Source organism: Solanum lycopersicum, chromosome 3, assembly GCF_036512215.1.
Source record: "Solanum lycopersicum chromosome 3, SLM_r2.1".
Taxonomy (NCBI): Eukaryota; Viridiplantae; Streptophyta; class Magnoliopsida; order Solanales; family Solanaceae; genus Solanum; species Solanum lycopersicum.
The window spans coordinates 59,032,994-59,103,313 of record NC_090802.1 but is presented as its reverse complement, the minus strand read 5'-3'; the positions used below and the strand labels follow the sequence as shown (position 1 = coordinate 59,103,313).

Here is a 70,320-nt window from a genome sequence, read left to right as displayed (position 1 = left end):
TATTAATCTTTGGTTTTCTAACCCCACAATTTTCAAATCATGATTTTAGTAGTAATTGTTGTAAGCTTAAACAATACTTATATACTTAAAAAGCTTATATTACTTTGGCTTTAAGCTATTTGGTGGTTATAACTGTCTGATCATTATTCATCTAATCTTGATTCTTTTGCTTTACTTTATTCATCATTGCTTCTTGCTGTCCCCCATTTTTCTTCTTTTGTTGAAATAACGTGCTGCTTTACTCTATTGTCCATTGATTCTTGCTGTCACCCATTTTCTCCTTTTTTTGGGTGAAGTAAAGTGCAAAAGAAAACCTAATAATACACTGTGTACTCTTGAGTCTTGAGTAGTTCAACTGCTTTGAATTAGAATCCAACTTATTAATTTGCATTGACATTAGTTTCTTAACAACTTAATAAGTGTAATCGTACGAGTGAGGTCTGACTTTTGAGTAGGTAGGATGTACGCTGAACTTATCCTTACCTTTGATCGTCGTTGGTTTGTTGTCTAATAAGAATGTTTACTTGTGGTTAATTCTTATAGGTAGTAGAGGATCAGGGCGTACGCCACTTGACTGGGATAGTCGAATGAGGATAGTGTTAGGTGCAGCAAGAGGCATTGCATACCTCCATATTTCAGGAAAAGTTGTACATGGAAACATCAAGGCTTCGAATGTTCTCCTTAAACAAGATAACCAAGATGCATGTGTATCCGACTACGGATTGAACCCTCTATTCTCCACCTCTGCACCAGTTAACCACCGTGTTGCAGGATATCGTGCACCTGAGGTTCTTGAAACTAGAAAAGTCACCTATAAATCGGATGTGTATAGCTTTGGAGTGTTAATGTTGGAGCTCTTAACGGGTAAAGCTCCAAACCAAGCTTCACTAGGTGAAGAAGGCATTGATTTGCCTAGATGGGTCCAAAGTGTTGTAAGAGAAGAATGGACCGCGGAGGTGTTTGATGTTGAACTAATGCGATACCATAATGTGGAAGAAGAGATGGTACAACTACTTCAGATAGGTATGGCATGTGTTGCTACCATGCCAGACCAAAGACCTGCCATGACCGAGGTGGTTAGGATGATCGAAGAAATGAATCGTGGTGATACAGATGATGGTCTTAGACAATCCTCCGACGATCCCTCTAAAGGTTCTGAAGGCCAAACACCTCAGGAGTCTAGAGGTTCACCTCATGGTGTTACACCATAAAAAGAAAATTAATCATAAAAATGGATGGCTTGATTTGTCAAAAATTCTCAGAAAAGCCTAAAGTAAATTGTATTAGATTCTTAGGTGGGGAGCCTTTTTATGTGTTTTTATTTTATTTCATTTTTTTTCTTCTTCTTGAAATTATTATTTTGAGAAAATTTGTGGAATGATTTTTACAGATGGTTAGTTGAGAAATTTGAATATTTCAGTTGGAAGTGATTGGGAAATTGACCTTGTGAGTTTAAAAAAAATCATGTGATTCTTTTGGTATAAAAAGCTGTTGATTTACACATCCCATTATTAGTTTAATATTTGTCAACTAGCAATTCAAAAGGTTACATCTTGGAATTCTAAGAATTTGTGAGAGGTGGTAGTACTAATAATATTTTAATATAAGATTAGGTGGATTTGGTCTGACTGCAAGGTGTTAAATCACATGCACTTCATGGACTCTATGATTTTTTTTTAATTTTCTTAATTTTCGTTCGATATTTGATATCTATTTAAAATTCTAATTAATTTAAATTTATATTGTATATGATTCGTTGGAAGAAATACTCCTAACTAAAGGTTTATATTAAAAATGAAATAGATGATTGTTGATGGTTGTGTGTGGGTCGGTAATTTTATATTTGTTAAGGCATCTTCAATCTTACTCTATTTTATTGTCCAAATATAGAGTTATTTATTTTTTCAGATAATTAATTTTAATTCAATACTTTATTTTACTCTGTGGATTTTTTTTCTCTCTCCTCAATTTATATTATTATTTTTATTTCATCTTATTTCATAATATAAATTCCTTATTTCTTCTTCAATAATTACGTTATAATTTTCATCTGATATAATATTTTATTTTTTTAAATTTTTTATTCAAATCAGAGATTTTCATTTAATCACCATTTTCGTCGTTGGAGTTGGAACCTCTACGACATCGTGAATTGGTGCATTAAGATCATGTTCACCCTTAATTATCACGTTGTGCAGTATAATGGATGTAGTTATTATTCATGTAACACTTCATTTCCTCAAAAAACGTGACAGTCCTATAATAATTGTAAAACATAATTGTAAAACTCCGAATGCATGCTCAACATCTTTTCGGCATGATTCTTGTTTCATTTCAAATTAATTATTATGTTATGTATTGTATTTCATCTTGTATTTAAATTAGTGTTATGTATTATATTATTATGTTGTATTTAAATTATCATATTGCGTATTTTATTTTTAAATTAAAATTTTCATCTCATCGTATTTATTATGTTCATTCTTTATAATGAAAATTAATAATAAATTCAAATCATATCATTAATGAAAATTAGAAAAAAATAAAATACTATTAATTCTGGATGAAAGTACTATATATTAAATGATATATTTTTTAAAAATATTATATTACAATTAAAAATAAGTATGAATATTATATATTTAATTAATATCATTATATGTAAAATAATATGCTAATTAAAAAGTAATAGAAATAATAATAAAATAGTGAAAAAGTAAAATAGAGTGTGAAAAGTTTGGAGAACTAACATTCACATATCTATATTTAAAGAATTATTAGTGATATAGAGATGGATTGGAGTGTCCATTCTCTATTTTACTCTATATATAAAGACGGATTGAAGATGGTCTTAATGCACACATTTTTATAGAGAAAATTGTAGAAATAACAAAAACTAATAAACGTACTTTATAGTTATAGTTCCATTTGCTATTGAAATGACGATTTGTATATCCTTGTCATATTTCGCTTGCAAAAAGACAAATAAAGTAAATACATACAAATTTTGTATTTATATATTTAGAGATTTTACAGAACTCCATTTATATTTCGTTTGCTAATATACAAAAATATTAATTTATTAGAAATATTTCATAAATCATATATAAATAATTAGGATAAGCATACTGAATTTATACAATAAAAAATGAAACTATACAAATTTAAAATCTATAGCTACGAATTAAAAAAAATTATACTGTATAGTACCTACCTAATATATGGGCTAAATATTTGTTATTCCCCGTAATTTTTTCTTTTTGCTAAAATTTGGTTAATTTTGATACAAAATTTTAAAAAAATAAAATAAAAATTAATAAAGTTAAAAAAAAAAAAAAAGGTACCAAAATATATAAGAAAACTGATCTTTTTTAATCTCTTGAAAAAAAAAGAAGCTGACTGACTGGCAGATATAAGGATGACATAAGCATTAGCAATTAATGTCATCATTAAGTATAGAATTTTAGACAAAATCAAAGACAATTTTTTAAATATCTATTCCTTTGATTCAATGTGATAAGTATTATAAAATGAAATATAAAAAGGAGAAAAATGCATATTTTTTCAAAAAAAATTGCAAATAAAAAGAAATACTCCTTAGATTTTATTTTTAATTTTTAACACATCAAGAAAAACTATATTTTTTTCTCTATTCTTAATATTAGTTCGTTCTTCTTAAATAATTTCTTAAGATCTAAAAATTATACATTATTTTTTAAAAAACTTAAAATTACTAAAAACTGTAAAATATAAAGTGCACAAAATAAAAGTGAACTGAGGCATGAGGGATTATATGGTAATTTTCACTTAGATATGTGAACAAAAGTGTTTTGTTATCGACACGAGACAACTCACGTATTTTCATCTGGATATGTGTGTATAATAGATATTCTATTTCTCTGTATTAATTTATTTGTATAGTTTTAATTTCATATGAAATTTACGAAAATAACTATGACTTTTGAATTATATAATCATACGCCAAAAATTACTGCAGAATCCTATCTCTAAAAGCATTGTCAAAAGAGATAAAAGTAGTACTTCATTTGAAGTTGAGACAAACAAAATCTACTTCTTAAAGAGTTTGAATACTAAAGAAGCAAACATAAAATAAAACATTTCACTTTGTTTTGCTTTTTTATGTCTTACACTTTCTCCTATTATAGCATCTACAAGTAGAAATTGCACTCAAAACTAAAAAGATAAATTCAATTTTCCCACTTAACACTTTCTTTCACTTGAATTCAAAGAAACAACACCTATTAGTCAGTACTCGTGTTGGGTCCCCACTAAAATTCTAGAGCTCTCAAAATGGGTTTTGCCGCTAGGCCAGGCAATTCAATTTTTGAATTAATTGAGGTTGGACATAATACTTTCAGCCCATTTAGAGATGAGTTTTTTTTTAGTGCAGCCTCATTTGGCCCATCCCGCAAGCCTCAGAGGTTAGGTCGCAGGCTGTGGATTTTAAAAATATTTATTATATATATTTTAAGTAGTGTATTACTTGTTAAGATTTCATCAATAAGTATTTTTGATATATCAATGTAAAATCAAGACTATATTTTTTACATACCTTTTACATTTTAGAGTCATTAGCCCACTAAATTTTCTTATTAACCCAAATCTATTACTCCATTATAAACTTTGACCTCTTTTACTTCCGTTGTTATGCCCAATTTTTCACTTCTCCTTTACAGTCATGTTTATGAAAATAGTGATCACCTAATGTTTTTTGCTCGGATGAAACTTATGAATGTTGTATCCTGACCATTTTGTATTTGTTTTGTAAATATATACTAAAGTATGTGTAATTCATCAACGTTCGTATTCTCTCAAAGAGGAAAATGTTATCCGTTTTTTGGTTGAAGAGTTAACCCGTCCCAATTTGTGGCCCGCTTACGGCTGAGTTGAGCTGCTATTTTATACGCCCTTTACTCAAAAGAATAAGCCCAACACAATCCATTATACTCTAATCCCTTAGGATTGAGTTGAGCTGGGTCAACCCATTTTGACAGCTCTACCAGTATCAATTATCAATTATGGAGAGGAACGATGTCTTTCACGACTAACATAGTCGTATGAGACTTCTTTATATGACAAAAAGCAAACTCATATCTTACCTTTTTGGTTCGCATTTAAAAAGCTTCACATCTTTATCTAAATTGACTGTTTGTCCGAACAATATAGTCCCGTCAATTCATTCTGAAGTGGTGCTTTGAAATTGCATGCAGCACTCTCATTCAAACTTGAACGGTGCACCAATTTCGACATTAGCTCACAGTCCTGCATTTAGTGAACCTAGTCAAATGTTTACTTGGATCCCACCACAAATCCACAACAGGACAAAATTTGTGCTTTAAATTATATCAACGAAGGTTTTCAAATGGCTAAGCGATCTGTCGAAGCTGTGGGATGTCAAAATACATTGGTGCGGAGTATTTTAATTCCTTGTCCACTCTTTCTAGTGCTTTCTGAAAAACATAAAGCTCAAAATTCGAACCTCTCATTTAAGGACAACAAAATAAAGACAGGTTGATAAATTAAGTCCAGCCAATCCCCAACACACTTGAACAGAGAGATTGGCTCTGTTTGTTGTCTATCTGAACTTGGACTTTTTGTATGTTAAGATTAACTAGACCATATTAGGCCGTTGAGGGAGCAGAAGGTTATAAAACTTATCATGCAAGAAGAAGTGTTTTCCCTTGCTATCAACAGCTTTCTTCCACCCACACCATCCACCATTCACTATTTTCTTGATATCATCACTGCCGGTATAATGAGGATCCAGTATAAGGAAAGCACAATCTCCACTTGCATCGTTATAATCCACACCCAGGAGAGTGTAGGCAAGAACACCACCACCTGAAGGCATGCTAAAATGCTAAGTTTTCTGATTTAAGACTGAAGTAGGTCTGACAATAACCACTTCATGTACAAGTCAAAAGCATAATATAGTAACTGTATGACCTACCAATCATGATAGGAGTTCCTTGATTCTCAAAATGCAATGCCAACTCTCGGCACTTTTCAGGAAGCTCAGCTCCAGATCTGACATTTATGATTTTGCAACTAGCCTATCCACAACAGTAATTTAAAGGGTTAATACATAGTTAACTCCCTGACCTTGTAGCTAAATCACTTTAATACACCCCAGTATCATGGGGGACCCTTTTACACACCAAACATTTCACCAAGTGTGTGTATAGACCCGTGAAATTGAGGTGTATAAAAGGTTGAACCAGTTTTGTAAAGCAATGAAATTGAGAAGTTTAAAGGGGAGTACAATTAACAGCTAAAGAACGAAAAAAGATAGTCAAAAGCATAAAATTTATCTAAAGCAAAACTCAATAGGTATTTTATTAACACTTCAAGATAGGCTCAAACTTACTCCAATTAGTTTATCCAACACAAAACTCAGTTCAATGGCTCCAATCCATTCACGTGACCCTATAAATGAAGGATCTTTGTCACCAATCTCTACAAGTGCCTGTTGTATTTCCCTGAAAGAATGTGCAATTCACTTTCAGAACAATAAATTTTTACTGAAGATATGATGTTCATTTAAGATTACATAAGCACATACTGCAGTGTGATTACTATAGATTAGTTGACGCTTTTAGTAGAAATTTGGAGCTCTATTTATTTCACTGCAAAGTAATCAGTATGTCTTTGCTAAGTTGTGAAGGTGGACCAGTGATGTCAAAGGGGCACTTAAGCCCTGAATTGAGGATCAAAACGTGTTGAGCGCTTCGCCTCGCCTCACTTCGCTTTATGTACGCTCAAGTGTCGTCATCAAAGTTCTTAGGCATACTTTTCCTTGCCAATGAGCCTCTTCTAAAGAGGTTACACTAAACAATTGGTTTATCACTTTATCATAAAAATATTCAATTTCTTGGTCAATATATTTGCAATTCATGTTTATAATTATTACTCTTGGGCTAAACATATGTATTTCTCCCTTGGCGCCTTTTTGCATTAAAAGCCCACGCTTTATTTGCAGTTTGAACTTAAAGCCCCAGCATATTTTAGAGCTTTTTTACGCTAATCGCCTTTGAGAACACTGAGGTGGACCTGCATGCTTAATATGTATACTCTCCTTTTCATTATCTATCTTGGTTTGACTAGGCATGGAGTTTAAGAAAGAAGAGAAGATTTTTAAATTTTGTTCTCAAACTAAGGATATATATAATGTACAGAAGTGCTCTTTGAACTTGTGGTTTTAAACAGTCATGTGGGATGAAATTAAAGACTTATCTTTTTTATTTGTCCCAAAAAGAATGACATCTTTCTATATTTAGCAACAATTTAACTTTAAGCTACTCATTTACCCTTAATAAGATGATTTATAGCCATAATTTTTTTGTGGATTGATTTAGACCACAATTTCCAAAAGTCTTTTTTTTCTCTTAAAACTCAATGCTTAGCCAAACACCTTCATATGAATTGGGACAGATGGGGCAGTAATAGAAGGTGACATTCTTTATAAACAGACTAAGAAAGGATAAAACAAACACAGAGATTGAAACAGAGTCACTATTATTTATGAAGATAGAAATCGGCTTCCTTTGTCGGAACAGCGATGCTATCTGCAAGATAGTAAGTCACATTGTACTCGCTTTTACAGTGGAAACTGGAAAGAGGCTATAACCTATAAAATGGATTTGTTGTAATCCTCCTTTAACTCTCTTTTAAATCACCCTAATAACAATTTTCATCAAACCAACTAGCCCGTATTCCAGTGCTCTATTTTGAAGCGAATGCAAATGGAGTGTTTTAACATCTATATCTAGCAGTTTCTTGTTATGAAAACAGAGCTGTGAGCTAAGGAAAAAAACACTGAGCAAGCATGTATAATTAGTACTGACCTAAGGCATCAAACGAAAATACGTTCAGGCAAACTAATCACCTACAAAAAGACACTTTAATCACTGTAGCTAAAGGATCTACATGATACCTGTGTGACGGGACATCAATTGAAGTGTAATTTTGCAACTTGAACCATGAAATGATTGTTTGCAGAGAGCGGTAAGCACAGCCCCAACCCTGTGAGGTATATAATGGTGACTATTAAATAAGCTACCTAGCTAAGTATTACTGTAATCTAACAGTAGCAATGTAGCATTTCTCAATCCATCAACCAATAACATACTATTAGATTTTTTTTTAAAAAAAAAGAAAGTGGAAGTGGAAGTGAAAGTGAAAGAAAAGCTTCAGAACCAAGGAAAACAAAATACAAATTAAAACTAAGTACATACATATGAAAGTTTGCATACAATGAACAGAAAGGAGATTTCTTGAACCAAAAAGTACAGCAAGCAAATTGTATAACAATGTTCAACATATGACGGTGCCCAGTAAAATTTCACCTATGGAGTCTTCAAAAAAGAAATTATTACCGAGTCATCAAGTCCCTCATGGAGGTAATGGTAGTACTGATAAGAACCTTGAACCAGAGAAGCCACACCTCCAGAAACTGCAGAGGGTATGACAGTGTTAGCACAAATAAAAATTACGATTCCGTAGTGGGTAGGCAAAAGAGGAAACAAAAAACTACTCACCACCACTACTTGGTATCGTCAAATGTACATCCTTGAGAAAAGAAGAACCTGATAAGGCCATAACATGATGGAGAGCGTTCTAAGCATGAGTAAACAGACATGTTAAACATATGTATATATAATTCTGACACCTCACCTTTCTGGACTAAGCTGCTACTATGTTTCTTTCCTACTACATCAATGGCATTTGAAATTCTTAGAAGAGGGCGATCAAAAGGTAAACCAAGTCTCAAATGAAGGGATCTTCTTGTTTCAACTGCCATAAAACAAGCCTTGTCAGACCACATTTTTAGCTAAATGATAATTAAACATTCACAGTTATTCCAAGCTTCAAGAGGTTTCACCTTGCTTCAGTTCTGTTTCACCATAACTAAGTTCATATAAGACTGTAATCGGATGTAAAATTCCTGGAGGAAGGAAGTGATATGGATGCAACTGCAAGAAAATTAAGAGCAGCACCAGTTAACTTCTGGGAAATTCAAGAGTGTTGCTAGTTTAACAACGTACAGGAAAAGTTGTTTGAAGGTAAGTAAATTCATAAGTTCAAATGAATAACAAACTATTTTTCAATAAGAAGAGTTATTACTTGAAGTCACAAGAAACATTAAGTGAAGGACTCCGAAGACCCAAGAAAGATGCATAATATTGTACCAAGAATAAAACTAGATGAAGTAAAATGAAAAGTAAGTGCTGCTGTCCATTTCCCCTATTTGTTATTTATGTTCTCTCTTAGACCAGTTTATGTTGAAATTAATGGAATTAGCGCCCAGTAAACTGTATATGTTCCTCTATACTGGACACTATCCTCATATTTTTCTAACCTACTCTATTGAACTACTCTTTTCCTATTTCAGAAATTTCAAATTACATATACACAACTAACTTTCCAGAGTGCCACCAGAAAAACTTTATCTAAAATCCAACTCAACATGAAATTTCTAAAATACTGTAACTTCTTACTGAACAAATGTTTGAACGATGGAAGAATGATTAGACAACAGAAATTTCTCTGAAGAAAACCAGACAGTATAGCTTTTCATTTATTTACCAACTCTAAAGAAAGTCCAACTTTACAAGATATCTCCGTTGGTTGCATACTTTGTAGCTACACACAACCTGCCCTAGTTAAATACTAGTATGTTACTACTAACACTGAACATAATATGTGATGAATCAAGCCTGCCCACATCCCAAGCAACCTCAACACCAAATTAATAAAAAGAAGATACTTCAAAACTGAAGCACCCAACAAAGTGGAGAAATGACATAATGTGCTCACCTCTGGATGCCCTTTTAAAAGGTCGGGAATATTAACTTTCCTCATGGAGTGTAACTGGTCAACTAGTGCAGGGATGACCAACTTTGAAATGCCATAAGACAGTGACAGATCTTTCGACGCATAACAAAGCACTTCTAGTTTATGACCTATGACCAGAAGTTGAGTTTCTTGGGTGGCTGAAAGAAAACAATTCACCAACTGATTAGGGGACCACAAACTAGACCAAGTTATTCTCATCTATATATCCCCACAAAAGCAGGATAAATAAAAGAAAGGCCAAATTATCTGTTAAAATATCATTACCTGGATAATATTCAGCAATAGGTGCAGAAGGTTTCACAGAATTCATTGATTTGTTAAGCAGAAAGCTAACTTGGATTTTATCTGCACTCTAAACAGCAAATATTTTAAAACAGTTGTATACATGCCCACAACGAATTGAAGGAAATTAAATACAACTTCCAGTTTTAAAAAACTCAATTTCGGTAGGTTGTTGCTTGGATTGAAGAAATCACATTTGCACTTTGACTATAATAGTATTTGAATCTTGAGGTGAAATATACCTCCTCTATTGAAGAAAATGAGGTAATAACTTTGCTCCTTGAAGAGAAGTGTGAACATAACAAAGCTTTTGTATCAGAATCTTTAAGTTCAGAGAAAGAACTTGAACTATCTGTGCTCAGTTCTGAACCACGAAGAACAATAGCACCAGAAGTTTCATTTAAAGCTTCTATTAGGCAAGTAACTTGTGGATCTCTGAATTTACTAGCAACAGCATCAGCTGCACGCATATATATCTCATGTATATCTGTTAAATAAAACAAGCTAAAGTCAGCAACTAGGAATTGCAAGGCTGTGGAAGCACATCTTACACACTACTACCTCTGATATGTAGGAAAGCAAAGCCTAAAAAGATCACTTTGTTTTGATGCATAAAAATCTATTTTAGGTACCTAGAAGAGTTGTAATCACTAATTCAATACAAAGAAACACATAAAGATAATAGAGATCTCTTCATTTAGATAATGCTTATTCATAAATTCTTCGGTTGTGAAATTGAAGCAATGGAACTAAAAAGTTGCAAAAATGATGATAGAGAAATGGCATGTCTTGGTTGCCGAATCTTTCTAGATATTTCTCAGCTAGAAACAAAAAATCTTTTTTTCCTCCCTAGGAGTTATCCACCTTGCTCAATTTGTGACTTGAATCAACACTCACAAATGGCATTCTAGTACTTGATCAAAAGGAAAGAAAAACTCAAGGATGGTATTCCTGGACAAATTCTTTCTTGATTTGATAACTACAATTGGTCTCAACAGGCTTATCGTTCACCCTCATTAAAGGTACCACTGAAGGATCAAACTTGAATTGTTAACAGATTAAGACTTAAAAGAGAATCTTGCAATTTTCCGTTTTTCTAAAATCTACTAGCTAGTATCCATCTCTATATATACATCTACTGTTAATTTAACAGAATCAACTTTCATGACCATAAACAGCCAATTCAGGAGACATTCAACACTGGTATACTACCAATACTCACTCCGGACATCTGAATTTGAGAAAAGGAAAAGCACATAGAAAACATACTATAATTATCCAGGAAGAGGCTAGAATAAAAAGTTGAACTTAATGGTGTCTCGTAAAACATGGATGAGTTAACAAATAGAGATATGAACGGACTATGAATTTATGCAGGGGGAATTAAGGAAGCACTCACCGTTAGGTTTGCTTGGCTGATAATATAAAGGCAATTTTACTTGCAAAGCACAATGGAGCAAACAACCTCTTTCCCAAACAAACTTTTCAGGATTGTCTTCATACACAATTGAACTAACACTCTCAAGACTATCCATTTTTCCATTCCTGGACACGAAAAAACGAACATCCTTAGCGTTATTCAAATCCACCACAGCCCCGATCAGCTCCAGATTCCCCAAATTTGCATCACTGGACAAACTTTTCCACAAATTACAAGCTGCATTAATCGCCTCCTTCGCGATTTTGTCAAAATTACAGTCTTTTTCGACAATTAAAGCTCCAATAACTTCAAAACCCTTGGGGAGCAATGTTCTTATATCATCTTTCAATAAAAAACAAAATAATACATAGTTAAAATCATACAGAGATAAAAGCCGAAGGAAAGCAACTAGCTAAAATTAGACTGTGTTTACCTGATTCTTTAGCGAAATCCGGCGATAGAGAATTGGAGGAGGTAGTGTGGATACATCGGAAAGTAGAGATAACGGTGTAGCGAGGGAAGAATGGAGAGCCGATGAGCCATTGAATACCCGATTCGTTCCTGATAATCTGGAACCTCCGGCAGAGGATCCGAATAGCCGGGTCCTGGTTTTCGCTAGCCATTGACTGAAATTCGGAGTTTGTTTACCGGCGTTCAACTGAGCAGCAAGCCGAAACTTGCGAGTTCCAGGTGACTTAATAATTTTCTATTTATTAATGATGGTTTTTGAAAAGGAAAAATTATATTTGTAATTAGCAAAAATCCTAAAATAATATATTATTCTGAGAGAAAATAAAACCTTGTTAAATTGGGTCAACCTAGTAGTTTTGAGCATTTATGATCTTTACCTAACAAATTGTATGTTCAAATTATGTAATATTTTTTCTTAAAAGAATATTGTATCCTCAAATTTATCAGTTAAAAATTAACACCCTCTGAGATCAATTGCGATTGTTCAGTTGTTTATCAACATTCTTTCTCTTAGTTGCTTGCTTTACAGTGACATATGTGGTACTCCAATATATTTCTTTCATTAACTTTTACTTGTTCAATTTGAATTTTACACATTTCAATTTTATTGTTGATTGTGAGAAATAATTTGAGAAATAAATAATTAATATTCAGACTAACCAACTGATGGTGTAGGCTCACTTGTGTAGAAAAGCAAATAGTAATGACTCTTATTATATTAAGGGAGTTTTGATCATCACTGATACTGTTTTAATGTAATGATTCTTCTTGTCATTTTTGTGTTTTATTTTCTGTGCATTGTTTAGGGCGTTTCTATAGCGATCCCAAGTCATTTATGATTTGCTGGGACTGACAGTTCGGTCATCTGGTCGTTCATTTGGTTATTTTGTGAGCTTTAGTGTTTTTGGAGCTTATGAACCTTAAACGATCATTTTCGATCAAAAGTTTAAGAAAATGATATCGGAATCCAATTTTGACGATTCCATCAGTTTCGAAACGGTCATTTTAGGCTAGTAGCATGGTCGACATGACTCCCGAAGTTTTCAATGTGAGTTGGTGTGTTTAGGCGTTTTAACTTTAAGTTTAAGGCTAAGTTTGACTTTAGTCAACATTCTGAGTAAACGCGCTCAGATGAGAAATCCGTGAGCGTGGCTAGCTACGAAATGTCGAGTTTGGTCTAGTTTGACCTTTCTTTTGTGTCCTGAGGTTTTCGATATTTTTCCGAGCTCTTTTGTAGTTTTTGATTTAAAATGGCCGATGGAAGTGGGACACACATTTTATCAAGATGGCCTCTAATGGAAATTTCGACTGCGCCATTGAGTCCGGAATGTCGACTTTGGTAGGGTAGCATATCTGTTTTATTTTTATCAGGTTCCGAACGGATTCCTGAGACTTTGAAGAAATTAGACAAAGCTGAAATCTGGTGCACCTTCGTCCTTTATAAAAGCCCCGAACTAGATTTTTGGGTTTATTAGCGACCACCTTCGTCCTTTATAAAAGCCCAAATTTCAGTTTTTATGTCTTACTTTAAACTTGCGATATATTGAGCTTTAGAACTTCAAATTGGGCGATTCAAAAGACTAAGTTGTGAGATTTTTCGAGGGTCATGCATTGTGAGCTTGGAATCTGATTTGGGGTCCCGATTTAAGTTAAATTTTGTGTTTTAACTGCTGTCATAGCTCATTTTCGAGCTCAACTTTTGAGAAAATTTTAGAAGGCGATTTCTTGGCCATTTTAGGTTCGAATCTGGTAATTCAAGAGCCTATATTGTGAATTTTTTGGGAGGATCGTCGTGGTATGATTGGTTTTAGTAGTTGAACCTTTATTTTTGGTAAATTCTTGTAAATAGTTGTTGTTATTGTTGTTGAATTTTAGCGTAGAATTTGGATTTTTGGTTACATGTTCGTGTTCGGACTGTTTCGAGTCCCGAATTGAAGTTCCGAGAGCTGTTTAGGACCTTTATTTAGGGTAATTTCTGAATTTCTCAATGCGGATCCCACTTATTTTGTTTTGACCGTGAAATTGATTAGTCTCCATTTCTTGCAATTTTAGTGTTTAAATGACCGTAATAACGTTGTGACTCTATTTTTGATAGTGTATCAACGTTTCGAGGTCATTTAAAAAGGAAAAGCTCCGGAGAAGTGATTTTTGGAGCGCGCGTGATCCACGTAAGGTAGGCTAAGTTTTCCTTTCTTAGATTTAACTCGAACATGTGAATGCATGTTGGTTAGTTGGGATTTGGGTTGGGTAGTTATTGGATCATGCATAGGTGTTAAAAATCATATTTTTGGCCTTTTTTTCGAGAATTATCGGGTAACTGTGAGCATGTTTTATATTATTAATTGACCTTCATTACTATTTGGAGTACTTGTATGTTTGAATACTGGTTATCGGAAGTATGTTGGGCCCTAGTTTAGGTTTGACTAGGGCTTGTTTTAGAAATGCATGATTCGAAGTTGGTAGGACTTAGTTTAGCCCCGACGTCGCTTGGCCGGCTTAAATCCTTGTAGACTGGTGTAGCAGACTTGAGTCTGATAGTTTGGTCCTTAGCTAGATGATGAGCTCGTTCAGGCGATATTTATCCTTATTTCTTCGATGTTACGGCTTCACGAGTTACGTCGGTGGACAATGACTTTCGCTCCGCAATTCAAAGTTTATTTTCATTTCGGCTTCAAGGACTTACATTGATTAGCTAAGTGTGGATGGTGTTCCACGGGTATTTATGATTATAGATAAATAGAGACTCTTTCAGCAGCTAAATTGACATCTTTGTTGGGTATCCGAATTTAAGGTCTGGCCTCGACCATCCACATACTTACGTAGATCATCCGGTTAGAGGTCCGACCTCAAGTATGTAAAGTATCCGGTTAGAGGTCCGGCCTCAATTACTTATAATTGTGATTGGCTACTTGTGTAATTCAGGAGAGCGTCCGGTTCGAGGCCCGACCTCCGTACTGTCAAATTCTATTATTTGGTTTGGAGCATCTGGTTCGATGTTCTTTGGCCTTGAGTTCTATCCTCCTTAGTTATAGTTATTCTTTGTACTCGTTGGACTTATAGGGGTCTGTTCGAATTTTTATTTAAACTTGCACGCGAGTGTACCTCTGGACTTATGCAGGTCCAGTTAGGTATAGTTAGCTTATATATTAATTTAGTTAGTTCTTTCTACTTTCGTGTGCATTCCTTTGTTACTTAGTCTTCAGTTATTGACCTCTAATTTTGTAAATCCGTCTTTTCATATAGCTTTACTTTTCAAGTTCAGTTGGCCTATGATGCCTACTGGGTACCTGTTGTTTGGTACTCATGCTACGCTCTGCATCTATTTTCGTGATGCAGGTCCGAGCACCAGTAGCCAGCGTTGATAGAGTTTGGAGTAGTCTGGTCTGGAGACGGGGGTGAGCACACGGCATTTTGTACGATTTCAGTCTCCAGCTGTATATATAAAGACTTGTCTTTTACTTTTCAAGACAGTCTAGTTTCGGTGGTCCACTGTTGGAACTTGTACTCGTTTTGTTGGTAGCTTTGTACTAGTGGCTTCCAGGTTCTGGGAGAGATCCTTATTTGTATATATGTTTTGGTTTGCTTATGTTGTTATAGTAATTTTGCTTACTCTTGTTTAGTTTCTACCCTCACATCTATTACGTGTTGTTTTGGGTTATGGGTTGGCCTACCTACTGATAGGTTATAGTAGGTGCCTTCATGACTCGAGAAATCAGGTCGTGACATTTAAGTAACACAATCATAGTCATTAGTCTAACTTCCATGTCTAAACTCTTCATTTCAGCAGGCCATGTTATCCTCAACCAAATGAGCAAAGAAGTATAGGCAGTAAAGTAGAAGTATACAGTCCTTCAGCATATAACAACACTGACAATGATTTACTTATGCTCTTCATGGGCTCAACACTAAGCACTAGCAGAATGCCACCAAATAAATGGTAAAAACTAAGATATTTTATATCAATGTATCAAATCAGTACAAAGAAGAGACTACTGAAACACAACTACTAGAACCAGACATCAGGGAAACAAAGCTGGCACAAGAAATTGATTAAATCTACTAGAGTAAGGAATCAATCGAAAAGCATCTGATTAGGATTCTCTCTGACTGCATATGAGAATCATTACCTTCGCGCACAACAGACTTTATAAGTAATTCAACTCTCTAGCTGATGTAGAGTTCCACAAGTCTTAAAGCAATTCACTCAAAATGATCGACTAGCTGATGTAGAGTTTCATGTCTTAAAGCAGTTAAGTCAATGTCTCCTCTTTTATGCTAAAAGGTAGAATACAACTTTACAAATGAGCATCTCAATCAGGCTGGATTGAAGATAACCACCAAAAGAAATAGGAAAATTCTAAGCTAACTCACTGAAAGTTGATTAGGTAATGACAAGACAAAAAATATAGCTACTACTGTCCTCCTTGAAATCTCGATCCTTTTTTTCTATTTTTCCAGAATTCATCCTTCTTTCCCTTTTTCTTTTCTTTCAATAAGCCCATACTGCTTCTAACTATTCCCATTAAAGCACTTTTATCCTTCCTGTTCTTTATGGCAGCTTTTACATCCAGAATTGCCCGTAGCTTCTCATATGATTCAGCATCAGGCACTTGCCGGTTTTTTACCATCTGCTTGTGAAAATAAAATGCCCTCTTATAATCCCGCACACGGATGAAGGCATATATCATTGTGGAATATGTAATAGAATCAGGTTTTAGATTAAGTGCTGCCATCTCCTTCAAAAGCTGTGGCAACCTTAATTCTTGACCTCCCCTCGCATATGCATTGATCAACATGTTGTATGTCATTACTGTTGGTTGTAACCCAAGCTTCCCAAACTCACAAATTACATCTCTTGCTTCGACATAGCAACCTTGTTTAGCAAATCCATCCAGTAGAATGTTAAACGTCACCCTTGTCCCTTCAATTTTCTCTCTCATCATCATTTTCCAAATTTTCATGAGTGTTTGGGTATCACCAGCACGTCTAAATGCATCAAGAAGAGCAGTATAAGTTTCTATGGAGGGTTTTATTCCCTCCCTTTGCATATTCTCAAAAGCTGTGTAAGCCTTATCATGCCATCCACTGACTGAATAGGCATGTATAAGAGCTGTATAAGAGTAAGAATTTGGTTTAATACCAACCTTTGTCATCCTCAAGAATGCATTTGCAGCCAAGTCACTCATGTTCTTCAATCTTCCATAGGCACTGATCAGGCATGTATATGATTTCACATTTGGCTCCAAACCAGCATCATCCATTTCCAGTAGCAGCTTCTCAACAACGTCGGGCTGGAGTCTCCTACTGTACGCATCCATCAAAGTATTATAAGTAGCTGAGGTAGGTGCAATTCTTTTCTTCTTCATCTCAGCAAATAAACCTTCAGCTTCTTCAATTTGGTTAGATTTACAGTAAGCATGCATCAGAGTATTATAGACAATGGCATTAGATGATATTCCCCTTTTCTCCATTTCCAACTGGATGATTAAAGCTTCCTTCTTTAGGCCTTCATCACAAAAGGATTTAATTAGAGCACCTGCTACTTCCAAGCTCCACTTCACACCTTCTTTATTCATCTTTTCGAATAACTCCCAAGCTTCTTTCGCACTATTGCCCCGTTTCCTCATTATTGTAATCATAATGGAACTCGTCACATGGTCTGGTTGGACAGAATTTGCCGCCATGGACTGATAAATTTCCCAAGCATCATCATACCTTTAACAAATTAAGCCGGTAAAAGGAGCATAAGTTATAACGAAAAGTTTACACAAAAATGAACTACTCTCAGGATATAAACACACCAAATAAACACCAAATTGCAAGACTTTCTTATATATCAAGTATTTTAAATGAAATGTGTGAAAAGACAACATATACAAGGAGGCAGGAGCATTTTCTGTTGCCATCTCCTTTGCACAACCAATATGAAACTCAAATGAGGTACACCAAAAATGACCTCCAAATAATTGTCAGTTACCACCACACATACACTAAAACATGGCACTACACATATCAAACCATCTGATCTGAGTAATACAAACATCAAAACCAACGAGCTTTGCTATCAAACAAGTGTAAAATACTTTCAGTCATACCTTCTACAGCATAAAAGTCCGGAAATAGCTGCATTGTAAACATGGACATCCCTGAACCCCTTTCGATTAGGCAAGTTCTTAAACAAAAGTAGTAACTCCTTGCTCATACCAGCCCTCCCAAGGATCAGGAACAGAACCTTATATGCACGAGGTGTCACCAATGAAGGCTCATTAAGCCCCATCCATTCGAAAAAATACAAGCAATCAATAGCCAAACCTTCATTTCCCAGCAAACCCAACACTTCCTCACAGTCTTCCTGTCCAACCCTCCGTTCAAATTCACCTAATACTTCACCTAAGGTCACATTTTCCGGTAAGTTCTTCGCCTTCTCCACTATTTGACTGACAATCCCCTCAATTCTAGGACTTGGAGGGAGTGTCTCGAGTAGCGATTTTGGAATGTTTTCAACATCTTCGTCTTCAGTTGAAGCGTTGATAGGAGCAAGTTGCCAAGATGTTTTACGGTTCTCCTGAAGAGATAACTTGCCTAGATTACCTGGGTCTGGGTCAGATTCTTGGTCTGCTGTCCGGGTCTGGAAGAACCGGCGAATTGGGTCATTATTTGGTTGATTTAAATCCTGGGTTTCTGAAAGAATAAGTCTTTCTTCTTCCTCGTCTTCTTCAAGAAAAGAAAGGAAAAGGGAGGAGGGTGTAGACCGAGTAATGGAAGAGTTAGAGAAAACAGGGGAGGATGATTGAGAGAAGGGTCTTAAGAATATGGGATTTCTTCCAATTCTCAAAGGGTTAAGGGCATAGGAGTAGTGATTCGTCTGCAATGTACAGGAAGTAGAAGACGAGATAAAGTAGTGTTTGAGCGCCATTAAAAATGGCTTCTGAGCTTCACTGAAACCTGGATTGAATTTTTAAGAAGAAGATTCAAGAGCTTCATCCCATAACCTCAAATCTTAATCATTCAAATTTAGTCCTCAAATAAATTATTGTTAATATCTATTTTTTCAAATAATTATTATACTACTAATATCAATTGCCATAATTAGTCATCTTTATTATTAATTAAATTATACTTAACTTATATTATAGTTATTATAATTACTAAAACACGTCAATCACTATCATCAATCGTTTCTATATATTTTGATTGCTCTTTTCATTCACTAGCATTATTGATTATCATCTGTTACAATTATTAAATATCATTATCAACTACCATGATTTCTAGTCAATCGTTTCTATATATTTCGATTGCTCTTGTCATTCACTAACACTATCGATTATCATCTGTTACAATTATTAAATATCATTATCAACTACCATAATTTCTAATCGAGGTTAATCACTATTTATAATATCATTACTACTAGTGGCTACTTGTAACTACAATCATCAACCTACATAATCTTAATGACATATAACCACCATCAATTGCTATATAATATTCTAAATTATATCTATTAATGTAATTAATTGCCATATTTTACTGTGATTTTTTATGTTTTTTAAACTTTTACATAAAGTTAAATTTTATATATTCAAATATCTTTTAAAAAATTGGTATTCTTTAGATAACTTATTGAATATGATTTCGAAATACTTTTGTGACATTTATGGAATGATTACGGCTAGAAATTGAACATATGTACATAAAGCGCGTAGAAAATTGATTAAAATTGTCATAATGTAGTTTGTTCATGTAAAAAAAAAATTATAACTTCTCGTTTTCTCCTTTTAGTACAATATTTTTATTTCGTAATTTTAATTGTTATTCGAATTGAAATTTGAAAATAATTATTCTTTGTAGATTTAGCAGTTGTCTCGAAGAGGTAAGCACCAACAAAAATGTTCAATTTTTTTTTAAAAAATATTTAACCAAAATCTTATGCAACATGCATTAAAGTACGTCGCGAAATAATATTATGATTCACCCAATAAAATTTAAATAATTTTTTCATAGACAATTAAAGAGTGGAGGATAGGTTTCCGTTTTTATTTTGTCTCAAAAGCGAAATGGATCAATTACGATAATATCGTTTTGATTTTTTATTTAATGCGTGTGTACAAACAAAATAATAATATCTGATTTGTTATTTTCTCACCCGATAAATACCAAGTTAGGAATAATGTACTTCAGGTAAAATAAAAAAAATACCATTATTTTTCTTCTACGTGACTAAACCATACTCGTGGTTGGTGGGGCATAGTTTTAATTAATATGCGTTTTGGATATGTGCATTTAGTTTCTTACCCTAATCGCTCGATAATATCAAAAGAATGCTTTAAAATGTATCTAAGATTAATAAATTTTTTGTAAAATATAAATATGTCACAATAAGTTCAATTTATTTTAACTATTTTTTCTAATTAAATGGTGTGATTTAATTATAAATAGTCATGGAAAACGGGGGAGCGTTCTTAATTATTTAGTCTCTTCATCTTAGTACAATATACTTATATGAAAAAATTATTTAGATATACAACTTAGAAACTGTTTGGCTTAGCTTAAAAGTTGGTCAAACTGACTTAAAAGCTGGTTTTTGACTTATTTAGCTGTTTGGCAATACTCAAAACAGCTTATTTTAAGTTTAAAAAAACTTATTTTAAGCCAAAAGTTAAAAGCTGGGGTAAGGGTGCTTTTTTTTTTCCAGCTTATAAGCTGTTTTAAGTTGACCACATTTTTACCTTTTTGCCCTTAATATTTTTATACAATCTCCAAATTACCCACATAACCCTAACATCTCTTTCTTCAATTTTTCCCTTTTCACGTGTGGATGATAGACAATTACTATTACTAATGAATGAAAATAAAATAAATCTTAAATCTTTCAAGTGATCTATTCAAATTATATATTATTAAAATGTAAAATAAGTTGCACATATAACTTAAACAAAAATTTATATTCCTCTTATAAATAAGTTGTGATAATAAAGAAATATGTGAATGATAGACAATTATTATTACCTATGGATGAAACTAAAATAAAATTTTAAATCGTTCTTTAATCTATTCAAATTATATATCTTTAAAATCTATAATAAGTTTATATTCCTCTTATAAATAATTTGTGATGAGAAAGAAATATGTGAATGATAGCAAAATATAATTATTTATGGCTGTAAAATATAAATTAATTAACTTTTATTATGTGAACAGTTTTTAAGGGTATTTCAGACATTTTGATAAAAAAAGCTGTTTATCAACACTTATTTGCCAAACACATCAACAACTTTTTTTTTAACTTCACCACTTTTATCCAAACGCATAACTGCTTATTTTAAAAATAAGTTTCAGCACTTTCAAAAGTACTTTTTTAAAGCTGCTTTTATTAAGCCCATCCAAACGGGCCCTTAATTTATCATATATTCTCTAAAAATTTCGTACCATTCAAAAATAATTACAAAAATAATTATTTTCCTCACTCTCTCTCTTCTAAATAATCTCCGATGCATTTCTCCAACTCTCCACTCATATCATTCGATTTTTTCAAAATTATGCGTAACTTCATAATTTCAAATTTTAAAAATAGTTAAGGAACATGTATTTAAATGTATCAATATTTTTCAAAACACTTCTTTAGCGGTGGAGATGGACAAAAACTCAGTGACGATTTTACCTTCATGGATAACCAGGTATTCAAACCAATATTCAATGTAGGTATGATGCCATTTTTTTCACATTCAATGCCAAAAACAACTCTGAGTTTGATAATTTTACTGAACCCACATAGAAAATATAGTTCTTGAGATGGACTAATTTTACCAATTGCTGGGAGGAAGTAAAGATAATAAATAAAGACATATGTGAACAATATGACACTTGTGGGTCTTATGAGTTTGTAACGAAGTGATCTTCCATGCAGGTGTTATGCTAGTTTCATCGTTGCGTCTCAGATGACATTGACAAAAAAAATTCGGAAGGACGTAAGAAAAGTACCTCACTTAACTATGCAAATGTTATTTTTATAAATAACTGATAACCTCAATTATTTCAAAATCTAAATTAGTATGAATCATGTTTTTAATTGTGTTATACTATGTCAATTTTCATTATATTTTAGTACTTGATACATACAATATCTTCTAGTATGCATCAGATACATAACTAAACACACCTAATACAAAACTTAGAGTGTGTTTGGTATGAAGGAAAACATTTTCTGGAAAATGTTTTCCAATTTTCTCATGTTTGGTTGGGGCAAAAGTTTTGGAAAATGTTTTTCAAATCAACTCATTTTCCTCAAAATTAAGGAAAATGACTTCCTTCCAAAACTTAAGGAAAACATTTTTCAAAGCTCTCCTCCAATTTCAAATTACATTTTTTTGGGGAAAACATCAATTTTAAAAAAAATATTTTCAATTTCAAAATTTTATTTTTTCACCCGATCTATGATCACCCTCCCCCCCTGGCCAGCCCCCTTACCCACCCCTACCAGCCCCCTCACCCCCACTCCCCCAAAAAATTAATTTTATTTTCTAAAAATACTATCAACTTCAATTTTTTATTTTATCACTCCTACCCCCTCCCTCTGCCCCCCCTACTACCCCCCCCCCCCCCATCACCACTACCAAAAAAAAATTATTTTTAAAAAATATTTTCAATTTCATAAATTATTTTGTATTCTAATAAAAATAAAAGATATTCCTCATAAATATTTTTCATTCATAAATCAAACACAAAATCATTTTCGGAAAATATTTTCTACTCACCAACCAAACATGAGAAAACAAGTTCAAAATCTACTTGTTTTCCAAGAAAACATTTTCTAGGAAAACATTTTCCTTCATACCAAACACACCCTTATACAATACACATGGTTATGTATCGAAGTTCATTTATTGGGTTTATATTGATTGTGTTTAGTCATGTATCAAAAATTATCTTCTTGATGTATTCAATGTCTATTTTTTCTCAATTCATCGATTTTTTTCTGATTCATACAATAGTCACTTTTATGTATCAAATACATAAATAAACATACCTAATACAAAGTTGACACAATATGTATGGCTTTGTATTAAAATTCATATATGAGGTGCGTTTAATCATGTATCAAAATTATCTTTATTTATATATATTGATCACTTCTGTATTGTTCATACCTTGTTTCAAATTCTTAGATTCCTGAATGTCTTAGCAAAATTAAGATATTCATAATGTATCTTCTCTAAATTTGTAAAAAAAATTGAATTAAACTTTAAAGTTGGACAATCTTTTTGAATTTTGAATTTTTGATTTTTTTAAGCTCTCACGCTTTGAGTGGGATTGTTTAGCCGTGAGAAAGTCGTGATTGCATGTTTTATGATAATTTATTTTGATTTCCCTTTTTTCCCTTTTTAACGTAATATAAGAAAAGGTAATGTATAGGTTGTAATGTATCGGGCCATTGAGTAATGTATTAGAAATTCTTGACTTTAAGAAGTTTTGTAATTTAAAAAATAGTAGAAATAGAATGTAATTAGCTCTTAATAACACAGAGGAACAACAATGTGAACTAATCAAAAGGTTTGAGCCAACAGAAGTGAAGAAGGCTATATTTCAGATAGATAGTAACAAAAGCCCTAGACCATATAGATTTGGAAGTGGAACTTATAAATCAGCTTGGACTATTGTGGGAGAAGATGTTACTAATGCAGTGCTAGATTTTTTTCAAGAAAAACAAGATTCTGAGACAAATTAATGCAACTAGTATCGCACTTATTCCCGAAATTAATAAGCCTGAATTTGCTAGTCAATTCAGACCTATCTCGTATTGTATGTCATTTAGAAGTGCATATCTAAGTTAATTTGTAGTAGGCTGAAATTAGTTATTAGTCTTTTAGTTGCAGAGAACCAGTCAGCCTTTGTCCAAGAAAGATCAATGATGCATAATGTACTCATTTGCCATGATATCTTGAGACATTAGAACCAGAATAATGCATCTCCTAAATGTCTTTTGAAGATAGATTTGAAAAAAGCCTATGATATGGTCAGCTGGGAATTCTTGGAGGGAGTGCTAATTCATTTTGGGTTTCCTGGACAATTTGTGAAGTGGATTATGTTGAAAGTAACAACCACTATGTTCTCAGTCAAAGTGAATGAGGGTAGTCATGGTTTTTTTTGCAGGCAGAAGAGGTTTGAGGCAAGGAGATCCAATACCACCTGTTGTTTGTACTTGTGATGGAATACTTGTCTAGAACACTTCATACAATGAGTCAATTACCAGACTTCAAATACCACCCAATGTGTGAGAATTGAAACTCATACATCTTATATTTACTGATGATCTTTTACAAAGGAAATGTGGACCCAGTGAATAGAGTAATGGAGGCATTAGCACACTTCAGTGATGCTACTGGTTTGGAGGCTAACTTGGAGAAATCTAATGTGTACCTAACTGGAGTTGATAGAGAATATAAAAATTCAAATCCTAAACAGGACTGAATTTTCAGAAGGTGTGTTTCCAATTAAATACTTGGGGCTCCCCTTGTCATCTAAGAAATGAAAAAAGATTGAGTGTTGGTCCTTGATAGACAAGATTTTACTCACAAAATAAAAGTAACATACTCAAAACAATTTTCATATGCAGGAAGATTACAAGTGATTAATGCAGTACTTTTTTCAATTCATAGCTTCTGGGAGCAATTTTCATCCTTCCCCCAAAGTATTCTGAAGAAAGTGAATCAGATATGCAAAGATTTCCCATGGGGAAGCAGTGCTGATAAGAAAAAGGTACCTTTGGTTGCATGGGATAAAGTGTGCTTTCCAAAAAGGCAAAGTGATTTGAATATTAAAGGTTGTAGCAATTGGAACAATGCATCTGTGGGTCAATTATTATGGCAAATTGTTGTTAACAAAGAATCACTGTGGGTTAAATGGGTTCACGATATATATATATATATGAAGACGGACACTTCAATATGGACTCATAAAACTCCTATCGACAGTAGCTGGTATTGGAGGAAAATTAATACACTCAAAGAGCACATGCAGGGCTGGTACAATCAAAGAGGATATATGTTAACTAAATCTGGTAAGTATTCTATTACTAAGAGCTATCAAACACTTATGGGGCCCAAGCCTAGATGGAATATTGCAGAATTAATCTAGACGTTAATGGCTATACTAAAACATAGATTCATGACATGGCTAGCAATCCAAGGGAGATTACTCAGCCAGGAAAGAAAGTTGAGACTGCAGATTCAAGTGGAGGATACTACATGCTGTTTATGTGAGGAAAAAGTAATGGAAACTAATGTCCATCTCTTTGAAGATTGCAAATGGGCATCATATGTGTGGCAAACTATGCAATAGTGGACAAAAGTTTCAATGCTGAATATTGGTATTGTACAGATCCTGGAAAATATAAAAAGAAATCGTTGGAAGCAATTCAAAAAAGAGATCATGGCAGCCATATGCGGAGTAATTATATATCACACTTGGCGTGCTAGAAATTGAAGGAGATTTAGAGACATATGTGTACATGCGGAAGATGCAGTAACACAGATAAAGAAGAAAATTAGTGAAAGATTACACTTACTTAGTGGTTCAAAGAAAGCAAGTAAATGTAGACATTTTATTCACCATTTGTTATGTAATTAGTTGTTTTGTTTTGTTAGAGGCCTATTCTCTGTTTCAGGAATAGGTGCTCTTTTATTTGTATTTGTTCTTTGGAGGTTATGATAATATTTTACAGTTGTTACAAAAAAAAAACACTATGGGACTTGTGTAAAATAATCCATTTATTGTTTTAATTAATACAAAAAGGATTTAAGTCGTCTTTTTAAATTTCTTTTTTCAAATAACTCATTCAAGCTTGTGTATCAATGGAGGTGGTGCGAGAGTGTCTAAAATAACGTTTACATTCAAATTTTATAACCAATTCAATATATTTTAAAAATATTTTGTTGGCATTTATAAAGTGGCTAGGATAAGAAATTGAATACATGTGTACAAAGCGCGCAAGACTAATTAGAACTGTTTTAACAATACATTTTGGTCACATAAGAGAAAAATAATTGCAACTTTTCATTATTTTTCGGGAAAATGCACAAGTACCCTCTTAACCTATGCTCGAAATTCTAGAGACGCACTTATACTATACTAAGGTCCTATTACCCTCCTAAACTAATTTTATATGTAATTTTCTACCTCTTTTCGGCTTACGTGGCACTAGTTTGAAAAAAAAGGTCAACCAACATTGGGCCCACAAAATAGTGTTATGTAGGCCGAAAAAAGGCAGAAAATTATTAATAAAATAAGTTCAGGGGTAATAGGACCTTAGTATAGTATTAATGTGTCTCTGAGATTTCTGGAGGTTGAGAGGGTACTAATGCATTATCCCTTATTTTTCTTTAAAGTATATCATCTCTAATTTGTAGATTCATTTCCTTTTCGAGATTGAAGCTCAAAAAAATATTACTTTCTTCTCTAGGTTTAGAAGTTATTTTGAAGAGGTAAGCTCCAATGAAGTTATCAGCTATTTTAAAAAATTAAACCAAAATTTTACGAAACTCGTTCAAAAACTTGTTTACGAAAGAATATGATGATTCACGAGTTTGAATTTGAAAAGATTCAACTGATTTTTTCATGAAAAATTTGAAGAATGAATGGTAGGGTTTTAATTTTTAGTTCGCTTCAAGAGTGTGACAGATAGGGTTTTAATTTTTAGGTTGTTTCAGAAGCGTGAAGGATAGTGTTTTAAGTTTTAGTTCGTTTCAAGAGCGAAATGGATCGATAACGACAATATTTTTTTTTTTACTTTTCATTCAGTGTATGTGTGCAAACAAATTGACAGGATCTGATTTATTATTTTCTATTTTGATAAATACCAGATAAGGAATGTTGTCGGACAAAATGAAAAATACCATTACTTTTCAACCACGTGGATACATCATATTGGTCAATCGAATTTTAATTAATGTTATAAGCGCGTTGTGTACGTGCGTAAACAAAATAACAGAATCTGATTTGTTATTTTTTTCATCCGATAAATATCAGGTCAGAAATGATATTTCAGACAAAATGAAAACTTACCATTACTTTTCTCCCACGTGGACAAATCATATCGATGAATTAAATTTTAATTAGTGTTATACGCGCGTTGTGTTCGTGCATTTAGTTTTTTACCCTAATCACCATATAAATATCATAATAGTGTTTTAAAATATATACAAAATTAATAAAATATCCGTAAAATATAAATTTGTTACTATAAATTTTATCTATTTAAATTAAATATTGTAATTTAAACAAAAAATAATCATAATAGGATAGAGATGAAACTATACTACAAGCAAAATCGTCATGTAACTAAGTTTTTTATCCCCGAAATTAATATGTATATTTTATCAAACAATATTAAAGTGGTTAAATCGATCCAAAATATCATTCATATTCTTTATTACTTATTAGTCCAAAAATACCCTCGATAATCAAAAAGAAATTTTGGTTTTTTTTCACTTTTGACAATAGTAGTATGCAAGTGAGGGGGTATTATTGTAACTTCGAAAATAAGAAAAACCCTAATCCGGGCACTCTGAATGGAGCTCCACGACTAGAGTCGAAGCTTAAACGTGAAGGACACGTGGATAGACACATGTTGTTCGCTGACGTGTAAATGTAACCGTAGCCTCCCTATTTATGCTCTTCGTTCTCATCCATTTCTACTCACTCTCTTCACGCTTTTTTCAAGCAAATCTCAATCTATAAATCCATAAAAACCTATACATACAAATTCATATATATATATACACTCATCGTCTTCCATTGATCTAGGGTTTCACTGGAGTTTGTATCGATTGCAATTATTTAAGGATCCGACTCTCGATTTTTCATCCTCTCTTGGCTCGAGATCCGAGCCAAGGACGGAGGAATTCATTTGCTAGGCGGAGATTTTCAAGCGTTTCGAACTGCTATCTCTCTCTTCACTGTTGCCACTCGGTGCGGAGAGGTAATCACAGCTTGGTTTATTTTGTGATTTTTTTTTGGCAACCGTTTCGTGTTGTTACCGATTGTTTTGATATGTGTAGGTTCTGTGGAATGGCGTCGAATGAGGGATTTTTGACTGAAGGACAGAGGGAGATGCTGAAATTCGCACCGCCGAGTGTGGATGTTTTGTCATCTTCTCCGAAGTCACCGACTCTGAAGTCTCCAGGTGCTGCTGCTAAGTCTGCGTCTGTGCTCTTGACGGAACATCTCGTCAAGGCACCAGGCGGTGGAAAGGCATCCACGGCTGGGATTGCTATGAGACATGTACGAAGGACGCACTCAGGGAAGCATATCCGTGTTAAGAAGGGTGAGTGTTCTATGCTGAATCGTGATGACATTGTAGTTCTTCTTAAGCTTCAATTTTGTGTTTGAGGTTCTGAATTATGACCTGCTTTTATTGTAATTATGTTCTAGAAGTGATTCTAATCTAGTGTGAGTAGTTGAATTGCTAATGACATAGTAAATCCCTGTATGAAGGGCGGTAGTGGGCTAATAATTACTTACTTAATACTTTGAATGTGAATGTGGATTGATGTACTTTCTAGATGAACTTTGTTTGTTCGTAGTTTCAAAACAATCGTGTCAGGGATAGGGTTAATAGTGATCCCAAAAAGTAAAAAAGAAAAGAAAAGAAATGTAGCGGGGGGGGGGGGGGGCAGATTTACCTTAGACCTAGCTGTGTCACGAGACACTGCTTCATCAGAATACTTTACAGATTATGTCTATATAAATAAAGACAGAACAGAAAAATAGGGTACGTTATGTAAAATGACACTACTCGACACAAGGAGCCACACAAGTCACATGGTTAGGTGCCTTAGTTTTAAATGTAGATGTCGCGTGTTCTAATCGCGGTGGCCACATTTATTATTGTTTTGAAGTTTTTGCCCTTCAATCTACAAAATTATGCACCATCCAGGTTCGAACTGCCGACCTCTTGGTAGTTGATGCTTAACAAAATGTTGAACCAATTACTCCAAAATCATATCAGTACTTTGGCGACAAAGGGATAGGCTTTAATAGTGACCATAAAAGGAGAAGAAAAGAAATGTTGTAGCCAGGGCGGCTTTACCTTAAGTCAAGTGGTGTTATGTTGCACTGTTTCGAAGGATTTTTCTACTGAATAGGTAGAGGGTATATTGACGTTGGTGGATCCAGAAATATATTATCACGGGTGCTCAACTATTTTTAATTTGGAAATTGCTACTAGAGTGGGTGCGCAGTTGATATATTTGGATGAACTACTAGATTTTGTACATAAATAATAGTTTTAGTAGCAAGATCAATGGGTGCTTAAGCACCCATACAGATAGCATAGGTCCTTCACTTTATATAGAGTAAAATGACACTCCCCGACACAAGGAGCCATACAGATCATATGGTCTGCTGCTGTAGCTTCCAATATATATGTCGCGAGTTCTAATTGTGGTGGTCACATTTATTATTGTTTTGTAGTTTTCACGCTTCAATCTACCCAATGATACACCATTTAGGTTCGAACTTTCTGGCCTCTTGGTAGTTAATGCTTAACAAAATGTTGAACCAATTACTCCAAAACCTGTATCAGTAGTTTTGGCAACAACAGTTGCCAAAAAAGAGAAAAAGAAATGTTGTAGCCAGGGGCAGCTTTACCATAAGGCAAGCAGTGTCACATTGCACTGCTTCGATGGAATATTTTTCTGAATATGTATTTATAACCAGAGATAATAAATAGAGGGTATATTGAGTAAAAATGACACTTGACACAAGGAGCTACACAGCTCATATGGTCTGGCGTCGTAGTTTTCAATATAGATGTCGCGAGTTCTAATCGTGGTGGCCACATTTATTATTTATTGTTCTAAAGTTTTTGCGATTCAATCTACAAAATGATGCACTATCCAAGGTTTGAACCACCAACCTCTTGATGGTCAACACTTGAACACAATGTTGAACCAATTACTCCATAATCATATCAGTAAAATTTAGCGACGAAATCTATTTGGATGTATTGGGAAGGATGTGGCTTTTCCCTAATTAGTTGTTGTGCTATGTTTGTTTTTCTATCCTATCGTCTTCTTACCCGCCAATGAAATTGATCACGAACGATTTGCAGAATCAAATGTATAATGACCTATTTAGTAATCGTTTGGTAGCCTTTATAAAAAGAGTGCTTCCTATCATTTTCAATGAGGTTATTTAATTTGAATTCATTTTACAGTTATCAAGAAGAGTTAGTGTGATATACATGATTTGTGTTTTATTTGCATTTTGTTCTTCATCATATGATATTAGACAATTTATTTGATTATTTTCATTTTATATGTGACACTGCATATGAAAATCCTGCCTATGCTACTGGTAGCACAGAGGACTATGTATAAAACGATGCTTCTTCCTCATTTTAATTTGATGCTCTCGGTAAGCGCGTGTGTATATATATATATATATATATATATATATATATATATATATATATATATATATAGTAGGCAATTCTTTTTTTTTTTGTATTTTGTTAGAGGAGGAGAAATAATAATTAAACATTAATCCCTATTTGCGCATATATTTCCTGATTTAAGGAAGTTAATATATTATTGCTTTCGTTTATTTATCAGTACTTCTCTTCAAGTCGGTGTTTTGTCATAAAACTGGATGATCGGTGACAAATATGTCTAGAGTAACTCTTCTAACGCCAGTTCTAGTCATATTTACTGCAGGGTTCTCCATTTACAATATTCTTTAAAAAAAATTCAATGTATCCTTCACTGCTGCATAGTTGTTACCTTTATCATTTTCAATTAGGAATGTCTTTGATATCCTTGAGAATATGGTGGCTCTATACTTAAATGTCAATTCACTGCTTTTGGGCTACATACAATTTTTGTGACGCTGTCTATTCAAACACATTAAGAAGATATAGCTGTTGTAGCTTTAATAGGTGTGTCTTGAACACAGTGTGTTTTCAGGAAGAAGTATCCGGTAGATCTCTTTTTATTTTTATAAGTTGAGAAGATTAGTTTGACAAGTATACACATATGCGCTGTGGAAAATCCAATGGCCGTTGGTAGATAAAAGCCAACAGGTAAATATCCAACTTTGTTTTGACTAATTAGATGTCGGAAGTGTCAAAGCTGATTGTGAGGCATCAAATGATAATCTAAACCAGTTCTAATATACAGGGAATGCAAACTCAAGTATTATTTGTCAGGTGCAACTGTAGTGTTAATTTGGTTTTACCTTTCAGGATCTTGAGTATGATTTGTTTTTATTTCCCCTTTCTATTAAAGCCTGAAGTTACATTTATTAGAGCTAGTTGCATCTACATCATGTTTTTGTTTTTTAATTGTAGTTCAAGTTGCCTCCTTAGTATGATTTTGCTTTCTTCCTTCCTTCTGATATTGCCTTCAGTGTTCTCAATTGCAAGTATCATGCAGCTTGTAAATGTTTCCTCCTTTTTATTTCTTTCTCTGCACTTATACTGAAAGATTTCCTGCATTTGGTGGTCTAAAACAGATGGAGCCGGCGGTAAAGGCACCTGGGGAAGATGGCTAGATACTGATGGTGAATCTCATATCGATAAGAATGATCCCAACTATGATAGTGGTGAGGTGAGTCCTAAAGAAACTAGACTGGACTTGATGGTAAAATAACTTTAGATTTGGTTATATATTTATATTGCATGTTACATTGTTCTTTATTGTAGTACTATCGTCCATCATACACATCTCTTTCGGAATAGTTGATCAAATAAATTCATTTTTTGGCAATGCAACATTTTACGATATACCAAAATGCTCCCATAATGCCTGCAGTACACAATTGTGGGTTACAAAGTGGAGAAAAAGGCAATTTAAAGAATGATTAAGGGAGTCATTGGTGAGAAAGAAACAATGCGAAGGAGGATTTAAGTTCAATCTAAATATCATGATTGTTATGTGAAGGTTCACAACAATCGTATATTTCTGCTGTCTGCAGAAAACAATGCGAAGCTATTTTCCCTAGTTGTTGAATATCTAGTTTTACACCATGGTCAGTTTATTTGCTTTCTTTTCTTGTCAGCTTACATCTGCCTCCTAAGCGAATAGTTTGTTGCCCCCCCCCCCCCCCCCCCCCCCCCCCCGCGTCTCTTTTTATAGTAATTTAACAGAGAAGTAATACTAAGACTCTTAACACATGAACCTTTCCACCAAGGAACCTACTGGAGTGCGCCCACAATTGTTTCTTTGTCGTAGTCCACATTTATCTTCATATTATATTTATAAAATTTAATGGTTAAGTAGTGGTTGTTAACAAAATTGATGTTTTGAGTAGTATTTTATCAAATTTAATGGTTAAGCAGTGCTTGTTAACAAAATTGATGTTTTGAGTAGTATTATGACTTTAAATCTTAGGTATTATATGGATACACGGAGGAAGGAATGTCACAGAATACATACCCTTGGTTTTTCATATGCTTTTCCATATGCTAACTCCATTTTTCTTGAACTAACTGACTCATCTTATGGCTGTTTGATTTATCGTGGAAAATGCCTCAGTAATTCTCATGAAAGTTGTTATATTATTGTTGTCTTACTCCTCCTTGACTGAACAGGAGCCATATGAGCTTGTTGGAACTGCTGTCTCTGATCCATTAGACGACTACAAGAAATCTGTAGCATCAATTATTGAGGAATACTTCAGCACTGGTGACGTTGAAGTGGCTACTTCTGATCTCAAGGAATTGGGTTCAGCCGAGTATCACCCATATTTTATTAAGAGGCTTGTTTCTATGTCAATGGATAGGCATGATAAGGAGAAGGAAATGGCTTCTGTTCTTCTTTCTGCTCTTTATGCTGATGTTATCAACCCTACCCAGATTAGTCGGGGATTTTTCATGCTTGTGGAGTCTGCTGATGACTTGGCAGTGGACATACCAGATACTGTTGATATCCTTGCTTTGTTCATCGCACGGGCTGTTGTCGATGACATTCTTCCACCTGCTTTTATTGCAAGAGCCAGAAAAATGCTCCCAGAATCTTCCAAGGGGATACAGGTGCTGCAAACTGCTGAGAAGAGCTATCTATCAGCTCCTCACCATGCAGAACTCGTTGAGAGGCGCTGGGGTGGCAGCACCCATTTCACTGTTGAGGAAGTCAAGAAAAGAATTGCTGATCTATTGAGGGAGTATGTTGAGAGTGGAGACACTGCTGAGGCCTGCAGATGCATAAGAAAATTGGAAGTTTCTTTTTTCTATCATGAAGTTGTCAAGAGAGCTTTAGTTTTGGCCATGGAGATGCAGTCTGCTGAACCGCTTATTCTGAAACTTTTGAAGGAGGCTGCAGAAGAGGGTCTTATAAGTTCCAGTCAAATGGTGAAGGGCTTTTCTAGGATGGCTGAGAGTATCGATGATCTTTCTCTGGATATTCCCTCTGCAAAGATGTCATTCCAGTCAATTGTTCCTCGGGCAATCTCTGAGGGATGGCTTGATGCAACTTCCCTGAAAGCCTCGGGTGAAGATGGGCCAGCAAATGGTCCAGATGATGAAAAAGTGAAGCAGTACAAAAAACAGATTGTTAATATAATCCATGAATATTTCCTGTCTGATGACATTCCGGAGCTAATCCGGAGTTTGGAAGACTTGGTGGCCCCAGAGTATAATCCCATTTTCCTGAAGAAGCTAATCACCCTTGCTATGGACAGGAAAAACAAGGAAAAGGAAATGGCATCTGTTTTGCTTTCTGCACTTCATATTGAGATTTTTTCTACTGAAGACATAGTGAATGGATTTGTGATGCTACTGGAATCTGCAGAAGACACAGCACTTGACATTTTGGATGCTTCCAATGAACTAGCTCTTTTTGTTGCTAGGGCTGTAATAGATGATGTCCTTGCTCCGCTGAATTTGGAGGAGATAACGAGCAGGTTGCCACCAAATTGCAGCAGTGGTGCTGAGACTGTCTGCATGGCTCAATCACTTCTATCTGCACGCCATGCTGGAGAGAGGATTCTTAGGTGTTGGGGTGGTGGGACTGGCTGGGCTGTTGAGGATGCAAAGGATAAAATTCAAAAGCTTCTCGAGGAATTTGAAAGTGGTGGTGTTATGAGTGAAGCTTGCCAATGCATACGAGATATGGGGATGCCATTCTTCAATCATGAGGTAGTGAAGAAAGCTTTGGTTATGGCAATGGAGAAGAAGAATGACAGGATGCTGGATTTGCTGCAAGAGTGCTTCAGTGAGGGGCTTATCACCATTAACCAGATGACTAAAGGCTTTGGGAGGATCAAGGATGGGCTTGACGATCTTGCTCTTGACATTCCGAATGCAAAGGATAAGTTTATGTTCTATGTGGAGCACGCCAAAGGAAATGGCTGGGTGTTACCTTCCTTTGGGTCATCAGATGCATCTTGAGGTGGGGGAGTAGATTCATATACATTAAGACTGTTTCTTCTCTGTATGTTGTTCGTTGTTGTCTCCTGTTAGTGTAGCCCGTACCCTTTTCCCTGGGAGTAGATGGACCCAATCCTTTCAGAGTTCTCTTTCCTTAGTAGTTTTAAAACGATGGATGTTGATGTAAAGTTGGTGCTCTCGGAACACAAACCGCATTATCATAATCTTTACTGTTTTCTAGAATGATGTTTGTACATATATCATTTACATAATTATGTGCTTTCTGAAGCTTTTTTTTTTTTTTTGGCGTAATTATCATTTGCGTCTGGCGAAAAACGAAGAGAAGGTCTGGAGATTGTCTAGGAATGACAACAGTTTAATCGATTTATTTTGTTAAACAAAAATGCTTAGTATTGATGATATCTGTGATAATGTGTGTTGTGTTTGCATCAGGAGCGAGCTAATATGAGTTCGTGTTCATGTGCTGTACTGTTGAATAAAGAAACAAAAAGTCTATTGCTTTAGTTAACCGAAGAAAGAAATATTCAGCATTCTGATTTAATATCATGGACAACAACGAGCAGTCAAACCACGAAGAAGATAATTGTCCTAGGAAGAAAGCTGTTTTAAGATACCATTAAGCAAATGTAAATCTTACTCTCCCTCCCATTTAACTCATTCAATTGTTATTACAATTAAAAGTGAACGGAGGAAATAGTTAATTATAAAGATATATTAGGAACTAAGTAATAAATTATTAAATTGGATAAATAGTAATGAATATCTATTTTTAGTATAGTAAATAAGTAAAAAAATGAAAACAAAAAAAAGTATTTCCAAAATTTTTTATTTGTATTTCATTCAAGCTCCCTTCTCAAATAACAGGAATCATAGGTCTCCACAAAGTCGTAAAATCACGTATGAGAAATTGATACTTGTCAAGTGTCCGAAGTTCAAGAAAATTGGTGACTTTATAGTAAAAAATGAGTGATTGAAGTTTCAATGAACGGATGAATGACATGTCTAAAATCCAAATATTTACTAAATCCTTTACAAAATTTTATTGTCTAGCCGTTGATATCACAGAGAATCAATTTCATTAGATCTTTGTCGAAAATAACGGAACAATCGTTGTGCCATTTATATAGGTTTTGTTTATGCAACAAAAAAAAATTCACACCCTTAGGACAATGGTTATAACATTCTCCTTTCCAATCTTCCAACACCGGACATATGTCAATTTCTATAAATCGTATTAACACTACTAAACAAAGTCTATGTTTTTAATAAATAATTGTTATTCCTCTAATATATATCGCTTTTCTAATCAAAAGATCGGAGAGCAACTAAGAAAGTATTTTTTAAAAAATACCTCTCCTAAAAGTGGTTATAGTGCAAATCAAATCCAAAAATCAATTAGCTAGTTAAACACGTAAACTATTGTCCGCAAATAATTAGGGCAATCAATGTAACTTTCTAATAACCAAACCCGAACCCGAACCACGCTGAAATGGAGCTCCACAAATAGAGACGACACAGGACTAATGCCACGTGGATAGCGACATTTGTTGCTGACGTGTACCTTTAGTCTTACACTGTTTATATATACACTACTCTTTATTTACATTCTCATCCATTTCAACTCACTTTTTCAATCTACAAATCCACAAAATCTATTCACATATATATAAATTTATACACATTTTTGATTGTTCTGCTTCACTGATCTAGGGTTTCAGCAGTATACTTGAAGCTTGTTTTGACCATCTGATTCTCGATTTTGTGTCGTCCTCTCTTGGCTCACCGATCAGGAGCCAAGAACAGAGGAATTGAGAGGTGAAAAAAAAACAGAAATCGAGATAGTTGTGTTGATTTTGTTGAGCTGAGAGTTGATGGTGTTGATGTGTGCAGGTTTTGGTGAAATGGAGTCAAGTGAGGGATTTTTGACTGAACAACAGAGGGAGATGCTGGATATAGCACCGGTGAATGTGGAGGTTTTGTCATCTTCTCCAAAGTCTCCGACTTTGAAATCTCCAGGTGCTAAATCCTCTTCTATTCTCTTGTCGGATCTTCATGTGAAGGCATCAGGCAGTGGGGCTGGGATTGCTGTGCGACATGTACGGCGTACGCACTCAGGGAAACATATACGGGTTAAGAAGGGTGAGTAGTATTGTTTTTTTGGATGAATCAATCGTAACGATGTTTTAGTGTGTCTTTAATTTTTGTATTGAATCCCTGGCTATGAATTTTTAATACCTACATCCTTGTGCTTCTTATTGACCTTATGATGAAAGAAGTTCATGTGTCTAAAGTTAAAATTTACACTTAGTGATCGAAATAGAAATGCCTTTCTGAAGGAACGCATAAGGCAAATTTGAACTTTTTTCACATTATTTCTTGGATAATGTACTTTGTAAATGGACTTAATTTGCTCTGAGGTGTGAACTAATCACACTTGGGGTGGTTATTATAGTTTGAAAAGAGGCCACAGTGCAGTGAATTGCACATAATGCACTACTTCTTTTTCCATGTCACTTGAATACTCCCAAGAGTTCCCTGTAAGAGGTTGATTAAGGATTTAAATTTGATGAGTTCAATATGTAAGGCTTTACCACGTAGCCCGTTGAATCTAATAGTTAACGAAATGTTGGTACTATTCAGTTTTCACTTGGTGTTCATTTTCATTGCATGTCAGAAATGCTGTGTTTAGTTGAACTCGTGCTCCATTCTGCCCTTTCCTGTAAGTTCTATTGTATGACTTCAGTTGAAATCATGCTCCATTCTGCCTTTGTTCTCGGTGAACACCTATATTGTACTTCAGAGTCCACACAATACCAATAATTCAGGAGAGTACTCATTGGCTGAAGACTGTGGTCCAGGGATCAATGAAGTGGAAATTTACTTGGAGATCAAGGTTCAAACTCAAGCCGAGCTTTAAAAATACCGAGTAATTTTTTCTTATTTACTAATTTCAAAACATCTCTAATCTATTTTGACACCATTTCCCTAGCAATGCTCATATACGATTTTTCAGGAGTTTCAAGGATTTTAATTCATTTGACAAGTCATTTTTAGAACTTGAGGTGATGTTTTCCTTATCTTGTCAAGTTTTCAGTCAGTCCTTCAATGACAACAACAATATATCCAGTGTAATCCCACAAAGTGGAGTCTGACCTTACCCCTACCTTGGGGGTAGAGAGGTTTCTGATAACCCGCGGCTGAGTTAGTCGTTCAAAGTTCACTTCTTTTATTACTAATATAATACACATCAAGTTAATTACTTGTAAGTTGGTGGAATACCCAGAACATGAGGGAGGGAGAAGGGAAGTAGAGGTCTATCACCTTTGCTGAGTCAAATGGTGTTGAAATGAAGTAGCGCAGACGGTGTAGTGTATATACTTTTGGGTGAAGGGATGGGAGACACCACTTATGAATTTTCATGGATTTGTGAGCAGTGTGCTCTGTTGATGCCAAAAAATTGTTTAGGTTCATCACAAAGATCTAACTAACAAGAGCTGAAGTTTGTTAGTACATCCTTGCCCAAGGGCACATGAAAACTGACATTAGGTTCTTCAGGTGCATGAGTTTTTCTTTGTGGTTCCCAATCTCTCTCCCTCTCACTCTCATGTTTGTTGAGAGGTGTGCAGCTCTCGCTTAGAGACTTGTGAGGTACTAGCCTAGGCTTTGGTAATCCCTCTTGTCTTGCCTCATCCTCCGGAATCCTTAATAATTATACAATGATGTAAGCCTGGAAACTGACTAATGTCTTCAATTCTCTTTATACTTAATCAGTGTTCTTGAATGCGGAAGCATGCAGCTTGTATACTTTTTTCTTTTTTTTTTCTTCGTCCATATTCTGAAGGCTTCTCCTTATTTGATGGTGCGAAACAGATGGTGCTGGTGGTAAAGGCACTTGGGGAAAATTGCTCGATACTGATGTTGAATCTCATCTTGATAGAAATGATCCCAACTATGATAGTGGTGAGGTGAGTTTTGCCACTTATTCAAATATACTTCTTAAGTAATGAAAGCTACTTGGGTTAAATTGCATGTGACAACCTTCATTATTGGAGTACTAAAATAATATTTTGGTAACATTACATTGTACAATAGATCACAACCATCCCTGAAGTTCTAAAACCTTTCAGAATATGTACACTATGCACTTGTGGATTAGAATTTTAAAAGGAATTCAAAAGGAGGAAAGGGCATTGGCAATGAGAAAGATAAGGCAAAGGAGAAACAATTTTAGTCATAATATAATGATCATAATGTATACTCAATGCACCATTATTAATTAGTTTTTGTTTTCTTTCCTGTTTATTTACATCCGTCTCCGCAACTACTGATTTTTGTGGCTCTTAAATGTGCTTTTTACTGATAAGTAAAATGCCAAAATATTGTGAATCCTAAAGACACTAAAACACATTCCACTAAGGAACCTACTTGACCACTAAGCCAAGGCTCCAATATTTCCCTTGAAGTATGTAATCAACATTTTTCCTTATGTCAGTTTAAATTAAATTTTAATGGTAGTGAGCAGTGGGCAAACAATGTATCAAATGTAATTCGACAAGTAGAGTCTGAAAAGGGTTGTGTGTATGCAAACTTTACCCCTACCTTATGAAAGTAGTCAGGTTGTTTTCGATAAATTCCCAGCTCAAGTGAAGCATTTCAAAGCAGATATGAGAAAGGGAATACAATAGTGAATAAACCATGATGCAAATAATGGAGAAAAAATAGTAGCAACAACACATAATGTGATAGCCAAATCAAAGGAAACATGTAATAATTAATATCAAAGAATAAGACAAGGAGAGTAATGTAATAATACTTGCAAGGAAACTAGAAAATGCTCAAGTACCTAGTTATCACCTCTCAGAATATTTACTCGGCCTACTTCTACCTCTCCTTAGACCCACCATGGTCAACCTCTCACACCTCTTCACCAGGCATCTGTGAATCTCCTCTTCACATCTACGAATCATCTAAACCTTGCTTTCCTTTTCTTGTCCACCATAGAGGCCACTCCCACCTTGTGTTGAATATCTTCGTTCTTAAGTTAATATTAGTACCTACCCATCGATATGCCACGTCAGTTCATCCATCATCGAGACAAGTAAAATGGGCTAAGAATATTACTGGTAATGAACTGTATTTTGATTTTAAATCCTTGGAGTTATAATGCCATGTGAAGGGAAGAGGATACAAAATACATGTCCTTTTCAAAGAAATTTTTACTTTTGTATCTGGCAATTCCATTTTTCCTGAACCTATATTGATTCCTGATCTAGTCTGTTTTACTTGTAATTGCTAGATTAATCAGTGTAGTAGGATACTGGCTCAGTAATTTTTTATCAGGGTTTTATGTTAATGCTGTCTCCACGTTACTCTAAATGAACAGGAGCCGTATGAGCTTGTAGGAACTTCTGTCTCTGATCCATTAGATGATTACAAGAAATCTGTAGTATCAATTATAGAGGAATACTTCAGCACTGCTGATGTAGAACTGGCTGCGTCTGATCTCAAGGAATTAGGTTCGACCGACTATCATCCATATATTATTAAGAGGCTTGTTTCTATGGCCATGGATAGGCATGACAAGGAGAAGGAAATGACTTCAGTTCTTCTTTCTTCTCTTTATGCCGATGTCATCAACCCTACCCAGATCAGGCAGGGATTTTACATGCTTGTGGAGTCTGCTGATGACTTGGCAGTGGACATACCAGATACTGTTGATATCCTTGCTTTATTCATCGCACGTGCTGTGGTTGATGACATTCTTCCACCAGCTTTTATCGCTAGAGTTGGAAAAATGGTACCAGAATCCTCTAAGGGGTTTCAGGTGTTGCAAACTGCTGAGAAGCGCTATCTCTCGGCTCCACACCATGCAGAACTTGTCGAGAGGCGCTGGGGGGCAAGCACCCAATTCACTGTTGAGGAGGTCAAGAAAAGGATTGCTGATCTATTGAGGGAATATGTTGAGAGTGGAGATATTGTTGAGGCATGCAGATGCATAAGGCAGTTGGAACTTCCTTTTTTCTATCATGAGGTTGTCAAGAGAGCTTTAGTTTTAGCCATGGAGATACAGTCTGCTGAACCACTTATTCTGAAACTTTTGAAGGAGGCTGCAGAAGAGGGTCTTATAAGTTCCAGTCAAATGGTGAAGGGCTTTTCTAGGATGGCTGAGAGTATTGATGATCTTTCTCTGGATATTCCCTCTGCAAAAATGTCATTCCAGTCAATTGTTCCTCGGGCAATCTCTGAGGGATGGCTTGATGCATCTTCTCTGAAAGCCACAGGGGAAAATGGACAAGCAAATGGTCCAGATGATGAAAAATTGAAGCAATACAAGAAACAAATTGTAAGCATAATCCACGAATATTTTCTCTCGGATGACATTCCAGAACTAATCCAAAGTTTGGAAGATTTGGGGCAACCTGAGTTTAACCCCGTTTTTTTGAAGAAGCTAATCACCCTTGCCATGGACAGGAAAAACAAGGAAAAGGAAATGGCATCGGTTTTGCTTTCTGCACTTCATATTGAGATTTTTTCAACTGAAGACATAGTGAATGGATTTGTGATGCTACTAGAATCTTCAGAAGATACAGCACTTGACATTTTAGATGCTTCCAATGAACTTGCTCTTTTCCTTGCTAGGTCTGTAATAGACGATGTCCTGGCTCCTCTGAATTTGGAGGAGATATTGAACAAGTTGCCACGAAATTGCAGCAGTGGTGCTGAGACTGTCTGCATGGCTCAATCACTTCGATCTGCACGGCATGCTGGTGAAAGGATCCTGAGGTGTTGGGGTGGTGGGACTGGCTGGGCTGTGGAGGATGCAAAGGATAAGATACAAAAGCTCCTGGAGGAATTTGAAAGTAGTGGTGTTCTCAGTGAAGCTTGCCATTGCATACGAGAGCTCGGAATGCCATTCTTCAATCATGAGGTGGTGAAGAAAGCTTTGGTTATGGCAATGGAGAAGAAGAATGACAGGATGCTGGATTTGCTACAAGCATGCTTCAGCGAGGGGCTTATCACCATAAACCAGATGACTAAAGGCTTTGGGAGGATCAATGATGGGCTAGAAGATCTGGCTCTTGACATTCCGAATGCAAAGGATAAATTCACGTTTTATTTGGAGCATGCCAAAGAAAGAGGCTGGATGTTACCATCCTTTGGGTTACCTGATGCATCTTAATGAGAAGAATCAGATGCATTAGCTTGTTGCATCTCTGCATGTTGTTCGTTGTTGCCTTCTCCTAGTCCGTTTTATTTTGGGAGTGGTAGATGGACACGGACTACCCAGTCATTCCTAGTTCTTCTTTCTTTTTGAGTTTCTTGTATGATGATATTTCTTGATGTAAAAATTAGAAGTCTCGTGTTAGTGGTATATGCATAACGCATTACCATTGCTACCTTCCATATGGATGTTAGTACAGATAATTATCAATCATTTTGGTCAATACAACATTGTTAACTTGCTTTGTGCCATTTGCTTGTTGAGTCCTTTTTGCGAGATGGAAGTCGATTATATCATCTTTTACAGGCAGGTTCTCCCCTCTAATAGAAAAGGAAGCAGTGCCAATTGAGGAACGATCAGCTGCCCAAAAGGTGTGTTGGATTTAGAGTTACATCAGGGTTAATGATTTTGATGTCCCGAGTTGAATAGTTTGCAGAGTTGTTTGAATATACCAGCAGCAGCAGGGGGAGAGAGGTAAAGCTTATTAACTTGTCTTCATCTTTATTTTGCTTTTGTAATTAGATATGCAATTTTGTTTCTTGTTTAGTGGATGGACTTGCTGTCCTTGATCAAACTGGGGGCATAATACTTCATTACCAGACGATTGAGTAAGAGTGAACTGTGAAGTGCAATATTGGCACAATTTAAGGTATGATCAGTATCAGAAATAAAATATTACTCTTCTTTTAATGTTTCTTATTTTGTTTTGAGTAGGATGTGATATTTCTTTTGAATTACTAGTAACTTCAAAAATCTTAGTGCAATTTTGGAATTAGAGTCGTTTCTAATTGAACACAACACTTAAATAAGCATAGATTAAAAAAAAGGGGGGGAAAAGGCTGATATATTTCTTTGGTATACTCTTGTGATAAAAGTGAATATATATATATATATATATATATATATATATATATATCATTATTATTATCATTATACAAATATATTCTTATAGTTTGCACAGATAATTTAGATGTATCATTTTTATGTAATGTAAGTGAGTTAAATTTTTTTATTTTAAAAAATCTATATTATCTTAGATCCTTGTAGCAAAATTTGGTGGGTATATGTGAGTTTTTTTTTTTTACTTTTTTATTCAACGACTTCTTTGTGTTTCGAATATAGATTAATTTGAGTTTCTTATTCTTGTTTCATTTTTTTATGTGAAAATATGAGAAATAAAAAGAAAGAAGTGTGACCGGAAAAAAAAAAGAAACTTAATTCTATTTTTTGGGCTATATTGTAATTGATCTTCGGTATTTCTAAGGGAAAAAAAATAGGACTTATGATACTAACAAGATATTTAAATTTATTTCCTAAAAGCATCAATTTGTTTAGATAATTGTAAAGGCCTAAATTCTAAATATACATCTAAATAAGCTTATAATCTTCTAGTAATATATATATTCCAACGTAACTTGATCATTTTTCCCTGGTGCAAACAGTATTGAGATTGATAATATTTCCAAATATGTATGATTTTATTTTTAAAAAAGCATTAGTTAACTATAGTACTACTAATTATTTTGTGATAGTAATATTTTTACATCATCAAAACAATTTCTTCGCGCTAAATATGAGTTACTTTTACAAAATATGAATTTTCGAGCCAAGTTTTATATTTCAAAAACTTGAAAATCACAAGTTGGAGTTCCAAATTATAATTATTCTTTTATTCAAAATGAAAAATAATAATGAGAAGCAAATAGATAACTTGAATTACCTTATATACAACCCAACAACTAAAAGGACTAACACTATGTTATGTAAGTTGTACTGTTTATATTTTATCCACATCTATCTTTATTTTATTTTATCAATATTTAGAAATTGATTCTTATAGTGCTAGGAGAATCACATTATAAAAAAAGAATTTAACTATTGTTTTTATTTTCCCTAATTATTTTTATATGTGTGTCAATCGTCACATGTCTAATATTAATATTGATATCAATGACGTAGATTTAATTAATTGAGGGTCATAAGTTATAACAATAATCTATATAGAGTGGAAAAATAGATAATTAATTGAGGGCTACAACATAATCAATGGTGGCTATTTTTCAAAAAAAAAAAAATTAATTGCTATTCAAAATTAGTCTTAAAAGAGCAAAAATAATAATCGCAAAATCAGTTAATCAATGCGTGTTACAGAGATAAGCATATGAATTATGCTTCTTCAACCTAAATTTAAGTCATTCAAATCCATTCAATGGCTATAACAATCAACTTTTTCACCATATATATACATACACATTTGAGGCTAAATGGGTTTATATGACGTAATTTAAAAGAGAAAAATTGTATATAATAGCAAACTAATAACCTAAAATAAATTGAATAGCTAGGGTTTGATTTAATTGTGCTCCATAGCAAACGTTAGCTAAAATTTGCCAGCGTCTCTCTCTCAGAAATCTCGCTCGCCACTCTCCATTCTTGCTCACCTCTCTCTCTTTATACACAAAAGTGTATAATTCTGTTTCTGTTTTGTATAAAACGAGAGAAAATTGTATATACACATGCAAAAATATATATCTTTGTGTTATACACTTAATTATACAATTTACAAACATTTTACATCAAATATTGCAGAGAAAAAGATCAACGAATTATACAATTGCGAATTATACAATTGCAGTGAAATATAATTTTCTCTAGCTTTATACAACAGAAGTGTATATATTGTGTTTCTGTTTTTGTATAAAGCGGGAGAAAAACATGTATCTTCTTGCTATACACTTAATATTGCAGCGAAATAGGCAGTGGATTATACAATTGTGCATTATACAATTGCAGTGAAATAGGATATCGAATTATACAATTGCAGCGAAATAGGCCAGCGAATTATACAATTTAGGCCAGCGAATTATACACTTGTATATGTATAGCGAATTATACAGTTTTATGTTTGCCATGAAATGCAATTATACAAAGTTTACTATAACATACAAATATAAATATTTTGTTTGGTACATGTGAAAGTTGCTCATTTAAAAGTGCGTTAATTTGTTCGGTTAAAATTTATCATGATTCATATTTCTCTGTTATGCCTTTCTCTTCGTGTGGATGATTTTCTAACAATAACACAAAATGGACCAAATACAAATAAAAAAAGCAAATTGAAAAATTTAGAGTGGGGTTTATCTGTTCCGTCAGAGTCACTTTCTTTTTATAGGTTTAGATAAAATCTTTATTTTTGAATTCTATTTTATTTATTTTTTCAACAGTATAAATGTACTGAAGAAATACCGATATTCATGTGGGAAAAAAATCTACTTTAGAAAATGATAACTAAATTATTGTTCAAAGATGCAAAATCAAGAGAATTCATTTAGGATTTATCAATAAATATTCTTATCACTGTTAGTAGTGTAATTTTCAACTAAAGATCGCTTGAAATCAAAATTTTAATTTAGTGACAGTGATTGTTTGTTTTTTTTTGGAGGGGGGGGGGGGTTATTTCTCAAAATTACAATTGTTGATAATTCTTTCCGATGTAGTGATTTTTTTATTAAGTCAATGTGTTACGTCAATTGTTAAAACATTCAAGTGTAATTTTTTTTGGTAAGTGTCAAACGAACCTAACTATGCAATAACTACATCTTTTAATGACACTAATTCATTATGAACTGAATACTAATACAATCTATATAATAACAAAAAATTTAAGGTAAAAGATATAATTTTCCATCCACTTCTTCTTAATAACAAATATCGAATATTTAAACAGATTACAAATTAAATTATTGTTACACTTAAACCAGATGCACGGGCATCACTTTCGACTTCATATATATATATAAAAAAATATATATATAGAGTGCAACAAAAATTCTACTTAAAGCATCACAATTGTGTGCTTTCTTCTTCTTCTTCCCTCTCAACCATTCCCAAAAAACAGAGAAAAAAAAAACTCCATTAACAAACCTTGTACGTGTATATATAAATGATTCATGCAGGCATGAAGATCGATCTCCAGAAACTACCCTTCGCTCTCAAGCCTTTTCTCCTTTCCCTTCTTCTTTCTCTTTCCTTATTAGCATTCCTTTCCTTTCAAACTACACCTCACTCTCTATCACTTCCACCGGACCTCCGAATTCGACCCGGATATTCATCCTACGATGCATACATCAATCGTCAGCTCAACAAAACGCTAAACCCGAAACTCCGAAAAATCTGGACGACCCGAGATTGGGACCGAAAGGTTCGGGTTTTCTCCGAATTCTTCGACGATTTGAAACTTCGAGGTTTCTTATCTAACGATTCAAAAGCGCTTTGCGTCGGGGCACGGGTCGGGCAGGAAGTAGCGGCGTTGAAACGGGTTGGAGTGAACGATTCAATCGGTATTGATCTAGTGCCGTATCCTCCGTTAGTAATCAGAGGTGATTTTCATCGTCAGTCGTTTAACGATCGGAGTTTTGACTTAGAATTCTCTAATGTATTTGATCATGCACTTTATCCATGGAAGTTCGTCGGAGAAATTGAACGGACGTTGAAGCCCGGCGGAATTTGTGTGTTACACGTGTCGTTATCTAGACGGGCTGATAAATATTCAGCTAATGATTTGTACAGTGTGGACCCACTTAAGGAATTGTTCAAAGTGTCTGAGCTGGTTGAGGTGAGAGGCATTGATGGGTTTGGGTTGGATACGGAAGCGGTTTTTAGGAAGAAGACGAAATAGGTTAGTTATTGTGATCCTTATTTTCATTAGGTTTTAACGTGTTAAATAATTCTTTATTTATTTCGACATTTCAAAATAAGTGTTATCTTAGTGAAAATTACAATCATTAAGAAATCAATAAATACAATGCTTAGTATTGAACCTATTAAGAAAATGAAATATAAAGGCATATTTGAAAAAACATAATACTTATTCGTTTCTAAAGTAACACCTAATTTCAGGATATATTGGCGAAAGTCTATTAAAAGGGATAAACTAGTTAGTCAATTAAGTAAAAGCCCTTCATTGGATAGAAGTGACAAGTAATATATATTATGTCAAAAGTTTTCACAATAATCTCAAACTTTTAACTTTTATGCTTTAGTCCAACAATTGTTGTAGTTGTTGGGATAACTTCTTTAGTCGTCCCATAATGTCGTAAGCGTCGAGACAACTTCTTCAGTCGTTCGACAACTTCTGTAGTTGTTTGGAAGTTGTCCAGACAATTCCAGTAGTTGTTCAGACAACTACGAAAGATGTTATTAATTTAGTCCTTTTATTAATATTAAAAATGAAAAAGTAAAAGAAAAATAAAGGGGATTCACTTGTTCTATTTTCGTAATTGAAAACTTATAAGACACTTTTACCTCGTTTTTCCTGACAACGTAGAGTATATATTTACCATTAAGTGAGTTCAAAATGAAAGTTGAAAAAGTACATTCTTGAATGAAAGCAATAGTTGTAAAGAAGAGGGGAAGGTGCAATTTGGTTGTCTTTTTAATAGGGCGAAGAGACCTAACTAATTAAGGAACTCCTCTTTTTTATTTTGTTAAATTATGTTAGGTCACGGATAGAGAATGAATAAAGTACAAATAGACCACCTACACATATATGTGAAACTCAATTTGGATTCCATAAGGATAAATCCCTTTTTCCAACTTAAAAGTTATAGTGAAACCAGTCATGTGGATTGCATCCCACTTTCAAACTATTAATGTTTTATCGTAAAAATTTATGGTGAGTGAATCAAAACAGGATCGAGAATGAATCGATGAACTTCAAAAGCTTTGTTTCTATCTTCTCCTCTTGTTATTAAACTTATTAATGATTTGACAGTGTGAGAAATTTAATAGGAGTGTGCGATTAAAATATGGATTCATAAAAAAACAAACGAGTTAATTATTTGGATTCATCAACTTCCTTTATAAAAGTTGAATGCACCAAAAATGTCAATGTGTATCCAATTAATGGGGTGGCTAGATAGCTCTATGCAACTTGCAATTGCCAGCTTCTAATATTTGCTTTAGAAGGAGGACCACGTAAATCACAACAGCACCTAAATTGGGTAACTACTACGAGTCTACGATTCGATGCTTTTTGGCTTTTAATTCTTCACCGCAATTATTATTATTATTATTTTTCTTTAAATGGGGTGGTAGAAGGGGAAGTAGGTGAGGAAATTACAAGGCGGGAGATTAAATCGTCATCAATGAAATAAAAGTTCAAATAGTAATAATCGAGTTACTGAGATTTTCCTCTATCACAATTTTGCTCTTGCTTCTTTTTTTTTGAAAAAATTGCTTGATTGATCCTTTGCTTCTTGCAAAGAAACAAGAAGCAGAAACTACACCATTTGGTGAAACATTTATAGGAAGAACATTATGTAAACGTTCATGAATATGTATATATACTAGTCTTCTGAAAAATATCAAAAAGTAGTAAAAAACATCACAAAAAATTACCTTATACCTCTAACTATAAAACTAATAAAGATTCGAAATAAATTCTCAGAGCACATATCAAACGATTTGAATATGAGTAACTTTTACATATATCAAACATAAAAATTATATTTGTATGCTATCGTTATAGTTTGCATAATTGACGCTCCATAACAAACATAAATATATATATTTCACTATACATATACAAAAGAAAACAGTTGTAGAATCTCGCTATACATATACAAAACAAAGCAATTATATAATATGCTTTAGTATACATATATAAAAGATCAATTATATAACATGTGTTTTGTATAAAGCAAGAAAGAGAGAAGGACAAAACCGTGTTTGTATAATCATAAGTGTATAAGACGAAAAAATATGCATTTGTATTTGTATATATAATTTTCTCTCTTTTTATACAAACACAATGTTGTATAAAGTGAGAGAGGCGAGTGAGCGAGCAAGATCTAGAGAAAGGAGAGAGGGAAAGAAAATTATGTATATATATATAATTTTCTCTCGCTTTATACAAACACAAACACATTTTATACATTTGCATTTTTGCATAAAGTGAGAAAGGCGAGTGAACGGACGAGATCTGGGAGAGGGGAGAGAGGGGAACGAAAATATATGTGTATATACAATTTTTTCCCACTTTATACAAACACAAAAATATTTTATACATTTGTTTTTGTGTAAAAGAGAGACGAAATTAATTAGGAGAGAGGCGAAATGACAACAGTTTGCTTTGGGGAACAATTAAATCAAACTATAGTTATTACATTTAATTTGAATTAATAGCTTGCTGTTATATACAATTTTCCCTTTAAATAATCCGAGTATTATTATCAAACTAGTATACTCCATTTCAGATTGAAATAGTTGGGCCTTAAAAGACCACCTATTGCATGCTTAGCCCAATTAAACATTAAATCTAGATTCAAATTCTTAAATGAGTTGCTTACAAGATTGGTCCCATGGTCTAGTGGTTAGGACATTGGACTCTGAATCCAGTAACCCGAGTTCAAGTCTCGGTGGGACCTAAAAATGTTGACACTTTTTATTAGGGTTGAACATGAAAATCGAAAAATTAAATAGAATTTATTAGGTTTTTTGGTTCGAATTTGGTGTTTTTTCGAAATTTTAGTTTTTCGGTTTGATATTCAATATAAGGGTCAAAAAATAATGGGTGCACCAAAATTTTGAAATTTTATTAACTTAATTTAAAGAAAGTCTTTAATTTTATTAATTATATATTTGGTAACTTGTGTTTGTGAGTTGTGATTCTTATTGTTTTTTATTTGAGGTGAAATATTAAGGCATTTGAGACTTTGTATTGTTTTAAGTTTCAAGTGTTGGCTGCTATTATAAAGAGCGCTTGTTGGAAACAAAAAATCGAAAAGAGAAAAAAACTTTTATAGTTCATTATTGGAAAATTTAATTATTAAATATGTTTAATGATTATTTCGAGTTTTCAACTTTTATGTTTAGTTAAATGTTTTAATGATTTTATTCTTATTTTATTTTTTATTTATTTGTATCGAAAAACTGTCTTAATAACATCGTATTAAATCGAAATAAAATTAAAAAAATTAAATCGAATCAAAATATCTTAATTTAATATTTGATGCACATTTTTTCAAATCAAATAACGAATTAAAAATTTAATAAAACCAAACAGAACCCACAATACTATGAATTTTTTCTTTCACTTTCTTAAAAGTTAGTGGTTCTTATAATTTACAAAATAATATTCTACATCTTCTTAACTAAAAAGGAATGTCATAAAAATTACTTCTATTATCCCAAAAATATGTATACTTTCTAAATTTAAAATAAATGTTATTAAAAAAATAAAATTGATCTTGATCATATTCCATAATATTTTTAAAAAATTTAGTCAATTAATACAACTAAAAGAATCTTATTATACTTGCAACACATATCACTCTTTTCAGAAAATTTTAATAATTCAATTGATTGATTATTACATTAATAATGTGCTTATTCTTTTCTCCGAAACTTTTGAATTGTAAAAGCATTCAAAAAACGGGCTCAATATTTATTTCATGGACAGAAACGATCGATTTCATTCGGACATTCAGGAATCCAAAAATTTGACTTGAGAATTAAGAATAGATAGACAAGAAATTAATACTACTCATTTGTCCCATTTTATATGTCATATTTTTGTTTTGCTTCTTGCATTAAAAAAAGGGAAAATTTCATATATGGCAAACTTATTAGATTAAATAACATTATATGGGTATAGTTTACCTAATTACTTTATATGGGTATAGTTTAGTTATTTTAGGTATCTTTAATTTTGTATATAATGTTTTTTTTTATTTATACAATTATATTTTAAAAAATAGTTTTTAACTGAAGCGTTAAATATGCTAACAATAAATTTAGATAATGCCACAATTTTAGGGAAACGTCCCTTTTTTTAAGCTAAACGTTCAAATTCAAAAAAAAAATCTGTATATATATATGAACTTACCTTTTTTGTATATTTATATATGTACATGAATATATTAGTTAAACGTGACATTATATACAAGTTTCTAAATGACTTTTTATATACTCCAATAATATATAAAGTTAATATATACTAACTTCAATAATTTGTATATAACTACTACAATATACAAATTATAATCGCATATGATATTTTCCCATCTATATGACTAAATCCAATTACTTTGTGTACATATGTATATAAAAAAAATAATGAGCCTTTCATATACAATTCCCTACTACCAGCTATTAAAACAGACATGTACATATCAATTTTTGTATATGTATATAAACTTAATATATACTAACTTCAATAATTTGTATATAACTAATAGAATATACAAACTCTAATCATATATATAAAAAAAATCATCTGTATAACTAAGTCCAATTACTTTTTTGTATATATATACAAAAAACAAAAATAACATAAATATGCAATATACTATATACAATTACTAAACATGCAATTATACTATATACAATACTTAAGTAATATTTTTTGTATATTGACATCTAATTAACCAAAAAATTGTATCTAACTTTGTGTTTTAATACAGTACCTCATGAATATTATGTTCTTCAGATCCGACAACTTCAGAAGCATTTTCCTCTGATTCAATGTTTACAACTTTCCTCTTTCTTCTTCCTTGTACTATTTTAATGCCTCTATCTTTGACATTGTTAATAGCTTGTTGAACTGCCGTAGGGTCGTTTTTTTCCTTTGATCTAAGCTCTTCCATTGTTTGTTCTTGTATAACTTGATTTGATTTTCCCAATGACCCTACATCAAACCCAAAATCTTGAGTTAACCCCATTGAAAACGATGGTAAAATGTCAACAACATTGACATGCAAAGGAATACCTCTGGTAATCCTCAAAGATGAAGATGATTCATTCATTGTGTGACCAATTTTAGATCTATCAGGAACAAAAAATCGATTATTTCATCAAAATATATGGAAAAAAAATAAACAGAATACATATACAAATTTTGAATAAGTAAAAAAAAGAAGAAGAGGTAAACAACTAAAATTAAGGAGTACTTACGAAATTGACTTCAACTTCGGGAGGGAACTTCAACTTCGGGAGGGAATAATCTAATTTTGGACAACAATTTGAATTTCAAACTGGATAGCTGGAGTATTAAATGTAGGAGAAAAATTTGGAATGTGAAAAGGAGAGAGAAAATTGTTTTGTGTATAATTATATACAAAATTTGAAAATAATGTTTTTATACCATTGGTTATATAATAGGTTGTGGACCCCATTAAATATAACAAACAAAAATAAACTATAATTATATAAGATAAATAAATTAAACTATGCCCCTATAATATAATTAACTATGAATGTTTGTCATCCCATGTAATTTTCCCTTAAAGGAAAAAAGATGTAACTTTGTCCTTCTGACTTTATTTATTGTTTTCTTAAGTCAATTTTATAATAAATGATAAATCAATTCTCAAAATTAATCAACTACTCTATCAAGAATATAATAAATAAAATATGGTAATTTATACATAAATTTTATAAAATGACAAATAATGTGATCAACTATTTATAGAAAGAAATAGCATATAAAATACTTCCTCCGTCCGGTATTGTTTGCATGATTTCTATTTTTAGAGTCAAACTATAAAAATTTTGACTAACATTTTAAGATATATTTTTTCATCATATTAATATGTAAAAAATTATAATGTATAGTACTTTTCATATAGTTTTAGAATATTTAATTTTTTTTGTTTAAATTTAATGTGATATAATTTGCTTTTGAAAATTAGTCAAATTAACTTTCGATAAGCGCTACGTGACAAACAGTTTCAGACGGAGGAAATAGAATGAAAAGAGTATTTTTTAAATCTAAATTAATCCGTTATTAAACTTAAAAAGAAAAATCAAACCAAATCAAACCGGCTCGGAGATGTGGGGTCATTGGGCGGATAACGCATGGTTGGAAAACCGTTATTTTCCAACCAAATGAAAGGTGAAACAATTTGAGTGGTACCTAACGATTTCAATGGCGTTGAGAGTTGTCTCTTCTTCTCCGGCCATTTTTTCATCACAAAGAAGAGCTGCTTCAGTTCTACCATCAACACTCACATTACCCAATACCAACAGCTCCCTGTTATCGTCATCATCACCCATTTCTTCAATTGACAGAACAAAATCAGTTGTTACTCTCCGTAGCAAGACGAGTAGGCGTAGTGGAGTAGTGACATGTTCTGCTTCGGTCCTCCCAAAGGCACTGCTATTCGACTGCGATGGCGTACTTGTCGATACTGAAAAAGATGGTCATCGTATTTCTTTCAATGATACCTTTTCTGAGGTACACTTTTTTCAGTGTGTTGTATTGTTTGCCGAAACGAAAACAGATTTGAAGTTTATAGGTTCGGAATTGAAATCTAAAGTTCTAAAATAATAATTAGTACCTATTTCATAAATTTTATAGGAGAAATACAGAGTTTGGATCAAGGTTATGTACTTATGTTCATATATTTGATTGATTTTCATAGAATCCATTATTTTCAATGGTATACAGAAGGAATTGGGTGTAACTTGGGATGTTGATTTGTATGGAGAATTACTCAAAATTGGAGGTGGAAAAGAAAGGTAAAGTTATTTCTTCTTAGGAGCAACAACAATTCATATAGTTTAGACTTGAATTGAATTGATTTGTTTTTGTGGTTGAATTGGGTATCTAGGATGACAGCCTACTTTAACAAAGTAGGTTGGCCAGAAAATGCACCAAAAACTGAAGAAGAAAGAAAGGAGTTTATTGCAGGACTTCACAAGCGAAAGACCGAATTATTCATGGTTCTCATTGAGAAGAAATTGCTACCACTTCGGCCAGGTGTTGAAAAGTAAGCTCTTCTTTTTCATATTTTATTTTTTCACTTCTATATGTATATAAGGTTCTTATAGTTCAGTTGCACATAAAATTATTCCACCAGAGGCATTGATGTTGTTGTTAGGTGTGGACATTATTAACCGCAGAAGAAACCAATGAGGAAATTGGTCTGCTCTAACGAAGCATTCTGGAGCTTCAGTATCCATAATTAATCATCAAGAGTTTCATTTACCTCTGAGATGTAGACATTTTTTTATTCTTTGAACAAATGCTGTCATGACTCCTGACTATGGACTGCATGCCTTTTTTATGTTTTATTGAACATAATGCAACTATTCAAGGGTAAAGTTCTTTCTATGCACCAAAGTTTTCAGGGTTTAAGACTCTTCTATCTGTTGTATTTGATTTTGATATTGTTATAGACTAATTATCAAATTCAGTCATGACCTTCAATAGAATCTCAATATGAAAAACTCACTGTCATTTGACCTATGGGACAGCGTATATATTGACAAAATTGCAAGAGTCAGGATAAATTTTCCTTTAGATTATTCTTCTCCATATTGTAAGAGTTCCAAACTAAATGTTACAGGTTGATTGATCAGGCTCTGGGTAATGGAGTTAAAGTTGCAGTATGCAGCACTTCCAATGAAAAGGCGGTATGAGTAATCAGGTTCTCAAGTGTTAGTATTATGTGCCAATGTTGAGTCTTTTGACAATAATCTGCTATTAAAGGTTACAGCTATGCTCGGAAATTCTTTTAGCCTGTATTGAGCTTACTAGTTATCCTAATAATACTCATGACAAAATCATCAAGCTTATATTTGACGAATTTACCTTTCCATGTCTATTTAGCCTTAGTATGCCTCTTTGATTGACAATGTAGTTTCTACTTTCTTGGACCTAGAAAATGATATGGGAAGCCATCCACACTAAAAAGTTCGAAAAGATGAACTCTTAGAAAAACTCATCTGATATTATAATTTGGAATTGTTCGATTTTTCTTTTGCTACTATTGAATTGGTTACTGCTCAAGATGATAACCTCTGGTTTTCTAACTGGAGTTGCTCATTTGCTGGGAGAAATAAGAAAAATAACTGGCATGATTATTCGTTGTCACCACAGTAAGATAATGTTTTGTGATCATAAGATGAATCAAATCTGCTGATACTAGGTCTCAGCCATAGTCTCGTGCTTGTTGGGACCAGAGCGAGCAGAACAGATCCAGATATTTGCAGGTGATGTGGTTCCTCGAAAGAAGCCTGATCCGGTAAATATCTTATCTTTCAAATGTCTGTTCAATGCATTTGTAGTGACAAATTCATTTTCTTAGAAATTAAAAAGCAAAAATAAACTTCATTAGGAGATAAGCCTCGTATCTGCATGATCTGAAATTTGGGATCTGTTCCAATAGCCTTCTCTATACTTCTTTAACTCTCTGATATCCATAAATGTACAAGGATAATCTGTGAACTTCGGTTGTAAGCTATTTTAAACATATGAACTGTGCTTTCTTCATTTAACAAGTTGCAGTAAAACTTCAATTTGAGGAGACGTGTCTCTAGTACAATGATAGCTGTAAGATAAGTCTTAAATGTTTAATACCATATACTTTCTTCCTGGCAGGCCATTTATCTGTTAGCAGCCGGAACCCTTGCGGTTGATCCTTCAAGGTACTGTACACAGATAACTTGCACTGGGATTGAGAAATTACGTGATGACACCTTAGAGAAGTTATATGATTTTAAGCTGAAGAAGATAGTAAACAATTTTGTTATAATTTTACATTGTCATTCCGACTGCTAAAATCTGCTCTTTATGGTCTGCAGTTGTGTTGTCGTAGAAGATAGTGGCATAGGTCTTGCAGCTGCCAAAGCAGCTGGAATGACGTGCATTGTGACCAAGAGTGGGTAAGTTGCTTTTTATTTGAACCAACGGCCAGCATCTTTCTCCCTGGTGCATTTTTCGATTCTCTATTGTTAACAGAACTTCTTTTACTTGGTTTCTGAAATTCTAACTTGGTGTAACATCTTGTTAAAGCATAACCTGAGAAACTTCATAATCAAACTGAGACCTTTTCAGAAAAACTTCTGGCGTCCTTGAAGTTCAAAATAAAATAAAAGTACAAGATGTATGATCAGGAAGGCAATGGCTTCCAATGCTTAACGTCGCAAATCTGACTCATTTCCCCTAGGATATTTCTTCCAATGAAAATGAAACTATTGATTAGGGGCCTCTAAGCACTCAGGTGAACATGGTGGAGGTGGCAAGTTTCTAAACTTTCTGTAAGGCCTGAAAAAGGGTTTACATACAACATATCTGCATGTCTAATTATATCTAAAGGCTTATTTTTAGCTCTAGCGGTGAGGCTCCATCTTAGATACTTGCTAGTTGTTAGATGCACGAGAGTGTTTGCTGTAGTTGCTTTCTGTTTATGCTAGATCAGTTAAATAGTCTAATCTAGTACAATGGAGGAGATAGAAGGAAGGACATGCATGATCAATACAGGGAAAATAACAAGGATGATCTAACTCAGTAGTTTCTTTTCATTAAGAAAAATTTCAGTCTCTGAGCTAAGCATCTCATTAAATTATAAGCAAGCACGATTGTTTTATCATAGCAGATACTGTTTATTGATTGTTTTCGAAGGACCTCCCATAGTGTATTAGAAGACAGATGCATGCTTTTACAGCCTTTTTGGTTTCCTTCTGAACAAGTAGCTGATTGCCTCTTTTGTCTGTGCAACTTGCTTGATCTCTTGATCTTTTCCCAATTATTGCAAACGAACTTCTATACTGCCTCAGGTACACAGCAGAAGAGAATTTCTCAAATGCAGATGCAGTTTTTGATTGCATTGGAGATCCTCCTGAGGAACGGTTTGACTTGGCATTTTGCGGAAGCCTTCTTGAGAAACAATATGTGAGTTAGTGCATAAGGGCGCTTGTTTATTTATTGGCATGTTTTGCTCACCACATATCAGTTCATGTACTGTATCTCCCCAATGACTGTTCAATAAAAAGTCTAATGTCATTTCATCTCTTGATGCCTTCTCTGTTAGTCTCCAAACACAATATATGAACTTCCAGTTTTCCTTTTCTTTTGTAGAGTGTGGAGAGGAGGTGATAGAAATGATAAAATTACTATTTGCATAGCATAAAGACACAACTTACAAATTACAATAAACATAATTTGAGGACATTAGTACCATGTTGGATTTTTCCCCTATATTGTCGGGAGATTTGATTTTGTAGTCCTATACTTTTTGTTAAACTTTCTAGTACGCGCGAATGCGAAGTTAAAGAAAGAATGAGATTGTATGTGGCCTCTCTATTTTTTATTATTGCATCAAAACTTACCTTGCATAAAAGTTAAATAATAGTAGCAAATTTGGAGTGATATATCGAGAAAATAAAAAAAATATAAAAAATTATAGAGAATAAGTACGAGGAAAAGTAAATCATTAGAGAGAAAATGGTGTAAATGTGATGCAAAGGAACGGATGAATACAGTCATACACTATGGTGTAAATTTGAAAATGAGATTGAAATTGCATCGCAATTAAATAAGACAAGCTTCTTCAAAATAAGTGCTATATTGCAGTTTGCAATTAAATAGTAAATAGAAGAAACTCTTCAAAATAAGTGATCTTTTTTCAAAGATAAGTCCTAGTATTTTCTTTTAAAAAAAATGGGCCAAATCTGTTACTTTTTTTTAGAGTTCAGAATCAAAGGGGTACAATTTTTTTTAAAAAAAAATTTCAAAAGGGCAACTCAATGTACTTTGTTACCAAAAGAGTAATATTTTGTTACTCTTTTTCGGTGTTAAATGTAGGATTTTAAAAGTAAAGCTCCAAAATTCATGAGCCCTTACAAGGCTCAAAAATTCACAAGCCTTGTAAGGCTCATGTCTTTTTGAGCCTTGTAAGGCGCAAATTCAGCTGATTTTTTTTTACAAAAATGTGTTTTTTTTCTTACATAATGTTTTTTTTGTGTTGTACTTTTGTTGTTTTTTACATATGTAGTTTTGTTATTTCTTAATATGACAAAAATTATACTTCATATCAAGGTAAAAAAAACACAATATTTAAATATGTTCAATATTTAAATATTTATAGTAAACATGAACCATGCATATAACATGAACCATGCATATATGTTGGAGTTCGAAAACTTCAATTATATATATATATGTATATATATATATATATAGTTTGTAAAAAATTGATAGAGCATATAAGGAACGTGATAGAAATTATTAAAGATAACACTTCTAAAGATTATCGTCTGTCTTGATGCGATTTATGTTGTTATTGTTTATGTCTACCGGTTCCACATATGGTAGATACGTGTGACTTTATTGTTCTTCAAGGTTTGTTGATGTCCTGCAAAATTATATTTATTACTGAATTTTAGTAATTTTTTTTAAAATGACAAGATTGAAAATTATCAATTATAAGAAGATACATATTGTTGTGAGGGTCCAACTTCATCATCATTTTGATTTTGTGACACATCATCCTGTAGTAAGATGTAAATCATTAACATATAATGTAATAAAATTAATACATTTCATAAATTATTTAAAGAATGTATTTTTTACTATTGGAAAACTCAATCTCCCAGCATGAAATGGTGAGTTTTGAAATTGACGCTGTCGTACAAAACCACAATTTCCTTCGATGAATCCTTCAAAATCCACATTTACAACATAGTGTGATTTTTTTTAAGTATTATGTAAGGAAAAAAAAAAGACGCAAAAGTTTTACATAAGGAAAAGATACAACAAAAAGAAAATATTATTTAAGAAAAAAAAAAAAACGTAATTTTTTTAAAAATTAGGTGGATTTGAGCTTTACTTTTAAAACCATATATTTAACACCATCAAAAAAAAGTAACCAAATGTTGCCATTTTAATATCAAAATATATTGAGTTGTCCTTTTAGAAATTTCAAAAAAATTTACTGTCCTTTTAATTCCGAATTCTTATTTTTCAATATAAATATCTCCTGATTTATCTGACATATTTTTAATTTAATAGATTAACTATTATATATATATTTTTTAATCATATCAATGTCTAAGAGTTATTTTGGATCAAAATTTCATTTTCTATTTGAAATATTACGGCTAATCAAACATTGTGAAAAAATGGAGACAAAAATAACAATGTATTTGAAAAACTACCCTTCAATTTTCAGTAAATGGTAATAAAATAAGTCTAGTAAATGGCACAATGATAATTAAATGTATAACTACGGTGATCGAAGCAATTTGAAAGCTAATTACATCATATTTTAAAAGTTTCTCTAATTATAATCAGTGGCGGATCCAGAATTTAAAGGTTGTGGGTGCTCACTTTCATGTGTACAATTCGCTGGAAAAGATTTTAAAAAAGAAATGCGGGATTCAAACCCTCGCCAGTGGCTTCACGCGCCTCTTATTGCAGAGGTTTAAACTAGCTCACCCACAGCTGCTTTTGTTCTACAAGTACTCATTTAAATTATAATAACATATGTATCATATTTTCTATATATATATACAAAAAAATTCGAAAATCAATGGGTGCTCGAGCACCTGCGTCTGGCTTATTGGGTCCGCCCCTAATTATAATAATTTTTAAATTTTCAAAACTCACGAACATATTATTCCTTCGCCCGATATATAAGTTATGTATCAATATATAACTTACATATTTGATGCGTAATTATAAACCAAATTTATATTTAGATTTGAAATAATTAAAAATATATATCAATAATAATATTTATATCAAATACGTTTTACAATAACAAAGTTATAATGTAATTTTGTTAATCAAAAGACCCATTAGGTCACTTTATTAACCGAAATAGAGTGTTTACAATTGACATGTTAGCATAATCCCCTATTGTAATGTATCTCATAGAAGCGTAGTAAAGAAAAAAGAGAAGTTTTGTAATTAATTTAAATAATATGTGATTATGTTATCTTAATTATCAAAAAAGCGTTTTTAGCCCCAAGGGTAGTATGGTCATTGTTCAGTGCGAACTCTCCTTTTATAAGCACTCGTTCCTCTGCACAAGAATCAGAGTTCACTGCTGAAGAAGAAGAAGGAGAACACAAAGATGAAAAGATTTTTCCAACCAATTGAAAAAGATGGATCTTTTAAGAAACCCACTATTTCTTCTGTATCGGAGAAAGATGGAGAACAAACAACAACAGAAACGATATCTGAAAGTGGTGGTGACAACAAGAAAGAGCCAAAAAAGTTTTTGACATGGAATGCTAATAGCCTTCTTCTTAGAATCAAGAACAACTGGACAGAGTTCACCAAGTTCATTGAGAATCTTGACCCTGATGTCATTGCCATACAGGTTCTTCAATTATGCTTTTTTTTTTTTTTCTTCTAGTAGCTTTGCTATTGTGATTCTGAATGTTGCCCTTGTTGATAAAACTTGAATTTAGAGAAAAAAATGTTTTATTTTGGGAAACTTTGATTGTTGATACTTCAGGAAATTTAGGATTTTCAAGAAGAAGTTAAAAGGGTTTCAATATATATTGTGTATACATAAAAAAAAAAAGAAAAAAAAAAAGAGAACTTCCAATAATGTTTAAACGTTGTAATTTTCTGTGGAAGGGGTATGGCTCTACTTGGCTCCACCCATGTTGCCCATGTTTAAAAGGGGTGCTGATTCTCTTTCTTCATACATTGTTGTATCATCATAGTCTACAGTCTCTAGGCTTGCTTTGTCTAAAAAGATCAGTTTCTTCTCGATCCTTATGTCACTCTTGTTAATTTCTGCAACACAGTGAATGTGAGAAGAGAGAAGTTGAATTTAAGTTGAAGTGTTTCTGAGTTTTGATTGCATGAAATAAAAAGAAGCCTTGGAAGCAAAGTGATAACACCAAAGGAGTAAGTATCACAGGTCACTGGTTTTAACAATTTGGTCGATGTCAATTGTTGAAGTTGCTTCCTCGTAAATTCTATATCGATTGAAAGGATATAACACATACAAAACCGTAGTCTCACTGACTTTATGAGTATGAGGAGGGGAAGGGCACGGAAGATTGATCAGGTCCGAAAAGCTGAGATTCTCTCACCTTCTTCTTCTTCCAGGGATATTTATATAACAACAATGTAATACAGTAGTATGTAGTGGATAAAATCTATTATAGCTTAAAAATTGTAAGATTGAGTATAAGATGAAAGGAAAAATCTGTTTTATAATGATTTTTTACAATGCCAGAATGCTATTTTGTATTGAGTATTTTCGATGCTAAAATGCTGTACTGTATTGAGTTTTTTTCAATGCCTAAATTGCAATAAAATGGAGTAATCCCTTTATGAAAAAGCAAGTCGAACAGTGAACAAAGGATATGATGATCTTTGAATAAGTGTTACCAACTGGAAACAAGAACTTGATGACTACAAAGTTTGAAAACACAGAATATATAGAAGGACTATGCAAGAAGAAACAAAAGCTATAGTAAATAAATTGAGCATAGATATTTGAAGAAGATCAGTAAAAGATGGGCTGCAAATTCATCTCCCAAGAGTATCAATTGCATATTATCTTACTACTGCCTACACTCTACATTGCATATAAGTGGCCCATTGTTTGCTCTTGCTCATATACAGTCAATTTCTTCATATTTTTCATTGCCTTGTAAATAAGTAAAAAATATTTGCCACGGCATGGTGCTGATCTATTCCAGATGTTGTAACCGCTGCATCAGCTAGATTTTGATGCTTTACTTAGATGTATTCCTCTTCCCGGAAGAGCTTTGGTTCTCGACTTTTACTTTCATTTTCACTGATAACCTTACAGTCTAGTTTTGATGTCTTTTCTTCTCAACCCTTGTTGAAAGGGGTAATGAAGAAAATAAATGAAGCATTGTGGACTAGCCAACCTAACTATGGTTACACATCGATGAGCATTCCTATTTTCTTATTCATAATGATAATGCTAGTATTTCAGTTTGATGTAAAATTTTGAAATCAATTCAGTTATTTCTTGTACCTACTTTTTTTCAGCTCCATTTTAGTGCATCTCTCATGTGCCCTGCCCAAGACACCTTTTCATCAACATTCATACGACCTTCATACTAACTGCTGCTTGATTTTGCTCTAGCAAGTGGAAATATGACTGCTATAATTGCTGAATTAGTCCTTTCTTAACTAATTTGTGATTGAGCCATAGTTTTTATAGATGTTTTTGTATTCGTTTATATCTGAATCCGGGGAAACGTCACGCTGGTCCTAGTCTTTTGGGGATATGATCTTGTAACTTGTGTATTCATGATTGTACCCTATCTTATTGTTTAGTGGTGATATGGCTTGAAGAATAACTTATATGATCTCAAACTGTGGGTATCTTTTTACAGATTAAATAAAGTGGAATGAGTAGATTATGTCACACTGGAAATTGATTGATTGATTGTACACACTACACACTAAGAAACAAATTTGTGAAGTTTCTGGTTGTCCTCTTATTGTGATTATATTGCATCCTTACTTCATGTTATAATACATATTTGTGGTTTAAGTTAGCAGGTGACTTCTTCTTTTTTGCACTCACTTCGTTTATTGTTTCCATCTTTTATTTATTGAGATATACTTTTGAACCGTTGTTCTGAAATTCATTTGATTCTTGGAGGCAGTTATTTTGTATCATTTATAATTGTTATAAATTCCAATCTAACTGTACGGTGGTGGTAGGAAGTAAGAATGCCAGCTGCTGGTTCCAAAGGCGCACCTAAGAACCCAAGAGAGTTAAAAGATGATACCAGCGCTTCACGTGAAGAAAAACTGGTAATACATCTGGTCATGTTACTAAAGTAAATTGGAGGCAGCATCATATATATTTTGCACTTTTGGAGATAATTCTAAAATCAACGCTTAATTGTTGGTTACCTTAGAAAATTCCTTTTGACTTGTTTGCAGCAATTTTAAGTGCCAGACAGGATTTCATTAGTTGATATTGAGAAAATATTTTTCCACTTGTTCTGTAAGGTAGTGATACTTTTTAATTGGGTTTACTTTTTCCATCATGCAGGTGGTGACACGAGCTTTATCAAGTCCACCTTTCAAAAATTATAATGTTTGGTGGTCTCTTTCTGACTCAAAATATGCTGGAACTGCATTATTCATCAAGAAGTGTTTTCAACCAAAGAAGGTTTCCTTTTCACTTGATGCAAAAGGTGCCATAAGTAGATAATTTTATTTTTAAGTGATTCATTTCCAAAGGGAAAATCAAGATGAAGATGCGCAGCATTTATGTTTAGTATATTAAATACAAATATACAATGCGACCAGCTCTTGGTGCCCTAGGAGACTCACACAATGATGAAGCTTTCTTCCTTAAGGAGAAGCAACCAATGTACTCCCGCCCCACTGACAGCGGTAAAGGAGAAAAAACAATTTATATCATGCTACTTCAATTTGATCGGTGAATTTTCGGTTAATGGGATATTCTATCATATTCTGTGGATGGCCAATCATGATGTTCGGTCTGGTTTAGATGAGGAAGCAAAAGAAACTTGGAAGCAGTTACTGTTTGTTTCTCTAGTTGCAGAAGACTCTCACTATTTGTTTGTTTTTTTGAAAAAAAAAACTGAAAATTATAGAGATTGACAGGTCTTTGGTCGTCTTCTGCTAAAGTTTGACACCATATTATGCATCTTCTTGATAAGATTTTTTCCATTTAGCTAATAAAAAGATGTATATTTGTTCGGTTAAGGTCTCATTGAAGTTTGCTTTAGAAGTATGTTCCTAGTCGCCGACTCGCCATACACATTGTGAATTTGGCATTTTAATAGACCTTCAAAGAAATGTAGGCATTAATATTATGTACTTCAAGGATGTCTTGGTCAACTTGATGTAATACTCTTTTTGTGATGATAACTCACCTTCTCCTAACTCTTTATCAGAAAAGGAAAAAAACACTCTCCTTCACCTTACCAACATAATTTTTTTTGCAATATAGGATCATTATCGTGTTTGTGTTTGGAGCTACTGAAAGCAAAGTAGACTTATATTGGTGTTTCTGTTCTAACAAGCTCTAGTCTTGAAAATGTGTCACCAACAGGAGTCATGCTGCTATATGCTAAATATTTCAGTTATTTTCAAACAGACACTGACACTGTCAACAATCTGACTTGTAGTGTTTCTTTCTCCGTCTCTTTTTCCCCTATTTGTCTTAATAAAATGTTTGATTCAACTGGCTGAAGTCGATAATAAACTTGAGAAGTGCTTGTATTCTTAGGTTCTAAGCATGAACCAGATGGTCGAGTTATTTTGGCTGAATTTGAGACATTTCGAATATTAAACACATACGTGCCAAACAATGGGTGGAAAGAAGAGGAATCTTCATTTCCGAGGAGAAGAAAATGGGATAAAAGAATGCTAGAGTTTGTTCTCGCAACTTCAGATAAACCTCTTATTTGGTGTGGTGATCTTAATGTAAGGTACAGTTCTGTTTAATTTTTATATTTTTCTTGACTATGTAATTCTTTTTCTGTTACGTTTTTTCCTTTTCTCATTCTTTTTTGTCTCCCTTTATGTTATCTTTGAAAAAGTGAGTATCGTTGGATTGCTAACAAATTATCATGAATACTTTTACAGTCTTGTTCAAAAGGATGAGTTATTTTTTGATGTTATAAATCCAAACAGCTGTAAAGTCATAATGTCTCTGATCTCTTGCAATTTCATTACTTCTGAATTTTGACAGTAAAAAATGACTCTACATCATACATTTGAAACTTGTTCAGGAAATTTCTATGATACTCATCCTTTTTCTTAAATGTCCTCCCTGCAGTCATGAGGATATTGATGTAAGTCATCCAGAATTTTTCAGTGCAGCCAAGCTCAATGGATACACTCCACCAAACAAAGAGGTAATATGCTATCATGACAATAGTATGTCTCTATTGTCAATCAACATGTATATACTAAACACTACAAAAACTTCATCATTGTGGTGCGTCTATATTCCCTTCCCTCGTGAAGACTGCCTGGTGTCATTAACCATGTGAGTGGGATTCTTTTTCTTTTCCCCCATTGGGCTGTAAATCCTTGCTCTGAATTGCTAAGCTATTTGCTTAACCTAGTGTTTATCGATGGGGACCCATGTCTGTTTGCATGGTTGAAGGAATAGAAGTGAATATCGTTAAACTGACGATATTCACTTCAATTCCTTCAATCATGTCATACAGAAATGGTTATCTTTATTAAAAAAAGTGAATATCGTTAAAGCTCAATTGTGATTATGCCCACTACCTTGGCAGTATATATGTGTTTGCTAATGTTTTTGGAGGCAGAATAAGTGTTTTTGGGGATTGGAGGGCCACAGTAATTTAATCGGGAGTGAGAGAGCAGAGCGTACAGCCCTAACATGTCAAGAGTTTGCATATAGTCGTGTCTCTTGTCACAGTGAATAAGGTTGAGGCTTCCAGGAAATAACATTCAATTGCAAAGGCAATGTTCCAGGTGAACTGACCAGTGGAAAATAAGTTTTGTATACTAGGGCACTTCAGAAAATCACATAGAAGGAACTCGGAAAAATGACCCTGTAACCTGGAGAGAGGGGATTCTCTCACTAATAACCCGATAACTCCAATAATCACTATTGTTGAATCAAGAAGGGCCTGTAGTATCTCTGGAAGAACAAAAAGGTTCTTGTAAAACATTTTCACTCAAGAAAAATGCTCATGAAGAACCGTCGCACTTATAACCGTTGATCTTATAATAAAGCTTTTTGTTTTCTTTCTGAAAATGTAATCACCACAAGTACCACTTAAAGATAATCTCGTGTATCTAATATTTGTTACTTTTCAGTTTCTTGTATAAACAATATTCCCACGAGGTGCTTGTGAAAAAAAACAATACAACCACTAGTAATTTCAGCTGTGACCTTCCCCCATGATTATTATTTTTTTGATGCTTAAATAATATCATATATACACAGGATGACTAGACAAGTTGTATAATTAATAGGAAGACCTAAAAAGCATTCTCAATGTAATTTACAACATCAAAGATAGACTCTGCTTCTTCTATGTATTCTTGTTCACACCAAAAATATCAAAGGAGAGGCATCTTTAACTTCTGTATAGAGTTCCCTTCATCTTTAAAGCATCTGTGATTGCTTCTATGAAATCCACCATATACATGCTGGGACAATCCTTCATCTCGCTTTCTGACTGGATAGTCCTCCTTATCTGTTCCAATTTATAAGAACATCAATTATGCTCCACCTGATGCCTCTCAGATTATTGAAAATTCTCCATAGCTGATCTGCACAATTACAGTGTAAAAAGAGATGGTTGATTGTCTCTATTTGCTCTCCACGTAAATACATCTGGAGCATAGTTGAGATCCTCTCCTTACTAGGTTATCCTGTGTTAGGACAGACCCTTTTTCCATTATCCATAATCCATACAAAGCAGTTTATTTTGGAGCGGATCTTTACTTTCAATATCAACTTCCATGGCAAGCATTCCACCTGTTTGTTTGATCTGTTAAAATCTCTATAAGCTGATTTTACTGAGAATCTTCCTTGGCTGTCCCCTTTCCACACCATGCAGTCTTCACTCTTCACCATCAGTCAATCCCTGAAATCGACCTCTAAGGTATTTAGGAATTCTGTCATTCAACCGATCTCCGAATCATTTAGGAACCTTCTAAAGCTGAAATTCTACCCATTGTGTGACCACATTTCTTCCACAGTAGCTTCTTGATTCTGGCATAGATTGTAAATATCAGGATAACTTAGCTTCATTGGGCGTTGGTCTATCCAACTGTTCTCCCAGAAGGATTCTTTTCTTCCAGTTCCTACCTTGAAACTGGATCTGTTGAGAATAATCGGCCATAAATTCCTGATGGTTTTCCATACACAAAACCCATATGGATTATTCACTAGTTTCGTAATCCACTTGTTTTCCTCTCCCAAATTTGTTTTTGATTACATCCTCCCATAGAGAGATCTCTTCTAAGGCAAGTCTCCAATTCCACTTGCTTAGTTCTGATTTTGGGCTTTGAGTTGCATATACCCGGGTGTCCTACCTTCTTACTGTCAATTAAAATTCCCACTTCACCAGGTGTGTCTTCTTCTCAGAGTTTCCCTTCCAGAGGAAATTTCTTCTCATGGCATTGATCCTCTCGGCTACACTTACAGGCATAGGAATAAGGACATCATGTATGTATGTAGCCCATGATTTTCGATGGATAGAATGTTTACGAGACAGAAGTCTTACTGAAAAATCAGCATACCTGGCAGTCTGAAAGGGTTTTATTATAAGAAGAGAAGCAAACTTAAAAATTACTCCTATTGTTCTTTCGTTGTGCTGTGCTAATATTCTGGATTATAGAAAATGTACGGTTTCAACTTTTCATGGCAACATTTGCTTATGTTTCATGAATTTGCTTTCGCACTTGGCTGTTCCTCCTGCTATGTTGGATAAAAGTTTATAGGGTATGTTCCAATAGTCCTGGATGAAATCGAAGCAGGACTAGAACAAGTTAAATTGCAATCATCTTGTGGTTATGTCTTAACATCCTGACTTTAAGTTATCATGCAGGATTGTGGTCAACCTGGGTTTACCCTGGCTGAAAGGACGAGGTTTGGTGCCATATTAAAAGAGTATGTAAATCTATTCATACTTCTGAATTGCTTAAATATGTCATACGTGATTATGCGACATGAAGCTAATAGCTTCTAATCATATATAATTGTGAAACGACTAATAGCTTCTATCAATCCACTTTTTCTTTAATGGAAAGTGGTTATCACTTCTTAGGGATTGTATATTCACTTTTCTGTTGGTATATTTGTAACATTGTGACAATAAATCTGCAATTTTTTTCTCCTTCCGTTCTTTGCTCATGCTAGACATAACTAGTGCTTCTTTTAGTACTACCAGTGTATCAAACCTTTCAAGAAATGTTTTGAAAATTTCATCTCAACTGAAACTAGAGTCGAGGGCATTAGAGAAGACACAAGAAAACTGAGTACCTTTTCTTTGGCAGGGAACTAGATCTGGCTCTCTGATCTATGTTCTATGTTCAGTTTTCATTTGTAAGAAACAAATCAATAAGGGAGTTTGCTCTACCTCTCTGATCACCCTTTCACTTCCCTTTCTTCTTTAAAAAAAATTGTTTCTTGTTTGGGGCTCCCCAACATCTATCACCTTCTTCTGTCCATTGCAGTTGCATATGTTTAACTTTTAGCTGTGGTGTATACGAGTTCTTAATCTAACCACCGATCTAAATTAAATGTAAATGATGGTTAATTAGAAGCTAAGTTGCTCCGACTCTTCACTTTTGGTGTCGCACCCATGTTGACGCGACATGGGTGTGGATGTGGGATCTGTACCGGGTTTGGTCAAACCAATTTGGGTTTTTTGCAAAATAGAGAATCAAACCAAAAGCTAGGGTGCAATTGATGAAACGGAATTGCTTGTATGTAGAAATTTCTATGTCAGTCCTTTTCTTTTTAACTCCTTTTGGAGTTTTCCTCTTGATTAGTAATGTCTCATAATTTAGACATATAACTCTATTTTTAGACGAATCCCCCCACCCATATCCATACATGTATCTGTACCCTCAAATCTAAAAATTTAGATCATGAAGGATCCGGCCTCTAGATTCACACCCTTATTAGACACCTGAGCAACTGAGCTTAGAATCATGTATGAAGCTCACATGTTTGTGTATTGTTGTTCAAAATCTTGTGTGGTTATGTGGTTTAAGCTGATGGAAGATTAATTTGAGAAGAATGAAATTTTCCATTGGATACAACCTGTGTAATCTCATTCCATTGTCTGGTTAAGTACCGTTATGTGATATTCCTATTTCTCAGAGGAAAGCTAGTGGATGCATATCGATTTCTTCACAAGGACACGGACATGGAATGTGGCTTCTCGTGGTCGGGAAATCCTGTTGGGAAGTAAGTGATGCTTCCATGGAAACATGTTTTAGTTAATGTAGTACTTTGTTTTACCACCACCATCTTATTTGTTCTTATTTTTTGGTCCTCTATAGGAACTGATAGATCCGATGATAACGTTACTTGCAGGTATCGCGGGAAAAGGATGAGAATAGATTACTTTGTTGTATCTGATAAAATGAAAGACAGGATTGTTTCATGCGAGATGCATGGACGAGGGATCGAATTGGATGGTAAGTTAATCTCAAAAATGAAACAATACATGAACCTATTGGCTGCCTAGAAATTGTCAGAAAGAAGTAACTTTCTGACCTCAAAACGTTTACTAATATTCTACCATCGTCATAATTTTTACCCTAACAGATTTCACTTCATTTTTCACTTTTAGGATCTCATCTTTCCTCCGATAAACCAGTAGCATATGTTTGTGTGTGATTATGAAGTCTCACTAACATTAGCATCTTTCACGTATGCAGCTGGTTTTATTGTCGTTAACTGTGTGTTTTTTCTTCTTCATGCCTGTTATATTGCCGCGTATCTAAAAGCTTAATATGTTGTATGAATTGGTAGGTTTCTATGGGAGTGACCATTGTCCAGTATCCCTTGAACTCTCTGTGAAGGATGATGCAGATACCAAACAAGGTTGAAATGATTGTGTTCAGACCCCTGTGTTCAGTACTATATATTTCATGCTAAAACACTACTTTGTTGATTTTTATTTTTTTGGAATCCCTGGATAACTCGCAACCACTACAATCTCTGTCACAGCCTCTGCCTTTCGGGTGAGCACTTTGTGCGCCACTGGGTAAACCCTCCTGTAACTTGCTGATCTTATTATTAGGGGTAATTTTCTAGCCCCAACTGCTAACCCCCTCCTAGATTAAGCCTAATTATTTCAGTTCTTGGTTTCGTGCAAGTATGGACACATTCCTATTAATTTAATGACAAGATTTGTAACACACTGATAATGATGCTTTTGTCTTTTTTAGTGTGAAAATTCCTTGTTTTTCTTCTTTCCAAATTTACATATTAGAAGCGTTACAAAAAAATACTCAAGTTACAATTTTTATAATTAAAAAAAAACATTTTTTTTTTCATAGGCAAAAGCCAAAGCCAAATAAGTTTTGTCACGGTATGCCAGCTTAGAAACTTTTCTATTCTTAGTGTTTTGTTTTTTTTTGTTAATTTGTTTTTATTTTTATTCTAAGTGGAGGTCCAGGTTATGATTAATTAATCAAGGTTAGGACATTACTGATGATTAGAAACAATATATTAAACCTGATATGGATGATTAGACAAAGCGCAAAATTGCTATTTTAAAACTCGTACAATAAACTCTTGTCGTTCAATTTTGCTTTTGGTAATGTAAATAACAAGTTTATAGCGTTTTTAGTCGCAAAAGAAAAAGAAATAAACTTTTTTGATTTTTTGACAAGTCTAACTTGAATAATCAAAAGAAATCAAGAAAAAAAAAATAGAAATGGAAACTTAATAGATATTTGCCACAATTTCAGGTGATTTACTGTTTTTGACATTCATGATTAATATTTTAGACATTAATTTGACTTCAAATCTGTATAATTATAATTAATTAGAGAAACCTAAACGTATTTGGTTATAATTTCTTCTTAAGGGGAATATATTCATTGATTTAAAGAACCAATTAGTTAGCTCTTTTGGCCACCAAAATAAGCATATTAGCTTGATACCCACTTCCCTAATAAATTGATTAATACCAAATCAATGAATTATAAGATATGTGTCATTTATATACGTATTTACCACTTAATTATGAGTAAGTAATGTGTATTCTTATTATTAAAGTTGAATTTTCGTAATTGGATATAAACACTAAATATGAATATTTACAAAAATAAACAAATGGTTTTGAATGTATACGTAACACAAATTTTATGTTATTGTGCAATTTGCACTCACTATTCATTAGCTATGTCAACAGTTTTTGTTTTTTGGTTAAATT

The 70,320-nt window shown here is 33.5% G+C and overlaps 8 protein-coding genes, 1 long non-coding RNA gene and 1 other non-coding gene across 11 annotated transcripts in view; 7 read left to right on the top strand and 3 right to left on the bottom strand.

Annotated features, from left to right (window-relative positions):
* Positions 1–1,501, top strand: part of LOC101255081 (probable inactive receptor kinase At2g26730) — a 3,998-nt gene extending 2,497 nt beyond the window's left edge. The window contains exon 2 of the mRNA XM_004236257.5: positions 544–1,501. Coding sequence (XP_004236305.2) covers positions 544–1,211 — 668 coding nt within the window. The 3' untranslated portion in view covers positions 1,212–1,501. The remainder of the gene's footprint in view (positions 1–543) is intronic.
* Positions 1,502–5,481: 3,980 nt separating this feature from the next.
* Positions 5,482–12,438, bottom strand: LOC101255383 (probable Ufm1-specific protease). 2 transcript variants are annotated; one of them, XM_010320738.4, is made up of 13 exons: positions 12,012–12,438; positions 11,558–11,920; positions 10,401–10,645; positions 10,141–10,228; positions 9,838–10,013; positions 8,903–8,993; positions 8,695–8,814; positions 8,559–8,606; positions 8,397–8,473; positions 7,955–8,043; positions 6,389–6,500; positions 5,972–6,074; positions 5,482–5,862 (listed from the first exon to the last, which is right to left on the bottom strand). In XM_010320738.4, the coding sequence occupies exons 1-13, from the start codon at positions 12,199–12,201 to the stop codon at positions 5,633–5,635; spliced, it is 1,932 nt and encodes a 643-aa protein (XP_010319040.2). In that variant the 5' UTR covers positions 12,202–12,438; the 3' UTR covers positions 5,482–5,632. The 2 variants fall into 2 exon arrangements, with proteins under 2 accessions (XP_010319040.2, XP_069151345.1); XM_069295244.1 differs by having other exon boundaries at positions 8,559–8,616; positions 8,696–8,814; positions 12,012–12,307.
* A 3,542-nt stretch (positions 12,439–15,980) lies between these two features.
* On the bottom strand, positions 15,981–19,090 carry LOC101255679 (pentatricopeptide repeat-containing protein At5g50280, chloroplastic). Its single transcript, XM_004236259.5, has 2 exons — positions 18,145–19,090; positions 15,981–17,764 (listed from the first exon to the last, which is right to left on the bottom strand). The coding sequence occupies exons 1-2, from the start codon at positions 18,963–18,965 to the stop codon at positions 16,462–16,464; spliced, it is 2,124 nt and encodes a 707-aa protein (XP_004236307.2). The 5' UTR covers positions 18,966–19,090; the 3' UTR covers positions 15,981–16,461.
* Positions 19,091–27,590: 8,500 nt separating this feature from the next.
* Positions 27,591–34,658, top strand: LOC101255979 (MA3 DOMAIN-CONTAINING TRANSLATION REGULATORY FACTOR 1). The gene is made up of 4 exons (XM_004236260.5): positions 27,591–28,028; positions 28,108–28,373; positions 31,562–31,656; positions 32,640–34,658. The coding sequence occupies exons 2-4, from the start codon at positions 28,118–28,120 to the stop codon at positions 34,434–34,436; spliced, it is 2,148 nt and encodes a 715-aa protein (XP_004236308.2). The 5' UTR covers positions 27,591–28,028; positions 28,108–28,117; the 3' UTR covers positions 34,437–34,658.
* Positions 34,659–36,046: 1,388 nt separating this feature from the next.
* On the top strand, positions 36,047–41,909 carry LOC101256273 (MA3 DOMAIN-CONTAINING TRANSLATION REGULATORY FACTOR 1-like). Its single transcript, XM_004236261.5, has 4 exons — positions 36,047–36,251; positions 36,327–36,575; positions 38,307–38,401; positions 39,820–41,909. The coding sequence occupies exons 2-4, from the start codon at positions 36,338–36,340 to the stop codon at positions 41,614–41,616; spliced, it is 2,130 nt and encodes a 709-aa protein (XP_004236309.2). The 5' UTR covers positions 36,047–36,251; positions 36,327–36,337; the 3' UTR covers positions 41,617–41,909.
* A 3,424-nt stretch (positions 41,910–45,333) lies between these two features.
* LOC101256578 (uncharacterized) lies at positions 45,334–46,645 on the top strand. Its single transcript, XM_010320739.4, has one exon. The coding sequence runs from the start codon at positions 45,602–45,604 to the stop codon at positions 46,334–46,336; it is 735 nt and encodes a 244-aa protein (XP_010319041.2). The 5' UTR covers positions 45,334–45,601; the 3' UTR covers positions 46,337–46,645.
* A 2,368-nt stretch (positions 46,646–49,013) lies between these two features.
* On the top strand, positions 49,014–49,085 carry TRNAQ-CUG (transfer RNA glutamine (anticodon CUG)). Its single transcript has one exon. It is a non-coding gene; the product is annotated as a tRNA-Gln (tRNA).
* Positions 49,086–51,014: 1,929 nt separating this feature from the next.
* On the bottom strand, positions 51,015–51,752 carry LOC138347775 (uncharacterized). The gene is made up of 2 exons (XR_011220302.1): positions 51,428–51,752; positions 51,015–51,346 (listed from the first exon to the last, which is right to left on the bottom strand). It is a non-coding gene; the product is annotated as an uncharacterized lncRNA (long non-coding RNA).
* A 723-nt stretch (positions 51,753–52,475) lies between these two features.
* On the top strand, positions 52,476–56,621 carry LOC101257160 (CBBY-like protein). The gene is made up of 8 exons (XM_004236264.5): positions 52,476–52,894; positions 53,108–53,178; positions 53,271–53,429; positions 54,009–54,075; positions 54,591–54,686; positions 55,043–55,089; positions 55,246–55,326; positions 56,221–56,621. Exons 1-8 carry the CDS (start codon positions 52,586–52,588, stop codon positions 56,342–56,344), a joined length of 954 nt encoding a protein of 317 aa, XP_004236312.2. The 5' UTR covers positions 52,476–52,585; the 3' UTR covers positions 56,345–56,621.
* Positions 56,622–59,369: 2,748 nt separating this feature from the next.
* LOC101256863 (DNA-(apurinic or apyrimidinic site) endonuclease) lies at positions 59,370–69,336 on the top strand. Its single transcript, XM_004236263.5, has 9 exons — positions 59,370–59,768; positions 62,114–62,206; positions 62,451–62,595; positions 63,660–63,861; positions 64,212–64,290; positions 66,973–67,034; positions 68,253–68,339; positions 68,469–68,572; positions 68,910–69,336. The coding sequence occupies exons 1-9, from the start codon at positions 59,520–59,522 to the stop codon at positions 68,984–68,986; spliced, it is 1,098 nt and encodes a 365-aa protein (XP_004236311.2). The 5' UTR covers positions 59,370–59,519; the 3' UTR covers positions 68,987–69,336.
* Positions 69,337–70,320: the final 984 nt, after the last annotated feature.

Excerpts from the sequence above, each read along its gene's own strand:
- LOC101255383 (XM_069295244.1), bottom strand. The coding sequence starts at position 12,201 with ATGGCTAGCGAAAACCAGGACCCGGCTATTCGGATCCTCTGCCGGAGG. Across the intron at positions 8,044-8,396 it reads ATGAGGGACTTGATGACTCG|GGTTGGGGCTGTGCTTACCG; the intron begins GTAATAATTTCT and ends TATACCTCACAG. Across the intron at positions 6,075-6,388 it reads TGTTGGATAAACTAATTGGA|GCTAGTTGCAAAATCATAAA; the intron begins GTAAGTTTGAGC and ends TGTTGTGGATAG.
- LOC101255679 (XM_004236259.5), bottom strand. The coding sequence starts at position 18,965 with ATGGCGCTCAAACACTACTTTATCTCGTCTTCTACTTCCTGTACATTG. Across the intron at positions 17,765-18,144 it reads GGACTTTTATGCTGTAGAAG|GTATGATGATGCTTGGGAAA; the intron begins GTATGACTGAAA and ends AATTTGTTAAAG.
- LOC101255979 (XM_004236260.5), top strand. The coding sequence starts at position 28,118 with ATGGCGTCGAATGAGGGATTTTTGACTGAAGGACAGAGGGAGATGCTG. Across the intron at positions 28,374-31,561 it reads GCATATCCGTGTTAAGAAGG|ATGGAGCCGGCGGTAAAGGC; the intron begins GTGAGTGTTCTA and ends GGTCTAAAACAG. Across the intron at positions 31,657-32,639 it reads CCAACTATGATAGTGGTGAG|GAGCCATATGAGCTTGTTGG; the intron begins GTGAGTCCTAAA and ends TTGACTGAACAG.
- LOC101256273 (XM_004236261.5), top strand. The coding sequence starts at position 36,338 with ATGGAGTCAAGTGAGGGATTTTTGACTGAACAACAGAGGGAGATGCTG. Across the intron at positions 36,576-38,306 it reads ACATATACGGGTTAAGAAGG|ATGGTGCTGGTGGTAAAGGC; the intron begins GTGAGTAGTATT and ends GGTGCGAAACAG. Across the intron at positions 38,402-39,819 it reads CCAACTATGATAGTGGTGAG|GAGCCGTATGAGCTTGTAGG; the intron begins GTGAGTTTTGCC and ends CTAAATGAACAG.
- LOC101256578 (XM_010320739.4), top strand. The coding sequence starts at position 45,602 with ATGATTCATGCAGGCATGAAGATCGATCTCCAGAAACTACCCTTCGCT.
- LOC101257160 (XM_004236264.5), top strand. The coding sequence starts at position 52,586 with ATGGCGTTGAGAGTTGTCTCTTCTTCTCCGGCCATTTTTTCATCACAA. Across the intron at positions 52,895-53,107 it reads TCAATGATACCTTTTCTGAG|AAGGAATTGGGTGTAACTTG; the intron begins GTACACTTTTTT and ends AATGGTATACAG. Across the intron at positions 53,179-53,270 it reads ATTGGAGGTGGAAAAGAAAG|GATGACAGCCTACTTTAACA; the intron begins GTAAAGTTATTT and ends TTGGGTATCTAG.
- LOC101256863 (XM_004236263.5), top strand. The coding sequence starts at position 59,520 with ATGAAAAGATTTTTCCAACCAATTGAAAAAGATGGATCTTTTAAGAAA. Across the intron at positions 62,596-63,659 it reads CTTTTCACTTGATGCAAAAG|GTTCTAAGCATGAACCAGAT; the intron begins GTGCCATAAGTA and ends TTGTATTCTTAG. Across the intron at positions 64,291-66,972 it reads ACACTCCACCAAACAAAGAG|GATTGTGGTCAACCTGGGTT; the intron begins GTAATATGCTAT and ends GTTATCATGCAG.